Genomic DNA, 50,960 nt, shown 5'->3' with positions numbered 1-50,960 from the left:
GAAATCGGTTTCTTTTTCCATTACCGGAAGGTGCTTCCCATCTCTGACTTCAAGACCTGGATGCTTTCAAGTTTCCTTTTGGGTAAGTTATTTCATTGTAATACTACTGTGACTCTTCTTCTTTGTTTTGTTTGCCTCAATAAACTCATAGATAAATTTTTTACATTCTTGGATTTTAGTCAATAGGTCCAGTTTAATTGTTGTGGCATTGGGATGAGAAGTTTTTGGTGTTAGTTACCTTTAAGTGCAAACGTGTCAACTGTACTAGTACCGCTCAAGTAGAAATTCTCTGCTGTTTATGGAGAGCAATATTTCAACAGTTTCTACTTATACAAAACCTTACAGTAAGCTCTACTAGTACCGCTCAAGTAGAAATTCTCCGCTGTTTATGGAGAGCAATATTTCAACAGTTTCTGCTTATACAAAACCTTACAGTAAGTTGTACTAGTACCCCTATTATGGCTTGCAGACTAACTTATAAATTTGTAATTTTGAACTCTGTTTTAGATCAAACACATTACAATACTATTCACTGGTAACACATTTAGCACATATGAGTTACATTTCCTCATGATTTTCACCTGACAGCTGTGGCACTGAATCCAGCTGTAGTAATAAGTAGCTCAGAGTTATCTCCCATTGAACGATGTTGTGAGCCTATACCCTTACACCATTATATATAGTACGAAATGAAATCAAGTGCTACAACTCTTCTGCTGTTCTGACACACTGACTACTGAGATTGTTGTTGAAGTGTTGAGTTTAATATACTGAGGATTAGAACATTAAACAAATTGAGTAAAGTAACTAATTAAGTCAGAGCTAGTCCTAGAATTCACCCCTTCATAGTAGCATTGCAACTAGAAACTAGAAGAGCCTAGCTAGAGGGTTAGCATATATAGGGCTCCTATTCTCAATAATATGATTACAATTCTCTCTCGAATCTATTTTACTTAAACACGTTATCAGCACGAGCCCTAACCACAAAACAAAAAACCAAAAACCAAAACCCAAAAATCTTGTTTCTCCACCGCAGCCCCTAGCCCGAGCTAGCCGAGTCCTTCGCTGCAGACTGCCTTCGAGAGCCCCGCGCTACGCTCCCCTGTGCTCCTTCGCTGCAGCCTGCGCGCCTATGCGCTTGCAGCGCCGTATCGCTGCCCCTGCAGCCTCACAGCAGCCCCTGCTGCCTTGCTGCAAGCCTACTGCCCCCGTAGCTCCATTTCAGCCATCTGTTACGACAGGATTGCAAACTATTTGCAATCCTAGTTTAGGATTGAATAGCTTCTGCAATCCTAACCCCGGATTGAATCAGTTTTCGGCCTTCATCCCTGCATCACATACCTGTGCCCTGCTGCGCAAACAAGCCAACCACCCTGCCATCTCTCGGCCTACACCACTGCAACACTCGGTAGTAACCAAAACACCTTGATGCCACCAACACCGAGCCATCCAAAACTGCCTCCATCAATCAACAAATAATCCAAGCTTCCAAAAGCTCAAGAATCACGTGTTCAAGCTCCAAACAAACAAGTAAGTATTTATAATTAAAGTTTGCGCTTTCCGTACTTTAATTTCCCCTTCTTTTCTTCGGGGACTTGAAAACCTCCCTTCTTCTACATCCCACCTTTCTTATAACGTGGGTTCGATTTTGAGAAAGCGGAATCGTTGGGATTCGCGCTACAAACGAACTAAGAGCGTTAGTAAGACTTCGGACTAAGAGCGTCCGTAAGCATCGATTAAACGACCATATAGACATCATTGTTTCGGTCTAATCCAATCATTCTTGGAAATCGATTTCTTGGTAGCATAACTCGGAAATCTTATTATCTATTAGTTGTCGTGGAAGTTTTTACTCCGAGACTAATATATTTCTTCTTCTTATTTCAGGATGTCAAGACTTGACTTTCCTATCCTTGACTCAACTGGCTCAGAATATCATAGTTGGGTCACGGATGTTGAGAACCATCTCACTTCAAAAGGGATCCTACCCATAATTCAGGCACCAAATCCAGATCTCCTATTCGAGCGTACGGCTACGAATAATGCCACCGCCCTTATCTTGATAAGGCGTCACATGGATAAATCACTCCGATTGGAGTACATGGCAATCAAGGATGCTAGAGAATTATGGGTTGCGCTAGAAGAGCGTTTTGGTAATGTAAAGGATACCCTCCTCCCCGACTTGAAAGTTCAATGGAGCAATCTACGATTCGCCGACTTCAAATCTATAGCTGAATATCATTCAGAAGTTTACGCCTCAAAACCATGTTGGGGTTCTGTGGATAACCAGTCACAGAGCAAGAACTAATTGAGAAAACTCTCTCCACCTTCCCCGTCTCAGCTATTTTGCTATCAAAGCAATATCGAACTGAATTCAACACTGGACGGCTCAAGAGGTTTCATCAGCTAATTAATGTTATGTCTATAGCTGAAAAACATGATAATATCCTCTTGAGGAATTATAATTCAAGGCCTATCGGAACTAAGAGCGTTCATGAGGCAAATTATAATAATGCACCCAAAGGAGGGTGCAAGGAGCGGAACCCTAAAAATAAGGGACACAACGGACGTATTGGTCCATAACCGCCCTGCAAAGGAAGGTAATCGTCAAAATGAAGGACGAACACGTGGCAATACATGGCAACATGGGAGAGGAGGCCGTGGGGCTCCAGGACGTGGAGGAGCCGTCCAAGGCCGTGGTAATGGCGCCAGCTCCTCTAGGGGATGCCATCCAAGTGCAAACAATGTACCTCAATTAAAGGGAGGAAATCACAATGACATGTGTCATCGATGTGGATCAAGTGAGCATTGGTTCAAGCAATGCAATGCAAGCAAGCAATTAGCTGCGCATTACAAGGCATATAGAGGTTTTAGAGAGCATGAAGTCTATGTTGCCGAAGAAGAAGAAGATGGTGATGATGCCAACGTCAATCTCACCATAGCGGACTTCAAATCTGACAAGGAGTTACACAAGGATGCTGCAGATTTTGATTAGTGTAGTCCTTTAATATTTCCAAGAATTATGTAATGGCAATTATGCCTTAGTCAATAAATGACATTTTGTATTAATTCTATCTTATGTGGCGCATCTAATTAAGTATGATGTCTAGGAAAGTAATTGAGATTAGTGGTATTTAAGAGAGCCTCGCTCCACTGACATCTCTCTCTACTTCCCTGGTCATATTTGATTAGAGTTACCAAACGGATAGAGTGACTACGATTTGTCTACGCTTTGATTTTTATTGGATTAGATTTTGGTCAAGAAACTTTGATGTAATCGTTGGCTATTATTAATAAAGTCTCGATTTATTTTTATCCAATGTCTTGGACATATTTTAATTTGAACTTTATTATTTGTCAGTATGTTCCCCAGAGAGCTAGAATGCCTCGTGGATAGTGCAACTACACATACTATCCTTCGAAATAGGCAGCTATTTCTATGGATGACACCATCTCGATCTTCCGTGACTACAATGGCTGGATCATCTCAATTGATTCATGGTCGAGGACCAGCCCAATTTATGTTGTCAAATGGCACAATTTTAAATGTCACCGAAGCTCTTTATGTTCCTAGGGCAGGAAGAACCCTATTGAGTTTTAAAGACATAAGAGCCAATGGTTTTCATGCGGAAACGCATTGTGAGAATGGACAAGAGTTCCTTTGCATCACCTCTAATGACTACGGACATAAAAGAGTCTTAGAGAAACTTATGTGTCGATCTAGTGGGTTGTATGCAACCACTATTCGAGTCATTGAATTCAACCATGTCATGAGAGATGATTTATGGGATTCCGACACATATAGGCTTTGGCACGACCGTTTGGGACACCCACGTCGTGACATGATGATCTGTATATTAAAGACTTCACACGGACATCCCTTTTTCATAACGAAAGGAAGTAAACTTCGAAATTTGGATCAAGGAGGAGCACCTACGCCTCACGGCGCCTTCCCCCTTCAAGTCCGGCCACCACAAGCAGGCACCGCCTTCCCCCTGCCGCCCAAGGTAGGCTTTGACGCACCTCTGCTCCCCTGACTCAAATTTCTACTTCTAAGGTCAATTGTGACTTCATGGCTCAACCAAAATCCTCATTGGTTGTTTCTAAAGCCCATCATTCGTTCTGCAAAGCCTGCTCTTTAGCAAAATTAGGATCGAGACCATCCTATGCAAAGGACACCAAAGAAAATATACCATTCTTGCAAAGAATCCAAGGTGATATTTGTGGACCTATTCAACCGCCATGCAGACCATTTAGATATTTTATGGTGTTGGTTGATGCATCGACACGCTGGTTACATGTCATGCTCTTGTCCACAAGGAACGCTACATTTGGTAAACTCCTAGCACAAATAATTAAGCTAAGGGCTCACCACCCTGATCATCCTATTAAGTCTATAAGATTAGACAATGCTGGGGAGTTTACATCAAAAACTTTTGATGATTATTGCATGTCCATTGGGAAAGAAGTTGAACATCCAGTTCCTCATGTTCACACCCAAAATGGTCTCGCAGGCCGCCATTAAACGACTCCAAATGGTCGCTAAGGCATTGGTAATGCGCACCAATCTCCATATTTCTGCTTGGGGCTATGCAATATTGCATGTAGCTGTGCTTATTGTCTGAGACCCACTGCCACTCAATCCTTTTCTACGTCCCAGATGGTGACTGGTATGAGCCTAATGTCTCACACTTACGCATATTTGGGTGTGCAGTTTATGTGCCAATTGTGCCTCCACTACGCACCAAAATGGGTCCTCAACGACGATTAGGCATTTATGTTGGCTATGATTCTCCAACGATTGTCCACTATTTAGAACCCTTGACAGGCGATCTCTTTACAGCTAGATTTGTAGATTGTCACTTCGATGAGACAGTCTTCTCATCGTTAGGGGGAGATAAGAACATCAATGTTCAACAGAACGACAGGAATTGTCGTGGTCTGTCCCCACTCTGTCTCATCTTGATCCTCGAACCGCACAGTCCGAAATTGAAGTGCAGAGAATTCTCGATCTTCAGAACGTAGCAGAATCAATGCCTGATGCGTTTTCTGATATCGCTAAAGTGACGAGATCACATATATCTGCTGCAAACGTGCCTGCAAGGATTGATGTCCCTAAAATTAGAGGACATGACGCCACCTCAAGAAGACATGAGTATGGCACCAACGTCCCCACCCTTGGTGACGTTGTGGCTAGGCCTACGGCTCCTGCCAGGAAGCGCGGGAGGCCTATAGGTTCGATGGATTCTCGCCCAAGAAAGAAAGCGAGTTTGGCACAAAATAATCCATTAATCATCGATGTAAATAATCCATCTCATGAGAATATTCCGGATTATGGTTATGTCCAAGAGACATCATTGGGGGACGCTCCAATGTCAGAACCAACTCCAGAGAATAGAGAGATCTCCATAAATTACACTAGTGTACATGAGATGATGGATAGAAATTCTATGGCGATTGATGAGGCATTTGCATATCATATTGCAAAAGGAATTATAGAATATGATGATATTGAACCTCGCTCTATTGAAGAATGTCAACGAAGAGCAGATTGGCCTAAATGGAAAGATGCGATCCAAGTTGAATTGGATTCACTAACAAAGAGACAGGTATTTGGGTCTGTAACGCAGACACCCCCAAATGTAAAGCCTGTTGGCCATAAATGGGTATTTGTTAGAAAGCGTAATGAGAAAAATGAGGTGGTAAGATATAAAGCCTCCTTGTGGCACAAGGCTTCTCACAACGCCCTGGATCGACTACGAGGAGACGTATTCTTCCGTAATGGACGTTATAACGTTCCGCTACCTTGTCAGTTTGGTATTTTCTGAAAAACTTGACATGCAGCTTATGGATGTGGTTACAGTATATCTCTATGGGGATCTAGATTCAGAGATATATATGAAGGTTCCAGATGGACTTCAATTACCCAAATCAAGTGGCTCTAAACCACGAGCGCGTTTTCAATAAGATTAAAACGCTCACTATATGGATTAAAACAATCCGGACGGATGTGGTATAACCGTCTAAGTGACTACTTGATTGGGAAGGGATATATTAACAATGAAATATGCCCATGCGTCTTCATTAAGAGAACAAGTTCCGGATTTGCAATCGTAGCAGTCTATGTCGATGACATGAACCTAATTGGAACTCTAGATGAGTTGAAGGAAACTGCTAAATACTTGAAATCCAAATTTGAGATGAAAGATCTTGGGAAAACACGGTTTTGTCTCGGTTTTGAACTCGAGCACCGTAGTTATGGGATTTTGATCCATCAATCTGCATATACTCAGAAAATTCTAAGGCGCTTTCATGAAGATAAAGCAAAGCCTGTGAGTACTCCCATGATTGGTCGTAGTCTTGAGCCAGAAAAAGATCCGTTTCGTCCAAAGGATGAGGACGAAGAACCATTAGAGGCTGAAGTGCACTATTTGAGTGCAATAGGTGCATTATTATACTTAGCTCAATGCACAAGACCAGACATCTCATTCGCAGTGAACTTGTTAGCTCGACATAGCTCTGCTCCAACAAGCCGCCATTGGATTGGTGTAAAGACAATCTTTCGATACCTAAGAGGTACGATTGATATGGTCTTATTTTATCCCTACAGAGAGAAGAGGAATGATGGAAGAATGGGATCAGACCCCATTAGGTATGGAGCCGCCGTCCATAACATGACCGTCGGCCATGTTGTCACCGCCAGCGCCGTCATCGCCCATGCATGGTGGCCGGCCTCACCCTATTCCCCTCCATCAAAACGACAACAATGTCTTGATGGGTTTTGCTGATGTAGGGTACCTCTCTGACCCTCACAAAGGTCGCTCCCAAACAGGTTATGTATTTACCATGGAAAGCACTACGATATCTTGGAGGTCTACGAAACAGACCTTTGTTGCTACTTCCTCGAATCATGCAGAGATTATTGCTCTACATGAAGCCGTTCGTGAATGTATATGGCTAAGGTCTGTAATTAGACATATTCAAGGAAGTTGTGGTTTGAAGTCTACCACAGATGAACCTACATGCATTTATGAGGATAATGCAGCTTGTATTGAACAAATGAAGTTAGGTTTCATCAAGGGCGACAACACCAAGAATATATCGCCTAAGTTCTTTTATAATCACCAACAACAATCACTTCTAAAGATTGAAGTGAATCAAATCCGATCAGAGGATAATGTAGCGGACTTATTCACTAAGTCGTTACCTAAATCCACCTTCGAGAAACATGTGAAGAGCATCGGATTAAGAAAGTTATCCGAACTCCCACGATTGTAGCAATCATGGGGAGATATCGACATCAGGGGGAGTTATGATGTCTACATGTTCGATCTCAAAGAGTGAAGGACGTGTTGTGCTCTTTTTGTCCCTCGACAGGATTATTTTTGTCCCACAGGGTTTTTATTACTTGGCAAGGTTTTTATCGAGGCAACGGATAAAGCGTCACCATCAAGTTTGAACGGCACAAGGGGGAGTGTTGAAGGAATATCGATTTAGTGTGCCTTATCAAACTAGGAGTAGCAATAGGAGAGAAGGTTCTAGATTTCCAATCCTACACGGATTGGTATTCCTTGTAACATTAGAACTAGTACTTTGTAATTCCTATATATAGGGCTCCTATTCTCAATAATATGATTACAATTCTCTCTACATTCTCTCTCGAATCTATTTTACTTAAACAAGATGAAGTTTAATCAGCTTCTCTCGAGACTTAGGCCCAGTTTCGCCCTGAGGTTAGAGCAGCTTAAGCTGCTTATTCCATAATTTAAGTTGGATGGGTGTTTGGTAAAACAAGAGGTTGGTGATTATAATCCAATCTCCCACTTCCCAATGCTATAATCCACAAGTTGCAAAAGTGATGCTTCTAGATTAAGAGATTTCAGAAGTTGAGATGTGTACCTATATTGCCCTCATCTATATCCCAACACTGCCAAAATGGTTTGAAGATGGACTGAGGATTTGATGCCTACAATCCAGCAAGTTCATGACTTCCAACTCCAAACGTGGTCAGCTTTCTTCTACAGATGCAACGAAGCTAGGAGTAAGCCGAGAAGAGCTGGAAAAGTCGCCGCGTCGAGGAACCGCGACGAAGCTGAGAATTCCCAAAAACGAAAATCATCAGAACATAATCGAATTCAGAAAATAATCACACAGGCATGTAGACCATGACGAGAAGATGAGGTTTCATACCACATGCAAGCCAATCGGTGGTCGGAGTCACCAGAATTCGCTGAAACTCGCCGGAGCAGTTGGATCTTCTCACCTTCGATTCTTCTTCATCGTCCGGTGCATGGACAATCAACGGCCACATACGTGACGGGTACGATGAGACGAAGAGGATGGTGCCCGTGCGCCGTCGTGGGGTGGCCGGAGGTGAAAGTTCCGGTCAGGCTTCTCTTCCAGGTCGGTGGCCTTCTGACTCCAAGCTCCTTCTCTCTCTCGAGCTTTCTAGGCCAATTCCTTTCCTTTTTAAAGCCAAATCAACGGACCAGATTGGATGGTGGAGGAAATTGACGGCTCAGATCACGCCACTTGATTTCTATTTCCTTAAATAAATTTTCAAAACCCCAGAACTTCGGAAAGTCACAATATATAAGTAACATCATTTTAACATAATGTCCTTTTTGATTATTTTCTAAACTCACAACACTTTTATACTAAAGTTTACCAAACACTTAAACACTGCTTTTGTACTCACAGCACTTTTAAAAGCACAGTTTACCAAACACCCAGCTACTTAATTTCACAGCTGATTATTCTCACAGCACAGCTAAAGCCGATTTTAAATTAATCACCTCGGGGCCAAACTCGCCCTTAACCATAACCAACTTATAATCTATAGTTAAATTGTACACCCTAACTATATTTTCATGGGATGATGGGTCTCCAAACTAACTTATAGTTGTAGTGTAGAACGAACAATTGCTTTAGTTGTATACCAACAGAAAGACTATATCTTGCTACCTTACACTGTGATCCCGAAAAGGTCAAGAGGGAATCTAGAACAAAAATGAAAGCAACCCACAAGAAATTGTAATTGTAATTTATACCACATGACATGATGAGCAGAACTTACTTCGGTTATAGTACAACTGTACCAGTTATTTGAGTTTTACATCAGCAGAAATACTACTTATTATACCTTAAATTGCTGGCACGATAATAATACATTTATTCACCAAATAACTAGAAACTAGAGGAAATGCAACTCTTTCAATTCTGGAGAAGGGATTTAGTTGTTACTTGTTAAACCCCCTGTTTATTTCAGCCACTTCTAGTTATGAAAACTTCGCCAACTCATTGATAGTTATTGTGCCTAACGGCTCAGAGAGGCTAGTCCGGGTCCTAGTGGATGATAGTTCTTTTGCCACATAATGCATGGTGGGTCGTGAATCCGGATTATTGCTGGTGCAGGCCAAGGCCATTGTTATCAAGGAAACCACTCGCACTGCTAATTGACTTGAAGGACACCGAAGTCGTTGGTCTAGCAGATCCTTCAAAAGCATATCTCCATTTTCCGACAGAGAATTCAGTAGCTCTCCTGGATGCCTTCCCATCATGATTTCTAATGCCACCACTCCAAAGCTATATACATCACACTTATCCGTCACTTGCATTGTGAATGCGAGCTCTGCGTGCTCATTCGAATAACAAAATCAACCAACATTTTCCCATCATATACATATAGAAAACAATAATACATGCTAATAGGCGAGTATAAACATCTGTATAAATGAAAAACAAGTTTATAAGTTTATTGAATGAGTGATACCTGGAGCCATGTAGCCATAAGACCCCGCCATAGCAGTCCACTTTGAGGAATCTGAGTTCAATAGTCTTGCTGTTCCAAAGTCTGATAGCCATGGCACGAAATCCCCATTTAATAATATGTTGCTCAAAGTTATGTCGCGGTGAACGATTTGGTGAGAGCAGTCATTATGCAAGTGAGAAATAGCATGTGCTATTCCTTGCACAATTTTCACCCTTGTGCCCCAGCCAAGTACATCTGATTCGCCCTCCACTCCATACAATACCATTTTCAAACTGCCTCTCTCTGCATATTCATACACCAAGTACAAGCACCCCTTCCAGGAACAGAAACCATAAAGTTTTATTACATTTCTATGCATCACTTCTGTCAAGGTTCTTATCTCATTCTCAAAACTTTTGCGATTCAATTCTGTAATGTCGTGACTAGAATCTACTGACATATTCAATTTCTTAACTGCAACGACTCTGCCTCTGTCCAACACAGCCTTGTAGACACTTCCAAAACCTCCTCTTCCAATGAGGTACTTTTCATCAAAGTTCTCGGTGGCAGTGATGATTTCAGAAAATGTAAGTTTACCATGTCTTTCCCAAATAATTGAATCAAAACTTTTAGACACCTTAGGGTGATCGAGTTCTCCAAGCTTTGATTTCTTGCAGAACTTGAGGATTACAGCAGATATGGTCACCGTCAGCAATAAACCACAAATGGGAGCAAGGATGCCAACAAGAATTTTCTTGTTGGACTTTTTGGGACCCGAAATGCATGGAGTTATTTCCTCTGTTTCGCCACACAAACCACTATTTCCAATGAAAGCATTGTTCGGATGCTTCTTTTGGAAAATGCCACCGGTTGGGATTGGACCTGTCAAGTTGTTGTAAGAAAAATCAATGCCCAGAAGACTAACCATTCTGGAATAGGTTGATGGGATTTTTCCAGAGAGTTGGTTATGCGAGACATTAAGAATCTCCAGCATTATAAGCTTGGCAAGGTTTAATGGTAGTGATCCCGAGAATGAATTGCTGCTTAGGTCCAACAAGTACCGCAGGTGTAGATTACCAATCTCCTCAGGTATTCCACCTGATAATTTGTTGCGGCTTATGTTCAAGCTTGTTAAGCTCTCAAACATTCCAGGGTCGACTGGTAATACCCCTGTAAAATTATTATCAGACAAATCAAGTAGCTCGAGTTTAGTCAATTTGCCTAGAACATAAGGAATAGTTCCCGTCAAGTGGTTCCTGCTGAGATTAAGAGTGAACAACAAGCTTAGATTCCCAATGGAAACTGGAAACTCCCCACTGAATTCATTAGAGCTTAGAGTTAGATACTGCAACTTTGTCAACTGGCCAAGTTCCGGTGGGATTTGACCAGAAATTCTATTTCCCTCCATCCGCATATCAGTGATGTTCTTGCATTCTCCCCACTGTGGCGACAATTGACCAACAAACTTGTTGTTACTAAGATAAATTATTGCAAGACTGGGATGAACACCAAATGCATTGCTAATGTTTCCTGTGAATTGATTCTCCTCAAGTCTGACTCTAGATAATGCAGAACATTTTCTCAAGCAATCAGGTAATGGCCCTGTGAAGTCGTTAAACTGCACTAAGAATTGTTCCAAAGAAAATCCACTACACAACCCAGGCGGCAGTTCTCCCGAGAAGCTGTTCCATGCGAAACCAAAAAATCTCAAGTTAGGACTATACTTCCCGAAATCACTAGGAATGGTCCCCGAAAACCTATTAGTGTAAACGGCAAACCACTCTAGTTTTCTGAGGTGAGAAATAGTTTTCGGCAGCTCCCCTTCAAGTTGGTTTGTGCCGACATTAAACTTAACCATGGAACTCATGTTTCCAATCTCTGGGGGGATTGGGCCGGAGAGGTTGTTTTGGGCAAGGTCCATGTATTGAAGATTTGTGAGGTTCCCAAATGTTGTGGGAATTGACCCTGACAGGTAGTTTCCCAAAAGATTCAAACTCATCAGATCTTTCAAGTTTGCCATCGCCAAGGGAATTGGGCCAGAGAAATTGTTTTTGCTCAGCGAGAGGATATAAAGTTTTGTCAACAGGCCAACTTTTGGTGGAATATTCCCATTGAAGCTATTGCCGTCCATAAAAAGCTTCTGAAGATTTGTGAGGTTCCAGAATTTCATAGGAATCGGCCCTGAGAGCTGGTTTCCCCAAAGGTTCAATTCTCTCAAAACTTTCAAGTTTCCTATCTCTGAGGGAATTGATCCAGAGAAATTGTTTTCGTACAGCCAGAGGATATCAAGTTTTGTCAACAGGCCAATTTCTGCTGGAATTTTCCCACTGAGTTTATTCTGTTAGGTAAGTCCCTCCTTAAAAGAACGGAGTTGTCTCCAGGATAAAGAAGAAAGCATGTGGGAGACAAAGAAAGTTGCAGAAAACATGCAAAAGGAAAAATAGCAGAAAGTGAAAGCAAAAAGGAAAGGTGAAAGGAGAAAGCATGCAAGGGAAAGAAAAAGAAGGAGACATGCATGGAAACATGGAACGTGAGAAAGGGAAAAGCATGGCTTTGCTTTTCATGTGTTCACACCTATGACTTTGCTTCTACTCACTGCATGGTATGTGCATGAAGTGCACTGCCTATATATATCCCCATATCGGCAACAGCAAAAGATGAGAGAGGGCAGATAGCCCAAACTCCAGAGAGAGAGAGAGCTGAAACAAAAAGAGAGTTTCAGTAGCAACTCCAAGGGTCTTCAAGATGTAGAAGATAGGGGGAGTGTGTTCAAGGGCGTGTATAGCTCTTGGGATAGAGTAATCTTCTAGGATTGAGAAAGGGTGTACAAGGGGTATCCGATTGGATACAAGGCTTGAGCTGGGTATAAACTTGAGTGCTCTAGTTGTGTATAAACTTGAGTGGTGTATCTTGTACTTGTGTGATTCTCTCATAGTGAAGATGAAAACTCTCTGAGGACGTAGGCATGGATTTTGGCCGAACCTCGTTAAAACTTGTTGTCTTCTTGGCTTGCTTATTTCTTATTTCCATCTCTACTAGTAGTACTTGCGTGACAGGGGATTAATTTCCCAACAGTGGTATCAGAGCCGATGGTTTGGCTAGGACAAGTCATGCATCCATGGTGTAGTCAAGCAAATGGTCAAGGTGGCAGCCCGAAGGTGCAATAGGTGGAGTCAGCTCGGAAAAGTTCTTAGCAAGAAGAGCGGGTCGGAGACTCAAAGAAATCCTCATCGATGGTGTATCGATAGGTGGAGTGATTCGCGAGCTAAGGGGAGCAAGGTGGACTCAGGAAAATCCTATTCAAAAGTGGAGCTGCAAGGGATCATGATATGACTCAAGGGGATGATGGCTGGTGAGGTTGTTTGTCATGGCAAGTTCTAGCACCTCATCATTCAAGGTGGAGTCAATTAAATGGTTAAGGTGTTAACTCAAAAGTGCATTAGGTGGAGCCAGCTCGAGGAAAATTCCTAGCAACGTGGAGCGGGTCAAAAACTCAAGAAAGTCCTAATCAAAGGTAGTTGATAGGTGGAGTGACTCGGAGGCTAGGTGGTGCGAGCCAGACTCAAAAATCCTAATTAAATGTGGAGTTGCAAGAGACCAAGATATGACTCAAGGGAATGATGGTTGGTGAGAGCGTATATCTCACTAAGGTGGCTCGTGGTGTCAGCGATCGTGCTTGTTCGTCGTTCATGGTTTTCGTTCGTCGAAGGTTTGCATGTTGATCGTGGTTGCTCATCATGACTTCAGGTATTGCCTCATAGTTTGAGGTGGAGCAGTTTGATGGAAAAAGGAAATTTCACTCTATGGCAAAGGAGAGTGAAAGACATCATAGTTCAACAGGGCTTAGTAAAGTGTTGAAGGGGAAGGATGTGAAACCGGAGAAGACAGCGGATAATGCAAGGAAAACTGTCGGGGATTTAGTGATCATAGCAGGTCTAAATCCAGAGGCAGGGATGCTACAAGTGTCGTAACTAGGGTCATATGAAGCGAAAGGCTTGGATTGCATTGCTGTAGCAGAAACCGATTTTCATATGGAGATGCTCTCACAATCTCCATAGGTGACACATGTTCTTTGACTGGATATTAGATTTGGGATTGGCGTACTTTGGGTGGTGTGACGATGTCCCAAAGTTACAGAGAAATTTAATATCCTTGAGCCAGTTAGACTCCAAAGGCTGCAGGGTTTCGTCAGCAGGGGGAGTTATGAAAATCACACATGGCGGTACGGTCCTCATACAGGGAGAACAGTGTGGTAGGTATCATCTGGTATGTCAGACCTTGATGGATAATGGGAAACATGAGTGCGCATAGGCGAGTCTCGTTTGCGGGTACAGCAGAGACGTCGTTGACAAGTTTCCGAGTCCAGATGATGGTGAGAAGGTAAATCCTGCTAGGGAAGAGGTCAAGTCAAGGTTCCTCTTCAGAGCCAACAGGTGATCGTTGTCTCGGGGTAGTTACACATGGTATTGGCCGATTGAATCAGGGGGAGCTAGGACCAAAAGCAATTGACTCTGATTATGTGTAATTACGCAACTAGAAGGCCAATGGAATGCTTGTGGGTATAACAAGCTGTGTCTCAGATTGAGATGACTTCAAAGATTGAAGTAGTGTTGCTGAGCTCTCCATTTAAGTCGGGAGGGGGAGATTGTTAGGTAAGTCCCTCCTTAAAAGAACGGAGTTGTCTCCAGGATAAAGAAGAAAGCATGTGGGAGACAAAGAAAGTTGCAGAAAACATGCAAAAGGAAAAATAGCAGAAAGTGAAAGCAAAAAGGAAAGGTGAAAGGAGAAAGCATGCAAGGGAAAGAAAAAGAAGGAGACATGCATGGAAACATGGAACGTGAGAAAGGGAAAAGCATGGCTTTGCTTTTCATGTGTTCACACCTATGACTTTGCTTCTACTCACTGCATGGTATGTGCATGAAGTGCACTGCCTATATATATCCCCATATCGGCAACAGCAAAAGATGAGAGAGGGCAGATAGCCCAAACTCCAGAGAGAGAGAGAGCTGAAACAAAAAGAGAGTTTCAGTAGCAACTCCAAGGGTCTTCAAGATGTAGAAGATAGGGGAGTGTGTTCAAGGGCGTGTATAGCTCTTGGGATAGAGTAATCTTCTAGGATTGAGAAAGGGTGTACAAGGGGTATCCGATTGGATACAAGGCTTGAGCTGGGTATAAACTTGAGTGCTCTAGTTGTGTATAAACTTGAGTGGTGTATCTTGTACTTGTGTGATTCTCTCATAGTGAAGATGAAAACTCTCTGAGGACGTAGGCATGGATTTTGGCCGAACCTCGTTAAAACTTGTTGTCTTCTTGGCTTGCTTATTTCTTATTTCCATCTCTACTAGTAGTACTTGCGTGACAGGGGATTAATTTCCCAACATATTCATAGCCAAGGACAAATAAGTTAGGTTGGTACAAAGACCAAGCTCAGAAGGGATTGAAGAGTTCAAGGAATTCCATCCAAGGTCTAGGTGCTGAAGCTCCCTGAGTTGGCCTACAGAGGATGGGATTTTGCCCTCAAGGAAATTGTAATAGAGGCTAATAAATTGAAGACCAGATATCAAACCAATATCTTCAGGAATTGGACCACTAAAGTTGTTCGATTCCAAATAAAGGTGCTTAATGTTGGGAAAGTTGTATGGGAATGGCCCTTGGAATCGGTTATCGGTGAGATTGAGAGATTCAAGCTTGACCAGGTTGGTAACTGCCAATTTTGGTATTTGGCCAGTCAAAAGATTTCCAGACAAATCCAGGAAGATCAGGCTCCTACATTCAGATATAAATTCTGGGAACTCTGAATCTAAATTGTTTCCATAAAGATCAAGGTACCTCAACAAAGGAAAGCCTGAAAATTTAGACCAGTCAGGAGTGTCTAAGTGGTTACCTCCAAGAAGCAAATATTGTACCTTTTTGAGATTGTCCAGCTGATAGGGAATGGTACCATTGAGATAGTTGTTGTTGAGACTTAGAAACTGAAGCTCCGTTAACTTGCCCATTTCCGCAGGCACTTCTCCTTGCAAGATATTGTTTCCCAAGTCCAAGGTGGTGAGCTTGGTGAGGTTGCCAATGGCAGATGGTATAGGCCCTGAGAAATTGTTGCCATTGAGGTTGAAATGGGTGAGACTGAGAAACTTGTTGAAGTTGAACTGTGTAAGTGCTGCAGTGATGTTGAAGTTTGCAAGGTGAATTTCAGAAACTGTTTCGGTATTGCGGTTGCAGACAATGGCAGTCCAGTTGCACAGGTTGTTTAGGTTTGTGAGCGACCATGAATTCAGAGAAGATGGTGAAGAAGTAGAGCTGTTCTTCCATTCTAGGAGAGCTTCAGCTTGTGTTCTTTGTGATGACGTGGCCTCCAATTGAAGCAAAAAGAGCAAGAATATATGAAGGAGGAGGAGACGCACAGGAGTCTCCTGAACTGCTTTCATGATCATCCAATAAAGCTGCACAGAAGGAGGAATCTACACCAGGAGATGATCAATTTTGAAGTAAGAGGTTGATTCTGTAAGTTCTCTGAATAGTTTTGAAGAGACACGAAACGACTTGGGAAATTCATTCAGCAAGTCAGTTCACTTGACCTGTAGTTTTTCTTTTGAATGCAATACAAACTCCACTTATATAATATAATATATATGAGTGAGGGCCTAGTGTTTCATGTTTTAACTTTTTGAATTTTTTAGCCAGTAAGAGCAGAAATTCCTAACCGGCGGCTATAGAATAGAAGCGGCGGCTTTTTTAAGGGAAAAGCCCAAGTCAGGGGGAGAGACCTGCTTTTAGAAGCAAGCAGAAGCTGCAGCGCTATCTACTGTAGATTAATGATACTTCTCTAATACCAGCAATTGCCCTCCAGGAAGATATCATATTACACCGGAGTCTCTTCACGCAGACACAAAACAATTCCCTGTTGCTCACTCCGATTATGAAGAGAGAACTGAAGTGACATCAAATCACTCACTCCGATTCCGATCATATCAGAGCCCTAACCACTCCGATCAGATCAGCTTCTCTATTTCTCCGATCGATTTCGCTATGGGTACTGTGTCTCAGTCTATTTTTTCTGATTGTGAATTTTTGTTTTTTTTGGTTCATTTGTGACAGGTTTGATTGATCGCAGCGAAGGAGAAACCGTTCAAGAGTATATTGAAATCGCTTGAGAAGCCGGACGGCGGCGAGTTCGGAGTACTACAGCTTGCCAGCTCTCAATGATCCTAGGGTCGGTAAATTTTTAGCTCCAATTTACTTGTGATTGTGTTTTGCGTCTGGTGACCGAGAGTGAACATTAGGAAATGAAATTGCATATGTATGATTTGTGGTGGTTTGATATGCCAAGTTGTTTTGGATCGATGATTCTGTGTTTGGAATCTTCTTGTTTCTTTTGATTCAAGAGTAATGGAATACTGGAAATGGTTGTATTAATGGCTTTGTGATTCTCTTGTGAGCGGTGCATTGTTTTACTGTTTTGAGTTTCGAGTGTGAATTTTTGTGATGATGTATTGACTCTGGTTGTATTGATGTTTGTGATGCAGATAAGCTACCGTACTCCATTAAGATCCTTCTTGAGTCTGCAATCTTTAACTGCCAAGAGTTTCAGGTTAAGAGTACGTATTTGAGAAAAGTTGTAATTTGTTATCAGCATTTAGGACCCTCTTTGTCTTTGTGTTTGTCTTTGTGCCTGTGTTTGTGTTTATCTGGCCTGCAGTCTTGAATATATGACATTGTGTTTGTGTTTGTGTTTGCTTCACTGGAAGGCAGCTTTATTCCAAGTTTTTGGCCGTTAGGGTGCTTTTTCTGCAGTTCTCTATTTGCATCAAGTGCAGTTTTCTGATTTTACGTTGTTTGCTTCTCTCTGCTGGGACTTTCTGGTTCTGAGGCCCTCCGTCCATACGCTGTTTGGTAATAGTTTCGTATGGTAATTGGTTTTGAAAGTTCTTGATCAGGTCTTACAAGTCCCGGTTTAAGTTATTGAATGATGGCACTATTCGATGCTGGAGGGAGGGCAAGCGGCACAATGCATATCTGAAGGTATGTACCTTTTTTTCCTACCGAATCATTGTTTATCGACTCCTCAACCAGAACCAAAACCCAAAACCCAAATCCTAATAAAAATGGGTGGTTAATAACCTTCCCATTGTGGAGGCAGAGATGGCCCAGGAGCTCGAAAGCGAAATTCGAGTGTGTGTTTAGTGAAGTTGGTGTTGTTAAAGAAGATGGGTTTTCGATGCCTGTGAACCCCAGCAGCCAAGAAACCTTGGGTCATTGTTTCATAGAGTTTAATTCTCCTCAGGTAGTTGCTTTATTCCTCTGCTCTGTTTTTAGTTTCAATTGTTTCTTGGGTTTGTTTAATGTAATGCAGTGATATGGTTTTTGTTTTATGGAATTGAATTTCACTTGAATTTGATAACCCAGTTGTGAAAGAATTCACAGGGATACAGGGGTTTAGTTTCTGTAGCATAGATAGAGTGCACTACATTTTGTTTCCACATTGTAGACTACAGGTTATAGTTATCAGATTGTATATGAAAACTTGCGAATGAGTGTAGAGCCTAGAACAATGCAGAGTTCATGAGACTCCATTTTATTTCGAAACAAGGAATGGGGAATGATTTCAGTGTATATTAGCTTTGTTCCCCGCAGGATGGATGAAATAAAAACAAAATGAAGTTTGAAACAAGCAATGGTTTTAGGCTTCTTGTTAGTCTTCAGTTTCCTCTTAGTTTCGGTAAAAACAGTTTTCCTCATTCATCTAGGAATTAGAATGCAAACGCGGTCCCTTTAGTTCTCTTTTGCTTAGATGAGAATAGCATGAACAAAAAGTATTGGTAAAACAGTAACTACTAGATCCAACAAGCTGTTTACTTTGTCTTCACATTATTAGAGACACTTACAACTTGCCATGTCATTAGTGTGCTACAAAGAGTAGTGTTCCCTTAGTTGCATCATTATGCAGTTTAAGTTCATAGCTCTTCCATGATGCAGTTAAGTGGCCCACCATCCAACTATATTAGTGATTCCTGTTATCTCACCTTATTTTCACCATTATAGTGTCTTGACTCCTGAGTCCTGACACCTTGTGCTGTTGAGTCCAATGGCAAAAAACATCTGAATGGTCTAACTTACAGCAAGATGTGGTCACCTGTGGCAATACTAACTAATTGCTTGGGTTAGTGTTCTTCAGGATCTAAATGATTCTGAACATATTTATCACATCTCACACCACCTTTGTCATGTTGTATTTTTTTCATTCATGAAGGGATTGGAGCATGAAACACTGATACTAGTCTCTAATATATGGGATCTTCTATTGCCATGGTACCAATTACAATAGTGCATTCATCTAGTATCTTGAGTTCTTATGTTGGCGGATGTGTTGGGATGCATCATAACATTCTGATGGTCTATTTTTATCTGCTCAAATGATCCTCACTTAACAGAGGATTCAATCTCTGCAAATCACTACGGATTCCATTGAACCATTTATATGTTGCTTGATGCTTCAACTGATTTTATGTTGCATCATTGGACAATTGTTTACCAGATTTGACAATTGGAATTCTGCTAGCAAATTTATGTTTGTAGTATTGGTTGCTCAGATATTTACTCTTTTATGCTGCAGTCCTCAAGGTATCCAGGGTCTCCTTCCTTGCTTAGTCCCGTAATAAAGGAAGACGAAGAACCCGTTCATAGTGATGAAACTAGTGCAGATGACCATGACGACATAATGCAGTGGAGTGAGCAAGAAATGGATGATGATGTAGAAGAAGAATATCATGGTCATGGTGCACAAGAAATGGAAACAATAAGAAATAACATTACTCAAAATTTGATGAATGCGCATAATAACGTGAACATTTGAATATGTTATGATATTTTTTGTGGTTACTTGATGCGAACCAGAAACCAATTGTTATTAATGTTACTAATATATTTGTATAAATTATTTTTAAAATTGTCCAATATTAATCATATGGTCACCATGATTTATAAAAATTGATAGTTAACAAAAATTAATAAGGACATAATGAAGATTAAAAATAATAACAAAAGCATTTGAACAACATTGTATTACCAAACAATCAAGACAAAATAATCTTTCATGTCTAATTTGGTCATTCCACAAATAAAAAGCACAAGCCAGTTTAAGTTTACCAAATATTTTGCCACTAACAGCTTTTATAAAAAGCCAGTTTACCAAACACTCGGCTACTTTGCTTTTCAGCCACTTATTCTCAAAAATAAGCAGAAACCAGTTTTTCTGAAAAGTTCAGCCATACCAAACATAGCCTTAATCCATCAAACAAACATACCTCGTTGCTCTAATATCCACGCTTTATGATCTGTATCTCTCGTTGTACTCTTCATTAACAATCGATAATATAAGCGTGAGGAATCATCCTCCTAGCTAGTACACTTAATCTGGTCGACTAAGTTTGTAGCATACTTGTTAGTCGCCAATAATTATATAGGTCAATTCTGTTGTTGTAACTTTCCTGAATAAGAAAATTGTTAACTTCTGGACGTTATAACCTTAGACCATGCGTGCATGTTTGTGACTAGGTTAGATCTTAATTAAGCATATAGCTAGGAAAGAAAGACCAAGCCCTAGCTTTCACGGTTTCACCTTCACCACAAAATGAACAGACAGGTCCGGCCGCCATGAACGACCTTAATCAAGCTTTATATGGTCAGGTCAAAGTTCAACCCTTGCCTTTTTCATTGCAATTACTCAATTAGTTTAATTTGCAATTATCCAAATGACTATAACCATGCATATTGTCATTATTGTTCGGAAAACAGAACAGAACAATTATTCTTAATTATTTCTCTTAACACACACACATATAGAGGGCCCTTTGATCCATTTTTTGGTATTTTATAGGGATATGGTATTATACCAACTTTTCGATCACATTTCGGCATCTCAACCGTTCAGTTTTCAGGTCTTAATGTGTATATCATTTCTGCAAATTTTCAGCCAAATCGGTGATCGTTAAGGTATCAAACTAGAATAAATCAATGAACGAACCAAATCTGTCAAACTTGAACCGTTCATACTTATAATCTTAAGTCGCCATTTTGAATGCCTTAATGATAATCAATTTGTCTGAAAATTTACAGAAGTGATCTACACATTTAGACCTAAAATCTGAACGGTTAAGATGTTAAAATATGATTGAAAAGTTAGTCTAGTGCCCTATCTCTAGAAAAGACACTTGGGTCACTCAACGATGACTCATTCGACACTTTAGTCACTCTAGTTTCAAATATATCACTTTGATCACTCAACTATTACACTGTCAATCACTTTAGTCACTTTGTTAATTTTTTCATTAAAAAAAAAAACTCCTTAGGTGACTAAAGTGATTAACAATGTAATAGTTGAGTGACCAAAGTGATATATTTGAAACTTGAGTGACCAAAGTGTCGAATGAGTCATAATTGAGTGACCATTTGTGGAATTTGTCATATTCAAGTTTTACATCAACAGAAATACTCCTTATTTTACCTTACATCTCTGGCATTAGAATAATAGATTTATTCACCAAATAGCAGGAAACTAAAGGAAATGCAAGACTGTTTCAATTTTGGAGAAGGGATTTAGTTGTTAAACCCCTTTTTTATTTCAGCCACTTCTAGTTATGAAAACTTGCCAACTTATTGATGGTTATCGTGGCTAACGGCTCAGAGAGGCAAATCCAGGTCCTGGTCAACGATAGTTCTTTTGCCACATAATACGTGGTGGGTCGTGATTCCGGATTAGTGCTGGTGCAGGCCAAGGCCAATGTCACCATGGAAACCACTTGCCCTGCTAATTGACCTGAAGGAGACGGAAGTCGTTGGTCTAGCAAATCCTTCAAAAACATATCTCCATTTTCCGATAGAGAAGTCAGTAGCTCCCCTGGATGCCATCCCATCATGATTTCTAATGCCACCACTCCAAAGCTGTATACATCACACTTATATGTCACTTGCATTGTGAATGCGAGCTCTGCATGCACATTAAAATAACAAAATCAAACAACATTTTCCCATCACATACATATATAAAACATTAATGCTAATGGGCGAGTGTAAACATCTTTATAAATGAAATACAAAGTTATAAGATTATTGAATGACTGATACCTGGAGCCATGTAGCCATAAGACCCCGCTACAGCAGTCCAGTTTGAGGAATCTGAGCTCAATAGTCTTGCTATTCCAAAGTCTGATAGGCGTGGCACAAAATCCCGATCTAGTAATATGTTGCTCAAAGTTATGTCAGGGTGAACGATTTGGTGAGAGCAGTCATTATGCAAGTGAGAAATAGCATGAGCTATTCCTTGCACAATTTTCACCCTTGTGCCCCAGCCAAGTACATCTGCTTTGCCCTCCACTCCATACAATACCATTTTCAAACTGCCTCTCTCTGCATATTCATACACCAAGTAAAAGCACCCCTTCCAGGAATAGAAACCATAAAGTTTTATTACATTTCTGTGCCTCACTTCTGTCAAGGTTCTATTCTCATTCTCAAAACTCTTGCGATTCAATTCTGGAATGTCGTCACCAGAATCTACTGACATATTCAGTTTCTTAACTGCAACGACTCTGCCTCTGTCCAACCCAGCCTTGTAGACACTTCCAAAACCTCATCTTCCAATGAGGTACTTTTCATCAAAGTTCTCGGTGGCAGTGATGATTTCAGAAAATGTAAGTTTACCATGTCTTCCCTAAATACTTGAATCAAAACTTTTAGACATCTTAGGAAGATCGATTTCTCCAGGCTTTGATTTCTTGCAGAACTTAAGGATTACAACAGATATGGTCACCAGCAGCAATAAACCACAAATGGGAACAAGGACGCCAACAAGAATTTTCTTGTTGGAGTTTCTGAGACCCGAAGTGCATGGAGTTAGTCCCTCTGTTTCACCACACAAAACAGTTGGAATCAGACCTGTCAAGTTGTTGTAAGAAAAATCAATGCCGACATGACTAACCATTCTGGAAAATGTTAATGGGATATTCCCGGAGAGTTGGTTATGCGAGACATTAAGAATCTCCAGTATTATAAGCTTGGCAAGGTTTAATGGCAGCGATCCCGAGAATGTATTGCTGCTTAGGTCCAACAAGTACTGCAGGTGCAGATTACCAATCTTCTCTGGTATTCCACCTGATAATTTGTTGTGGCTTATGTTCAAGCTTGTTAACCTCTCAAACGTTCCAGGGTCGACTGGTAATACCCCTGTAAAATTATTATCAGACAAATCAAGAAACTCAAGCTTTGTCAATTTGCCAAGAAACTGAGGGATAACTCCTGTCAAGTAGTTCCTGCTGAGACTGAGATTGAACAACAAACTTAGATTCCCAATGGCAACTGGAAATTCCCCATTGAATTCATTAGAGCTTAGAGTTAGATACTGCAACTGTGTCAACTGGCCAAGCTCAGGTGGGATTTGACCAGAAATTCTATTTCCGTCCATTTGCATATCCGTGATGTTTTTGCACTCTCCCCATTGTGGCGAGAGTTGACCAACGAACTTGTTATGACTAAGATGAATTAAAACAAGACGGGGATGAATACCAAATGCATTGGTAATGTTTCCGGTGAATTGGTTTACTTCAAGCCTGACATGTGTTAATGCAGAACAATTTCTCAAGCACTCAGGCAATGGCCCTGTGAAGTTGTTCGAGTTCACTATCAACTTTTCCAAAGCAAATCCACTACACAACTCAGGCGGCAATTCTCCAGAGAAGGTGTTCCATGCCAACTGAATAAGTGTCAAGTTTGGACTATACTTCCCGAAATCACTGGGAATGGTCCCCCAAAATCTATTAGTGAAAACGGAAACCCCTCTAGGTTTCTGCGGTGAGAAATAGTTTTGGCAACTCCCCTTCAAGTTGGTTTACGCTGACTTGAATTCATGTTTCCAATCTCTGGGGGGATTGGGCCGGAGAGGTTGTTGTTGTAAGGGTCCATGTTTTGAAGATTTGTGAGGTTCCAGAATTTCCTAGGAATCGACCCTGAGAACTGGTTTTGCGCAAGGTCCAACTCTCTCAAAACTTGCAAGTTTCCTATCTCTGAGGGAATTGATCCAAAGAAATTGTTTTCGTACAGCAAGAGGATATCAAGTTTTGTCAATAGGCCAATTTCTGCTGGAATATTCCCCTTGAAGCTATTGTCTCCTATATTAAGGATCTGAAGATTTGTGAGGTTCCAAACTTTCATAGGAATCGGCCTTGAGAGCTGGTTTCCCCAAAGATATAAATATTTCAAAACATTCAAGTTTCCTATCTCTGAGGGAATTGATCCAGAGAAATTGTTTCCGCCCAGCCGGAGGAGATCAAGTTTTGTCAACAGGCCAATTTCTGCTGGAATTTTCCCACTGAGTTGATTCGAATTCAAGGACAAATAAGTTAGGTTGGTACAAAGACCAAGCTCAGAAGGGATTGAGTTCAAGGAATTCCATCCAAGGTCTAGGTGCTGAAGCTCCCTGAGTTGGCCTACAGAGGATGGGATTTTGCCTTCAAGGGAATTGTAATAGAGGCTAATAAATTGAAGACCAGATATCAAACCAATATCTTCAGGAATTGGACCACTAAAGTTGTTCGATTCCAAATAAAGGTGCTTTATGTTGGGAAAGTTATATGGGAATGGCCCTTGGAATCGGTTATCAGTGAGATTGAGAGATTCAAGCTTGACCAGGTTGGTAACTACCAATTTTGGTATTTGGCCAGTCAAAAGATTTCCCGACAAATCCAGGAAGGTTGTTTAGGTTTGTGAGCGACCATGAATTCAGAGAAGATGGTGAAGAAGTAAAGCTGTTCTTCCATTCTAGGAGATCTTCAGCTTGTGTTCTTTGTGATGACGTGGCCTCTAATGGAAGCAAAAAGAGCAAGAATATATGAAGGAGGAGGAGACGCAGAGGAGTCTCCTGAGCTTCAGCTTGTATTCTTTGTGCTCGATCTAATAAAGCTGCACAGATGGAGGAATCTACACCAGGAGAGGATCAATTTTGAAGCAAGAGGTTGATTCTGTAAGTTCTCTGAATAGTTTTGAAGAGACTTTGGGAAATTCATTCAACAAGTCTGTCCACTTGACCTGTAGTTTTTCTTTTGAATGCAATAGAAACTCCACCTATGAGTGCCCCGTGTTTCCTATTTTAACCTTTTGAATTTTTTAGACAGTAAAGAGCAGAAATTCCTAACGGATAGCTAATATTGTTTAAGTAAAAGAGAATTCAAGAGAGATTGAAGAGAGAATTGTAGGGAGAATTGTGTTTCATTATTGAGAATAGGAGCCTTATATATATAGAGATTACAAAGTACATGTTCTAATGTTACAAGGAAATCTAATCCGAATAGAACTAGGAATTCTGGAACATTCTCTCATATTACTACTCCTAGTTTGATTAGGCACACTAAACTTATTTTCCTTCAACACTCCCCCTTGTGCCGCTCAAACTTGGTGGTGACGCTTCATCCGTTGCCTCGTTAAAAACCTTGCTCGAGTGAAAAACCCTGTGGGACAAAAACAAGCTCGAGGAGGAGAAAAAGAGTACAACATGTCCTTCACTTTTTGAGATCGAACATGTAGGCATCATAACTCCCCCTGATGTCGATATCTCCCCCTGATTGCTACAATCATGGGAGTTCGGATAACTTTCTCAATCCGATGCTCTTCACATGTTTCTCGAATGTGGATTTAGGTAACGACTTAGTGAATAAGTCTGCTACATTATCCTTTGATCGGATTTGATTCACTTCAATCTTTAGAAGTGATTGTTGTTGCTGATTATAAAAGAACTTAGGTGATATATGTTTGGTGTTGTCGCCCTTGATGAAACCTAACTTCATTTGCTCAATACAAGTTGCATTATCCTCATAAATGCATGTAGGTTCATCCGTGGTAGACTTCAAACCACAACTTCCTTGAATATATCTAATTACAGACCTTAGCCATATGCATTCACGCACAACTTCATGTAGAGCAATAATCTCTGCATGATTTGAGGAAGTAGCAACAAGGGTCTGTTTCGTAGACCTCCAAGATATCGCAATGTTTCCCATGGTAAAGACATAACCCGTTTGGGAGCGACCTTTGTGAGGGTCAGAGAGGTACCCTGCATCAGCAAAACTCATCAAAACATCATTGTCATTTTGATGGAGGGGAGTAGGTGGACTCCGGCCACCATGGATGGCGGCGGCAACATGGCCGGTAGCAATTTGCCTCTTAGGGTCCGGTCCCAAATTTCCGTCATTTCTCTTCTCTCTGTAGGGATAAAATAGGCTCATATCAATCGTACTTCTTAAGTATCGAAAGATTGTCTTTACACCAATCCAATGGCGGCGTGTTGGCGCAGAACTATGTCGAGCTAACAAGTTCACTACGAAGGAGATGTCCGGTCTTGTGCATTAAGCTAAGTACAATAATGCGCCTATTGCACTTAAATAGGGCACTTCGGCCTCTAATGGTTCTTCGTCCTCATCCTTTGGACGAAAATGATCTTTTCTGGGCTCAAGACTACGGCCAATCATGGGAGTACTCACAGGCTTTGTTTTATCTCCATTAAAACGCCTTAGAATTTTCTGAGTATATGCAGACTAATGGATCAAAATCCCATCACTACGGTGCTCGAGTTCCAAACAGAGACAAAACCGTGTTTTCCCAAGATCTTTCATCTCAAATTAGGTTCAAGTATTTAGCAGTTTCCTTCAACTCATCTAGAGTTTCAATTAGGTTCATGTCATCGACATAGACTGCTACGATTGCAAATCCGGAACTTGTTCTCTTAATGAACACGCATGGGCATATTTCATTGTTAATATATCCCTTCCCAATCAAGTAGTCACTTAGACGGTTATACCACATCCGTCCGGATTGTTTTAATCCATATAGTGAGCATTTTAATCTTATCAAAAACGCACTCCGTGGTTTAGAGCCACTTGATTTGGGTAATTGAAGTCCATCTGGAACCTTCATATATATCTCTGAATCTAGATCCCCATCGAGATATGTTGTAACCACATCCATAAGCTGCATGTCAAGTTTTTCGGAAACTACCAAACTGACAAGGTAGCGGAACGTTATAACGTCCATTACGGGAGAATATGTGATATGAGCATGATTATGCGATATTAATAACGTTAATCTCTATACTTTCTTTGTTAGTTTAGTGTATTTTCTCATTATTTACATTGTTTACTTGTTTTATAGGTATTTTGAGCAAAGAAGGAGAAAAGAAGTAAAAGAGGGATTGAAAGGCAAAATCGGCAAATCTGCCTGTGCAGATCAGTCAACTTCGGCGGATTACTGAGACCAGCTCACAACGATCCAGAGGGTGATCTTTATATTGATGGAAAGCCTTGGATGTCTAGTTTCTGAATCTTTTTACGGCTCGTTAATATCATTTTTCTGCAAGAAGTTATGGCCGATTTAGTACAGCAAGGTCGGGCAGTCCTGGAATCTGACACTTTGACGGAAATCCATGATTTGAGGCCCGAATTCCTTTTAGAAGCCCACCGACGAGTATTAACTGAATATCTCTGTTTATTAGAGATATATGACATATTTTTTTTATGGGTGAAAATTATTAGAAATCTTAGAGGAGAAGCTACTTGAATCCTAAAAGGAAAAGAAGTGAAAATTTACTGACCTAAGCAATAAAGAAGGGAGACGTTCAGTTGAGTAGAGGGTCTGCTGCACAAGAGAAAGGGGAGAACGACATCTTCTGCCATCATCTAGCCGTGATATCATCTCCTTCTTTCATCTCTATTTTTCTTTTCAATTCTCTTGATGTATGCATTTAGCGAATTCATGACTATGTCTAGCTAAATACTTTTGTAGCTAGGGGCAATTTCAAAGCCCCAAACATGTTCAATTCATATTGATGACAATTCAGTTTTTGGTTTTCTATATTATCTATTGAGTGTTTGTTTCACCGTGTCTACAAGATGAATCTTTGCTTGTTTGTTTAGGTGCGCAACTAAATGAATAGGTTAGGGTTCTAATGATAGGAGTAACACTAGATTCGTATATGTCGTGTGTTGATTCCAATTGAGTAGCAAAATGTTTTCTTGAATTACATGTGACTCAAACCCTAGGTTTAGCAAGACTACCAATGTACTTGTGACCCTAGATTTATCCAAACCCTTTTATTGCTTAATGATTTTGATATGTTAAACTTAGCGAGCTTGTGTCTAGGTTGCATAATCGGAAATAGATTAAGTGGTGAGCTTGTATTCACTTAACGAGGAACTAAGAAAGGGTAATGGGTTAATTCGAGCTTGTGAGTTAACTTTAGGTAAATTCAATTGAGAATTAAGATTCCATAACTGAACTTTGATATGATTGAGTGTGTTTGGTGGTGGAGAATGAGTCCTTAGCTTTGTTTCTATCAATAGTTTAAAGTTATAAAATCTGTTTCTGCTTTGTTATCTTTCTGTGTTCAGTTTTACGTGAATTATTTAATATATCAAATCAACTCCGATTGTTTTGAAATTTTTTATAAGTGTTATTAAATGTGTCTTTAGTGTCCTGTAAAATTTTCAGAAAATTCCATCGAGTCTAGGTTAGTTAAATAATTTATTTTCGTTAACTGTTCAGTAGCATAGTTTAGAGTAGTTTGTGACATTTGATTAGCAGTTTAGGAACAATCTTCAGCGGGTAATGACCCTTGCTTGATCACTATATTATCAACGATGATATTTGAGTGCAAGGTTTAAGTTGTGCATCTTTTAGACGTACCAATATGTCTCCTCGTAGTCTATTCCAGGGCGTTGTGAGAATCCTTGCGCCATGAGGCGGGCTTTATATCTAACCACCTCATTTTTCTCATTATGCTTTCTAACAAAGACCCATTTATGGCCAACAGGTTTTACATTTGAGGGGGTCTGCGTTATAGGCCCGAACCCCTGTCTCTTTGCTAGTGAATCCAATTTGGCCTGGATCGCATCTTTCCATTTAGGCCAATTCGCTCTTCATTGACATTCTTCGACAGAGCGAGGTTCGATATCATCATATTCTATAATTCCTTTTGCAACATAATATGCAAATGCATCATCAATAGCCCTGGAATTTCTATCCATCATCTCATGTATGCTAGTGTCATTCATGGAGATCTCTCTATTATCTGGAATTTGTTTTGACATTGGAGCGTCCCCCAATGATGTCTCTTGGACATAACCATAATCCAGAATATTCTCATGAGATGGATTATTTACATTGATGATTAATGGATTATTTTGTGCCAAACTCGCTTTCTTTTTTGGGAGAGAATCCATCAAACCTATGGGCCTCCCGCGCTTCCTGGCAAGAGCCATGGGCCTAGCCACAACGTCACCATCACTATGAGAGGGCACGTTGGCGCCATGCTCAGGTGCCCTTGAGATGGCGTCATGTCCTCTAATTTTAGGGACATCAATCCTTGCAGGCACGTTTGCAGCAGGTATGTGTGATCTCGTCACTTTAGCGATATCAGAAAACGCATCAGGTATCGATTCTGCTACGTTCTGAAGATCGAGAATTCTCCGCACTTCAATTTCGGACTGTGCGGTTCGGGGATCAAGATGAGACAGAGTGGGGACAGACCATGATAATTCCTGTCGTTCCTGTTGAACATTTATGTTCTTATCTCCCCCTAACGATGGGAAGACTGTCTCATCGAAGTGATAATCCGCAAATCTAGTGGTAAAGAGATCGCCTGTCAAGGGTTCTAAGTAGCGGACAATCGTTGGATAATCATATCCGACATAAATGCCTAATCGTCTTTGAGGACCCATTTTAGTGCGTTGTGGCGGCGCAATTGGCACATAGACTGCACACCCAAATATGCGTAAGTGTGAGACATCAGGCTCATACCCAATCACCATCTGGGACGCAGAGAAGGATTGATTGGCAGTGGGTCGTAGACGAATAAGCACAGCTGCATGCAATATTGCATAGCCCCAAGCAGAAATAGGAAGATTGGTGCGCATTAACAATGCCCTAGTGACCATTTGTAGTCGTTTAATGGCGGCTTTTGCGAGACCATTTTGGGTGTGAACATGATGTTCATCTTCAATCCCAATGGACATGCAATAATCATAAAAAAAGTCTTTGATGTAAACTCCGCAACGTTGTCTAACCTTATAGACTTAATAAGATGATCAAGGTGGTGAGCCCTTAACTTAATAATTTGTGCCAGGAGTTTAGCAAATGCAACGTTCCTTGTGGACAATAGCATGACATGTGACCAGCGTGTCGATGCATCAACCAACACCATAAAATATCTAAATGGTCCGCATGGTGGTTGAATGGGTCCACAAATATCACCTTGGATTCTTTGCAAGAATGGTATATTCTCTTTAGTATCTTTTGCATAGGATGGTCTCGATCCTAATTTTGCTAAAGAGCAGGCCTTGCAGAACAAGTGATGGGCTTTAGAAACAACCAATGAGGATTTTGGTTGAGCCACGAAGTCACAATTGACTTTAGAAGTAAAATTTGGAGACAAAAGAGCATTGGTGGCCTCAATGCCACCCTTGAGCCGCAGGGGGACGGCGGCGCCGGCCAAGGATGGCCAGTTTTGGGGGTGAACGGCGCCATGAGGCGCAGGGGCTCTTTCAGGGTCCAAAATCCGATCTTTACTTCTTTTCGTTTTGAAAAATGGATGTCCGTGCGAAGTCTTTAATATACGGATCATCATATCACGACCTGGATGTCCCAAATGGTCATGCCAAAGCCTATATGTGTCGGAATCCCATAGATCATCTCTCATAACATGATTAGATTCAATTATTCGAATAGTGGTTACACACAACCCACTAGATCGACACATAAGTTTCTCTAAGACTCTTTTATGTCCGTAGTCATTAGAGGTGATGCAAAGGAACTTTTGTCCATTCTCACAATGTGTTTCCATATGAAAACTATTGGCTCTTATATCTTTGAAGTAATAAAGTTCGAAAAATATGTCCACGACATGAGATAAAATATATCGATACTTTATTGATGATAGCCAATGATTACATCAAAGTTTTCATAGTCTAATCCAAAATAAAAATCAAATTTAGACAAATCATAGTTACTCTATCCGTTTGGTAACTCCAATCAAATATGACCAAGGAAGTAGAGAGAGATGTCGGTGGAGCGAGGCTCTCTTAAGTACCACTAATCTCAATTACTTTCCTAGACATCATACTTCATTGGATCCGCCACATGAGAAAGAGTTAATACAATTGTCATTTATTGACTAAGGCATATTGCCATTACATAATTCTTGGAAAATAAAAGACCATTCTAAATAAAAATTTGCGGCATTTTGTCTTCATAGCCAGATTTAAAGTCTTTGTGAACTCGATGTCTTGATCACCATGATGCGACTACCTTTGTAGGTACATTGGAAATTCAGGTCCATTGATCAGACGTTCCATACTAGAAATAGACACCATAAAGAGGATTCTCCCTTGATTGAGGTGCATTGGCGCAATATGCATAGTCCCTAAGACTAGTGGCGTTGGAAAGTGATGACCATGGCCAAAATTGGCTCCATGGTTTCCAACCCTTTGTCCCTCAAAATCACGCCTCCTACGGTCGTGTGATTGTCGCCTTGAGCGATTACCTTCTTGAGCATTTCGATCGTATGGATCATGACGTCGATGACGACTTTCTCTAGCCATATTACGATGCTATTGATGGCTATCTTGAAGCCTATCAATTTCTTTTTTCACAAGCTCATTGCCATGTCTTTCAGCAATGGCCATAGCTTCAATAAGCTGTTGAAAACTTGTGATCCGTCTTGCATTTACATGAGTCCGGAAAAAGTCAGAGGATCTCATAGCATAGACGGGGAAGGTATTGAGGGTGTTCTCAATCAATAGGTCTTCTGTGATTGTTTTTCCACAGAGATGCATCGTTGTTTTGATGAGGTGAGCTTCCGAATATAATTGCATGACAGTGTCAAAGTCCGAGAAGCGAGATCATTCCACTCTACTTCTAGATTCGGAAGGATGGAGTCACGAACATTGTCATATTGTTCGCGAAGCGCTTGGCGCTATCCTCATTTATGAACTCAAACTGTAGGTCACTATCCATGTGACTTTTCATGAAGGCAAGTGCCCTGGAATTATCTTTCTCAGTTTAAGGGTCTGGAGCTATTTCTATAGAACAAAGCTCTTGGATTGTATGCAATAAATCTTGGGCAGTTATGCTATCACTTTGTATCAAGGAAATTTTTTGAACCAAGTTTTTGCATGTATTCCTTTCAACTTTCCTGATGTGATCCTTGGATATGCCTATGAATAGTTTAAAGCAAGTCAAAAGTCTGTTCTCTATATAAGTGTTCAAGTGGGGTTGCTATCTCAGAACAAACCTATGCCTGGTCATTTTAAACTTAATGTTGATGGGTCAAAATCTGGAAATGGAAGCATTGGTGCTGGTGGTCTCATTAGAGACTCCTCTGGTAACTCAGGCCCGGACTTGAGAAGAAAAATAAAAATGGGCCTACATTTTTTATAGAGAAGAAAAAAAATAGCCAAAAAATATTTATAAAAAAAAAATTAAAAAGAAAAATAAATACACAATAGAAAGGGGATTCGAACATAGGCTAGGAATAACATAAAAAAAAAAATGCAACTTGCCAACTAAACCAATCTCATTTTTTAGTAAAAGACTTACATTTTATTTACTTAATAATTTTTTTAAATACCCTAAAAAAAAAAATAGGCCCCGACGAGACATTGGGCATGAGACGACTGACTCACAGGCCTCATGTTAGGTCCGGCTCTGTGGTAACTGGATTAGTGGCTTCATGTGAAATATTGGGTTTGGAGAAGTTCTGCAAGCTGAAGCCTGGGGCTTGTTTGATGGGATGAAGCTTGCCTTGGACCTATCAATCATGCATTTGGAAATTGAGTCTGATTCTACTATTTTGGTGAACCTTCTAAAGCAAGATGACATTGATTATCACCCTTTGGGAACCATGCATCTTGATCAATTGCAAACAGTTTCTGCAATATTTCAATTACTCTCAAGTCCAACATGTTCATAGAGAGAAATATGGCAGCTGATATTCTTGCTGAGGTCAGTGTCTCTAATTCTCCTGGAATTTGTCTTCACCGAAGACCTCCTGCTATGGTTACCATTACCTTAGTTGATGACATAGCTGCAGTAGCTCACTCTAGAATGTTTTCTAGCAGTTTGAGCTAGGCTATTTTTTGCTTTTCTTTCTGAGCCTTTGGCCCCCAATGTGTACACAAAAAAAATAAAAAACTATATATATATATATATATATATATATATCACTTTGTATCAACTAATCAGTCGCAAGTAAATACCTTAATTTAGTAAAGAAAGTGGCCACGCGTAGACCTTTTTCTAATGGTTTTCTAGTTTATAGGTCTTTAATGATTACCAATTTATGTTCAAATAAATTGAAGGGCTAATTACTGTTTAGTACCCTGTGGTTTTAGTCTAACATCAATTCAGTCCCTCGACTTTCAATTTCATCAAAAACACCCCTGTAATATCATTTTCTCATCCAATAGGTCCCTCCGTCGGGATTCCGTCAATTTCAGCCGTTAACTGCTGACGTGGCAGTCCAACTCAGCAAAAGTGGGACCCACATATAAGTCAAATACCGAAAATGACCCTAGCCAACAAGATATGGAAAAATCTAAAATAAACCCCAAATTTTGGGGTTAGGGAGATTCGAACCCAGACCCCCTTGCATGCAAAGCAAAAGTCCCAACCACCATGCCACTTGCACGACATTAATACATGTCAAACAACATAATATATATATCTGTATACCCAACAAGATATGGAAATATCCAAAATAAGCCCCAAATTTTGGGGTTAGGGAGATTCGAACCTAAACCACCATGCATGCAAAGCCAAGGCCCAACCACCATGCCACTTGCACAACATTGTTATATGACAAACAACATAATATATATATCTGTATATGTCAACAAAATCTGGAATTTATTTTATATATTATGTCAACATGTATATATATATATATATATATATATATTATGTCAACATGTATATATATATATATATATATATATATATATTATATTATAATATATATATTGCCATAATATATAATATAATATATATATATATATATATATTATGTTATATGACAATATATATTATGTTATATATTGACACCCTTTTTTGTTATTGTATATATATATATATATATACATACATACATGTTGACATAATATATATATATATATATATATTATGTCAATATATATATTATAATATATATATATATATATATATATACACATACATACATGTTGACATAATATATAAAATATATATAATATACAATATAATATATATATATATATATATAATATACAATATATATATATATATATATATATATATATACACATATACATGTTGACATAATATATAAAATAAATCTCAGATTTTGTTGACATATACAGATATATATATTATGTTGTTTGTCATATAACAATGTTGTGCAAGTGGCATGGTGGTTGGGCCTTGGCTTTGCATGCATGGTGGTCTAGGTTCGGATCTCCCTAACCCCAAAATTTGGGGCTTATTTTGGATATTTCCATATCTTGTTGGGTATACAGATATATATATTATGTTGTTTGACATGTATTAATGTTGTGCAAGTGGCATGGTGGTTGGGACTTTTGCTTTGCATGCAAGGGGGTCTGGGTTCGAATCTCCCTAACCCCAAAATTTGGGGTTTATTTTAGATTTTTCCATATCTTGTTGGTTAGGGTCATTTTCGGTATTTTACTTTCATGTGGGTCCCACTTTTGCTGAGTTGGACTGCCACGTCAGCAGTTAACGGCTGAAATTGACGGAATCCCGACGAAGGGACTTATTGGATGAGAAAATGATATTACAGGGGTGTTTTTGATGAAATTGAAAGTCGAGGGACTGAATTGATGTTGGACTAAAACCACAGGGTACTAAACAGTAATTAGCCCTAAATTGAAATAGAGGAACAGATACCTGTCCCATTTTTTTCCTGTCCCAACTCTCCAGTAACTCCAACTTTTGACACATTTAACTGTTAAGTTAATTAAGTGGGGTCGAGTTTACCAATCTCAATCCCAACTATACTATGGTTGTTTCTGTGAATCTTGACCCGATTTTGTGGAGAAGGAAAGTTGATTGTGGCAGTTTATTTTTTTATTTTTTTAGGGTTTTATTCTTTAATTAGTTCGTGGTTAGGATTAATAAGTAGGGTTTTATTCTTTAATTAGTTCGTGGTTAGGATTAATAAGTCACTTCTCCCTTGAACGAGGGTTTGGGTGTTTTAGTGGAGTGTCGATGCCATTGGTTTGGTGTCTTGTTCGTATTGTTGTGCCATCTTTATGGCGTTTTCCCCGAGAACTATGTGTTCTATTGTCGGTGCTTTCTAGTTGTCAATGTGATGATGAATCGTCCTTGCAAGTGTTTTGGTTGTTTTGGAATAAGGTGTCGAAGAGGATGAAGCGGTTCATCTTAATGTTGGTGGCGGGGCTATATCTTTACACACGAGATTGGTCACTATCCATTGTAGCCCGGAGGTATGGACATAAAATTTGGTTAAGGGTTGGGCCCTTTTGGCTCATGGATGACATTTGTATTGACGGAACCACATCAGGTTCTACTATCAAGTATGTAGAAACTCTACTATCAAGTATCTAGAAACTCTATCAAACCGGAAAATTCCATCTAATTGGACCATGATATTGCACGAGTATTAACATAAAACTCCTAAAGAAAATTGACTTCATGGTTTTGCTTGAGTTAAAAAAAGCATCTGACTTTATTAAAGGGTATTTCTAAATATACCCAGCAAATGTCTATGTAAACCAAGCAAATTTTTTACACCCACCAAAACTATAAAATCTAACTACACCCAACAGCTTTTCCAACAATACCCTTATGTTGTTTAAAGAAATTGGAATGTAGAGAGATTATAGATAGAATTAGGAGAATAGTTGTGCATGTGTATTCATTGATAATAAGAGCCCTATATATAGGGATTACAGAGTACATAATCTTGGAGTACAAGGATTCCTATTCTAACTTGGAGTAGAAAATCTCTCCTATTACAACTATAGAACTAACCCTAGTTTGACAAGGCATATTAAAGTCAACATTCTTCAACACTCCCCCATGTGCCGCTCAAACTTGGTGATGACGCTTTGATCATTACCTCTTTAAAAACCTTGCTCGCGTAATAAAAACCATGTGGGAAAAAAAACAATCTCGAAGAGGAGAAAAGAGTACAACACGTCCTTCACTTTTTGAGATCAAACATGTAGACATCATACCTCCCCCTGATGTTAACATCTCCCCTTGATTACTACAATTATGGGAGTTCGGATAACTTTCTCAATCCGATGCTTTTCACATGTTTCTCGAAGGTGGATTTAGGTAACGACTTAGTAAATAAGTCCGCCACATTATTCTCTGATCGGATTTGATTCGCTTCAATCTTTAGGAGTGATTGTTGTTGTTGATTATAAAATAACTTAGGTGATATATGTTTGGTGTTGTTGCCTTTGATGAAACATAACTTCATTTGTTCAATACAAGCTGCATTATCCTCATAAATGCATGTAGGTTCATCTGTTGTAGACTTCAAACCACAAGTTCCTCGAATATGTCTAATTACAGACCTTAGCCATATGCATTCAAGCACAGCTTCTGTAGATCAATAATCTCTGCATGATTCAAGGAAGTAGCAACAAGGGTCTGTTTTGTAGACCTCTAAGATATCGCGGTGCTTTCCATGGTAAAGCCATAACCTGTTTGAGAGAGACCTTTGTGCGGGTCAGAGAGGTACCCTGCATCAACAAAACCCATCAAAACATCACCGTCATTTTGATGGAGGGGAGGAGGGTAGCCGGCGACCATACTTTGGACGGCGCCATTTTGGCTAATGAGGTTCGATCTCATTCTTCTGTCAATCCTCTTCTTTCTATAGGGATAAAATAAGCTCATATCAATCATACCTGTTAAGTATCGAAAGATTGTCTTTACACCAATCTAATGGCGGTATGTTGGCCCATAGGTATGTCTAGCTAACAAGTTTACTGCAAATGAGATGTCCGGTCTTGTGCATTGAGCTAAGTACAATAATGCATCTATTGCACTTAGATAGGGCACTTCGGCCTCCAATAATTCTTCGTTCTCATCCTTTGGACAGAATGGATATTTTCCAGGCTCAAGACTATGGCCAATCATGGGAGTACTCACAGGCTTTGCTTTATCTTCATTAAAGCGCCTTAGTAATTTCTGAGTATATGCTGACTGATGGATAAAAACCCATTACTATGGTGCTCGAGTTCTAGTCCAAGACAAAGCCGTGTTTCCCAAGATCTTTCATCTCAAATTAAGATTTTAAGTACTTAGCAGTTTCTTTTAACTCATCTAGAGTTCCAATTAGGTTCATATCATCAACATAAACTGCTACAATTGTAAATTCAGAACTTGTCCTTTTAATGAACACGCATGGGCATATTTTGTTTTTAATATATTCCTTCCCAATCAAGTAGTCACTTAGACGGTTATACCACATATGTCCGGATTGTTTTAATCTATATAGTGAGCGTTTTAACTTTATAGAAAACGCGCTCTGTGGTTTAAAACCACTTGATTTGGATAATTGAAGTCCATCTGGAACCTTCATATATATTTTTGAATCTAGATCCCATAGAGATATGCTGTAACCACATCCATAAGCTGCATGTCAAGTTTTTCGGAAACTACCAAACTGACAAGGTAGCAGAAAGTTATAACGTCCATTACGGGAAAATATGTCTCCTCGTAGTTAATTCCAGGGCGTTGTGAGAAACCTTGAGCCACAAGGTGGGCTTTGTATCTAACAACCTCATTTTTCTCATTATGCTTTCTAACAGCGATCCATTTATGACCAACACGCTTTACACTTGGATGTGTTTGCATTATAGGCCCAAATACTTGTCTCTTTGCTAGTGAATCTAATTCAGCTTGGATCGCATCTTTCCATTTAGGCGAATCCGCTCTTTGTTGACATTCTTCAACTGAGCGAGGTTCGATATCATTATACTTTATAATTCCTTTTGCAACAGAATATGCAAAGACATCATCAATAGAAATAGAAGTTGTATTCATCATCTCATGTACATTAGTGTAATTCATGGAGATCTTTCTATTCTCTGGAATTGGTTCTGACATTGGAGCGTCCCCCAATGATGTCTCTTGGACATAATCATGATCTGAAATATTCTCATGAGACGGATTATTTATATCGATGATTAATGGATTATTTTGTGCCAAACTCACCTTCTTTCTTGGGCGAGAATCCATCGAATCTTTGGGCCTCTCTAGCTTCCTTGTAGGGAGCTCGAAACAAAAAAACAACAACAACAACGTTGTAGATACATATTTAATTGTTCAAGGGTGTTTTGCTTAAATTAAGGAGGTGCACTTAGCTTTTTATGTATTCAAAAAAGTGAATTGGAGGTTTAATAAATAAGAAAGGTCCAAATATTGATTTTGAAGGTCCAACTAGAACCAACCAATTGTCATTTGGTCCTTACTTTTTTTTTTTTTTTCTAGTGATAGTTAAATTTGTTAACACATGTTAAATTACCAATAAGAACACAAGAGAATGATTTTTTTTAAAAAAAATTTTTATTGACAAAAGGTACTATTTCAACTTAAGGAATGCTTTGGGATTTTATTTATGGTTTGCTTCTTAGTTAAGGAATGCTCCCAACTTATTATGGCATGATCAGGCCCTCTTGGTGTGTTGTTTTTCGCACAATGTTCAACCCACTTGTATCATTCTTGGGGAAATTCTTCTCACTTGAATCATCCTCGAGGAGATCCCTCCTCACTAAGTTCTTTTTTTTTAGGAGATTTCTCCTCATTTGATCCTCAAAGAGATCCTTCCTCACTAAGATCCTATCTTGAGGAAATTTTTCCTCACTTGAATCTCCCTCGAATAGATCCCTTCTCACTTGAATCGCTTTATATTAGATATCGCCTCACTTGAATCTCCCACGAGGAGATCCCTTCTCACTTAAACTACCATTGAGGAGATTTTTCTAACAGAGTCTCTTCCTAAAATTTTTCTTAAAAATTTCCACCCCTCACTGTGCTTTTCTTTGCAATTTTGCATGCATGGTATTTACTTCGTTGATCAAGTATCGAATAAGAGTTCGGATTTCATTTGCCATTGCAGCATCTGCCGCTCATCAACTTGAGGGTTATTCAAGTGTATACTACAATCTATAAATACTTACAATTGAGTATATTTTGGAAATTGAAGTAAGTAAATTAAAAATGTACCACAGAACTCTGATTTTAGATCAACAAACCCAGGGGTGGTAAATATAAGCAAACAGTTATGAGCTTAATTTAGTAATTGAGCAATTTCAGTTGGTTTACACAACCTATTCATCAATACATATATAAATTTGGCATTATCTATTGATTTTTTTTTTTTTTTGGAATGAAGAGCTGGTGTGGATGCCCTCAAGTACTCTTAATTAATGAAATCGTCGAATACAAGGGAAGACATTGAGCCTAAACCCCTGATTACAATTAGCATATAAAGAACATCCTGAAATAATTAATAACAAGAGTCTCTACCAAATAAATGTATTCAATCAGGCACCAACTATCAAAGAGTGCTCTACTAACTACTCTATTTGCTTTGATATAGCGGTGACATAATGGAAAAATAAATCAATATGTACCCAATTAGAATGTAGCATAATTACCATAAGCACAGCTTTCCTTTTATGTTGCTGCCGGAGGTTATATCCGATGACACTTATCTTCACCCTGTGGCTAGGTGGTAGCGACCATTTGACAAAGTAAGGAACTCGCAGCCTTATATTATATGATTTCATTAATCAAGGTTTGAGGGTAGCTGCACTGGCCCTCCTTTAAAAAAAAAGAAAAAAAAAAAAGAAAGCAGTTTGTTAATTAACACCATGTTTCTTAATAAGTTACTATTAATTATGTTCCAATGTTCCAAGTAAGATTTGTAACTCATGCTTGCAAGTATACGAAGGCAGACATTTGACATCAATTTTGAAATACCCCTATTACAAACTCAAAATCAGATAAGAAAGTACAACAAATGCAACTCAAAACTATATTTAGTCCTCATAGTTCTTCGGGTATTTGAGATATATGAGGTTTACCTTCATGTATCGATGGTAATGTTCTAAGTTGAGTATTCTCGAGCACATTTCAGATCCAATTGTTGAAATTTGACGTTCCTCAAATTGTCTCGAACTGACTTGACTAGCCAAAATACCAAATACCAGAAAGTGGCAAGTTTATACAGCCTGTTCTAAGGACAACTCGATCTCGGTAATTGAACATCTCAACATGTCTAAGAAAGATGGAAAAGTTGCACTCTCTTGAGTTTATGAGCAAAGCTTAGTTGTATGTGGGATGCTAAGAGGTCAACAATCTTAAACCCAAAATCGAAGTTGTTGTAATAGTAGCATTTCTCGTGTACACATAAAGCAAAGTTGCAATCATTCGAACAAAGACCCGTACCTAAGGAAATTTGCTGCATGCTTCCCACATTGGATAGGAGGAGGTGAGCGTCGTCATTTTGGTTGTTGGATTGGATGGTTTTTCCATGCCATGATTTGCATACTGCTCTGCATTTGTGTAAAGATTTGACAGGCAACCACTTCAGGAGAGGAGGCGTCTGAGATTTCCAGTGACATTGTGCTATAATATTTCAATGCAAGAGTTGGGGTTTTAGTTGCTGCTGGTTCTGAAGCCATGAAAGGCCGGGAGGGTTCATTGAATGAAATGCTTATGGTAGAAGTCAGGACTCTGTTTTTGGGAGTAAGTAACAGCCAATACCACAAAGTTTCTTGCATTTTTCTAAAGCTTGTACACTTGGCGAGTTTCTATTCGCTGGTTGTCTAATTTTCTCATGTAATTTAAGTTTGATAACTCAAATTTTAATTAAAAAACTCAAAAATTCAAAATGAAAAAAGTACTTGATCCGTACTTTCCACAATGAATACGTGACTATTTATTTTAGTGACATCTAGCGACGCAATGCAGAGCGTTGAGCCAACCAAGCACGACCATGGTCGCCGCTTCCCTACTCTCCATCGTTGTAGGCAAATTTGCTTGCCTTCGTTGGCAGTGCACAGGAGGAGGCCTCACGGCTTCCTTGTTCTTTGAGATGTTCGACTTTTTGAGGCAAAAGCTACCCCTTCCTTTCTCTCCTTCCATCTGATTTCGGTGTTGGCTATTCTTGCCGAGATGTGGATGCCCGTCTTGTTGGGTATAATTGCTCCAAGAATTTTATGGGATCCAGGGGTGGTGGCATGGATTCTGGTTGGCTTCTGGGTTGGAGAACTCCAATGGCTATGGTGGCTGCGCTGGATCGAGACAACCTTGATGCAGACGGCGCCGACGTCATCGCTAGTTTGGCTGGTCAGTTTCTAGGTTGATCTGCTATTCCAGGGAGGCAGTTGGCTGTGGTTTTGTTGTGGGCAGACGACGGTGGTCAATGGCAGCCATTTGGAAGCCATGAGTTGGTGTGCTAGGTGCCCAGATCAAACTTGGCTAAGGAGTTGGGCTGCTGCTAGGCCCAAGTTAGGGATCATATGTTAGGCTTCACTTCTCCAGGAATTTGAATTTCGGACCCAGGAGGTTAGCCCTAAGGATAAGGGCAAAGGAAAGCCGCTCTATGCTTTCTTTCTTCAGTACCTAGCATTTGAAGCTTCAAGTCTGTTGCTATTTAAGTTTAGTTTCTCTAATTGTATATCAATTGAGATCTCTAGGCGATTAGGGTTCCTCTAGTAAGGATTTAGGTAGTGTTGGATTTGCCTTCATATGGCTAGGTCTAAATATTGTGCTCACTTTGTTCACAGTGAAGGTTACCTATCATGTGTTTGGTAGCTTAGACCATCTAGGTTTTAGGTGTAAGACAGCATATGATGTACGTGCCTTCTGCCATGGATAAGTTAATAAAATTATCTCTTTCTAAAAAAAAAATTATTTTAGTGACATAATCAGTTTTCTTGTACTTATTTAAACTTTTTCTAGTTCGACCCTTCACGATGACATAATAGTTGTTGTATGAAAATGTACCAAAATCATTGATAGACCGAATTTTAATGTAACGGGCAAGACAGAATATAAAAATATTTTAAAATATCATATTTTATTTTTTCCCTGAAAGTTTTACGGTACATTGATTATTGCAGGTGCTTACTCTTCTTCTCGTACGCCTCATGGTTTGTGAGATTGCTTTGTGATTGTTGTTGTCTGTTCAGTGTATCCATTTTTTTTAATTTTTTGTGTGAACTAGACTTTGCTTTGAGTTGTTTGTGAGATAGTTGCTTGGGTATTGTAATATTTATATGAAACATACTCTGCTTGTATCATGAACTTACACTTCCTGCACTACTAAAAAGAATTGTAATTGCTTCGCTTTTTTACTTCAGCAACAGTTGTTGTTGCAATTGAGACCCTATTACTACGGAAAATGTTCCGTCGAGATTAAGTCTTGTTATTTGCCACGGAAAATCTTTACCGTAGTGACTTTGTAATCAATTGAGACGAATTTTTGTCTTGCTTTCGTAAAATTTATTTATATATGTATTTTACAAAAAAAAAAGAAAAAAAAAAAGATCATACAACGGAAACAGCCCGTGGCAAACTGTTGAGACTGCACCGACTAAGCTACTTTATAATTACCTCTTTATTTTGTTGAAATGCTAAGGACATCCATTTTGTCAGCCATCTAGAATAGCCACCTACCTTATTATCAAGGACCCCCTTCTCTGTTTATATGCTTTATTGCAATCCATTTTGGACTATCAGAGAAATATAACTATGTTTTGATATTATTGCATCTTCCTTTTCTGCTCTTTAGTTTCTGTATCCCATCACAAACACATGAACGTCACTGTATTACATTTGGCACCAGCCCAATTATTTTTTCCTCTGTTTTTTTTTTTTTTTTTCTTTTGGCCAAATTTTCTACCAACAAAACAACACGCGCCGGGCGTATCGTACGCCCAGACGCACCCAACAAAACATCCCTAATTCATTTTCCCTCTTTTTCCCAAACATCACCTCTCTCTCGCCCAAGCTTTGCAGCTCCTCGAACTGGAACCTACCGCCGACACCGACGAGCTCCTCCGCCGACTTTGAAGAGGTCCGCTTACCGGAACCTACCACTGAGACCGACAAGCTCCTCTTTTCCGTCGAACAGCTCCTCCTTTACCAAATAAACCGTAACAACAGCTCTCTCACCCCAGACACAATAAACCCCGATCAATTATATAAGGTAAATTCTATTGTTCTTTCCATTTGTCTCTGGTGAATATTAATATTTATAATCTTAGTTTAGTTTCAGTTTCATAATTGAGCTCTGGTAATTCTTGGGGAACAGTTGGTTGTATATGAGAGGTCAATATTTAGATTGGGAGTTCAATTTTGATATGAAACTAATTGGGCTTTGTTTCAAATTTGAGCACCAGTGGCCAATTCTCCTCGATAATCTTCATGTCTAATAAATAGATGGATATCTTTCTCATAGACATCGATACATTGACTAGTTTGAGGTTGAGCTTGATTTGATGGGGTTGGAACTTGACCTTTACAATTTGGGGTTTCTTCTTGCATGCTACTTAAATTAATGATGCATCAGATTATAAATTGAAGTGTTCTTCTGGATTTTATAGGGCTACTTCTACTAATGATATCAAGTTAACTAGAGCTCAGCAGTAGACTGAAATAATAGAGATCAGAATAACTAAATAAACTGCCTGACTACGCTTTAGGAGCTTAGTCTGGCTTGACTCCTATAAAAGGAGGCTAGGGCTTTCCTGCCATATAAAATGTAAAAGTTATTTCATTGTAATACCACTGTGACTCTTCTTCTCTGTTTTGTTTGACTCAACAATCTCATCGATAAATTTTTACAATCTTGAATTTTAATCAATAGGTCCAGTTTAATTGTTGTGGCATTGGGATGAGAAGTTTTTGGTGTTAGTTACCTTTAAGTGCAAACATGTCAACTGTACTAGTACCGCTCAAGTAGAAATTCTCCGCTGTTTATGAAGAGCAATATTTCAACAGTTTCTGCTTATACAAAATCTTACAGTAAGTTGTACTAGTGTTTCCCTAGTACTAGTGCTTCAACAGTTTCCCTATTATGGCTTGCAGACTAACTTATAAATTTGTAATTATGAACTCTGTTTTAGATCAAACACTTTGCAATACTATTCACTGGCAACACATTTAGCACATATGAGTTACTTTTCCACATGATTTTCACCTGACAGCTGTGGCACTGAGGCCAGCTGTAGTAATAGGTAGCTCAGAGTTATCTCCCAGTGAACGATGTTGTGAGCCTATACCCTTACACCATTATATATAAATGAAATCAAGTGGCTACAACTCTTCTGCTTTTCTATCACACTGACTACTGAGATTGTTGAAGTGTTGAGTTTAATATAGTGAGGATTAGAATATTAAACAAATTGAGTATAGTAACCAATTAAGTCAGAGCTAGTCCTAGAATTCAACCCTTCATAGTAGCATTGCAACTAGACACTAGAAGAGCCTTGCTAGAGGGTTAGCATATACATGGTTATCTTGATCATGATCTGTGAACCAAACTGCTAAATATGAACAAGCAGCTAGTACCTAATAGTTGTGATCTCCTAACATAAATTCATAACATATCCAGTTGCTTTTCCAATTAGCAGTTTCTACTTTTTGTCCTGGACAGCAAGACTTCAATCTATAGAGAGGTTTCTGTTACTCTGATGGATGAAGTTTAATCAACTTCTCTCGAGACTTAACCATGGCCAACTTATAATCTATAGTGAAATTGTGCAACCTAGCTATATATATAGTTGTACAATTGCTTTAGTTGTATACCAACAGAAAGACTATATCTTGCTACCTTACACTGTGATCCCGAAAATGTCAAGAGGGAATCTAGAACAAAAATGAAAGCAACCCACAAAAAATTGTAATTGTAATTTATTGCACAAGACATGATGAGCAGAACTAACTTCAGTTATAGTACAACTGTACCAGTTATTTGAGTTTTACATCAACAGAAATACTACTTATTATACCTTAAATTGCTGGCACTATAATAATACATTTATACACCAAATAACTAGAAACTAGTGGAAATGCAAGACTGTCAATTTTGGAGAAGGGATTTAGTTGTTACTTGTTAAACCCCTTTTTTATTTCAGCCACTTCTAGTTATGAAAACCTGCCAACTCATTGATGGTTATTGTGCCTAACGGCTCAGAGAGGCTAGTCCGGGTCCTAGTGGATGATAGTTCTTTCGCCACATAATGCATGGTGGGTCGTGAATCGGGATTAGTGCTGGTGCAGGCCAAGGCCATCGTTGCCAAGGAAACCACTCGCACTGCTAATTGACTTGAAGGAGACCGAAGTCGCTGGTCTAGCAAATCCTTCAAAAGCATATCTCCATTTTCCGATAGAGAATTCAGTAGCTCTCCTGGATGCCTTCCCATCATGATTTCTAATGCCACCACTCCAAAGCTGTATACATCACACTTCTCTGTCACGTGCATTGTGAATGCGAGCTCTGCATGCTCGTTAAAATAACAAAATCAACCAACATTTTCCCATCATATGCGTACATAGAACACTAATGCTATTGGGTGAGTATAAACATCTGCGTAAATAAAATACAAAGTTTATAAGTTTATTGAATGACTGATACCTGGAGCCATGTAGCCATAAGACCCCGCTACAGCAGTCCAGTTTGAGGAATCTGAGCTCAATAGTCTTGCTATTCCAAAGTCAGATAGGCGTGGCACGAAAGCTCGATCTAGTAATATGTTGCTCAAAGTTATGTCGCGGTGAATGATTGGGTGAGAGCAATCATTATGCAAGTGAGAAATAGCATGAGCTATTCCTTGCACAACTTTCACCCTCGTGCCCCACCCAAGTACTTCTGCTTCCCCCTCCACTCCATACAATACCATTTTCAAACTGCCTCTCTCTGCATATTCATACACCAAGTGCAAGCACCCCTTCCAGGAGCAGAACCCATAAAGTTTTATTACATTTTTGTGCTTCACTTCTGTCAAAGTTCTTATCTCATTCTCAAAACTCTTGCGATTCAATTCTGCAATGTCGTCATTAGAATGTTCTGACATATTCAATTTCTTAACTGCAACGACTTTGCCTCTGTCCAATACAGCCTTGTAGACACTTCCAAAACCTCCTCTTCCAATGAGGTACTTTTCATCAAAGTTCTCGGTGGCAGTGATGATTTCAGAAAATGTCAGTTTACCATGTCTTCCCCAAATAATTGAATCAAAACTTTTAGACACCTTAGGATGATCGATTTCTCCAAGCTTTGATTTCTTGCAGAACTTAAGGATTACAGCAGATATGGTCACCATCAGCAATATAGCAAAAATGGGAACAAGGACGCCAACAAGAATTTTCTTGTTGGACTTTACGGGACCCGAAGTGCATGGAGTTAGTCCCTCTGTTTCACCACACAAACCACTATTTCCAATGAAAGCATTAATCGGAAGCTTCTTTTGGAAAATGCCACCAGTTGGGATTGGACCTGTCAAGTTGTTGTAAGAAAAATCAATGCCGACAAGACTAACCATTCTGGAAAATGTTGATGAGATATTCCCGGAGAGTTGGTTATGCGAGACATTAAGAATCTCCAGCATTATAAGCTTGGCAAGGTTCAACGGTAGTGATCCCGAGAACGAATTGCTGCTTAAGTCCAACAGATACCGCAGGTGTAGATTACCAATCTCCTCAGGTATTCCACCTGATAATTTGTTGTGGCTTGTGTTCAAGCTTGTTAACCTCTGAAACGTTCCAGGGTCGACTGGTAATACCCCTGTAAAATTATTATCAGACAAATCAAGAAGCTCGAGCTTAGTCAATTTGCCTAAAACATGAGGGAAAGTTCCCGTCAAGTGGTTCCTGCTGAGATTAAGAGTAAACAACAAGCTTAGATTCCCAATGGAAACTGGAAATTCCCCACTGAATTCATTAGAGCTTAGAGTCAGACACTGCAACTGTGTCAACTGGCCAAGCTCAGGTGGGATTTGACCAGAAATTCTATTTCCGTCCATTTTCATATCCGTGATGTTTTTGCATTCTCCCCATTGTGGCGAGAGTTGACCAACGAACTTGTTCTGACTTAGATATATTACTTTGAGGCTAGGATGAACACCAAATGCGTTGGTAATCTCCCCGGTGAATTGGTTCTCATCAAGCCGCACTCTTGTTAATGCAGTACAATTTCTCAAGCACCCAGGTAATGGCCCTGTGAAGTCGTTGAACTGCACTGAGAATATCTGCAAGGCAAATCCACTACACAAGTCTGGCGGCAACTCTCCAGAGAAGCTGTTCTCCGCGAAGTTAACAACTGTCAAGTTAGGACTATACTTCCCGAAATCACTGGGAACGGTCCCCGAAAACCTATTAATTAAAACAGAAAACCCCTCTAGTTTTCTAAGGAGAGAAATAGTTTTTGGCAACTTCCCCTGAAGTTGGTTTCTGCTGACATCAAATTTAACCATGGAACTCATGTTTCCAATCTCTGGCGGGATTGTGCCACGGAGGTTATTGGAGAAAAGCTGTACACTTTGAAGATTAGTGAGATTCCAGAATGCCATAGGAATAGGCCCGGAGAGCTGGTTTCCCGACAGATCCAAACTTGTCATAGCTTGCAAGTTTCCTATCTCTGAGGGAATTGGGCCGGTGAAATTATTTTTGTACAGAAAGAGGATATTAAGATTTGTCAATAGGCCAATTTCTGCTGGAATGTTGCCACTGAAGCTATTGTTTTGGAATTGAATAGAGGCTATTGCAGTCCAATTGGAAACCAGAGAAGGCAAGATTGGCCCAGTAAATTGATTATCAGATAAACCCAAATTCACCAAGTCGGTCAATTTTGACAAGGACAGAGGCAATTCCCCACTGAGTTTGTTCACAGCCAAGGCCAAGAAAGTGAGGTTGGTACATGAACCAAGCTCAGAAGGGATTGAAGAGTTTAATGAATTTGCTGAAAAATCAAGGTGCTGAAGCTCCTTGAGTTGGCCTATGGAGGATGGGATTTTCCCTTCAAGGGAATTGTTAAGCACTTCAAAAATTTCCAGACCAGATAACAGACCTATGTCTTCAGGAATTGGACCACTAAAGTCGTTCAATCCCAAATAAAGGTGTTTGAGGTTGGGAAAGTTATATGGCATTGGCCCTTGGAATTGGTTACTGGTGAGATTGAGATATTCAAGCTTGACCAGATTGGTAAATACCACTTCTGGTATTTGGCCAGTCAAAGCATTGTGAGACAAATCTAGGAATGTCAAGTTCCTACATTCAGATATAAATTCTGGAAATTTTGAGTCTAGTTTGTTCATAGAAAGATCAAGGAAAGTCAACACAGGAAAGCCTGAAAATTTAGACCAATCGGCAGGCTCTAAGTAGTTACTTCCAAGAAGCAGATATTGTACCTTTTTGAGATTGCCCATCTCCACAGGAACTTCCTGTGCAAAAAGATTGTTGCCCAAATCCAAAGTTGTGAGGTTGGTGAGGTTGCCAATGGCAGATGGTATAGGCCCTGAGAAATTGTTGCCATTGAGGTTGAAATGGGTGAGATTGAGAAACTTGTCGAAGTTGAACTGCGTTAGAGTTGCAGTGATGTTGAAGTTTGCAAGGTGAATTTCAGAAACTGTTTTGGTATTGCAGTCGCAGACAATGGCAGTCCAATTGCACACCTTTGTGAGCGACCATGAATTCAGAGAAGGTGGTGAAGAAGTAAAGCTGTTCTTCCATTTTAGGAGAGCTTCAGCTTGTATTATTTGTGATGACGTGGCCTCCAATGGAAGCAAAAAGAGCAAGAAAATATGGAGGAGGAGGAGACGCAGAGTAGTCTCCTGAGCTGCTTTCATGATGTTGTGCTCTATCCAATAAAGCTGCATAGAAGAAGGAATCTACACCAGGAGCTTATAGATTTTGAAATAAGAGGCTGATTTTGGGAGTTCTGTGAATAGTTTTGAAGAGACTTAAAATGACGTGGGAAATTCATTTAATAGGTCAGTCCCGCTTGACCTGCCGTTTTTGTTTTTGAAAGCAATTGTAAGTTTGTAACTCCACTTATGAGAGTGCCCCGTGTTCCACACTTTTCATGTTTTTAACCTTCTCAATTTGTTAGCCGCCAGTAAGACCAGAAATTCCTGACCGACAACTGATATCACTTTGCATCAGTTAACTGGTCCTTTGCATCAATTAATTGGTCCCGTAGGTGAGTCGTGGCTTGTTATTAGCTGGTCTAATTAACATCGCAGAGGTTATGAGTTTAAATTTCAATAACATAACGAGAGGAGTGGGGTGAAAAAAAATTGTCGCTCAGAAAATAAATAAATAAATATTAAAAAAGAAAAGTTTCCACGTACCTTAATTTAGTCAAGAAAGTGGCCACGTACAAACTTTTTTTATAATGGTTTTCTAGTTAATAGGTCTTTAATGATTACCCATTTAGAGCATCTCCAACAGTGATAGCTATCTTGATAGCTAAAAGTAGCTAAAATTGGAATATAGCTAGTTGAATATTGAGTTATGCTCCAGCAAATACCTAAATCTCAAGTTAAATTTAACTTTTAGTTAAATTCTCTCTCCTCTCTAGCTAAATATAGCTAGGTCTTTTAGCTAAAGCTAAATTTAGCTTTTGTTTAGCTAGTCTGCTGGAGATCAAACTTAGTCTAAAACTAGTTAAATTTCAAATTTTTTTTGAAATAAGTATTCTGTTGGAGATGCTCTTAATTCATTTAAATTGAAATAGAGGAGATGACCACCTATCCCATTTTTTTCTGTCCCAACTCTGTCACATCACTCCAAATCCTTCATTCCATTTTGTGGGAGTTAGATCTAAATCGGTAGGACCTTTACTGAATTATTAATGGCAATACCCAGGTCTCCATACCCAGAACTAGACTTTAATTAGTCTGGTAACTTACACCGATTTCAATCTACAATTCAGTTCTCTCCCAGCCATCAATTTCCAAAATAGCTGTTCCCATCCACCCAATCTTCCATGGCAACTAGAGTCGGAGATAGAGGTGCCGAAAGCGACAAAGACCGTCAAAGTTAGCGTTGTAGATTGCGATGAGAGAGACAAGGATAAACTCAAAAGTTGTAGAAGAACTGTAAATTTTGTTTTATGTTTTTAGATAGAGTTAACGATGTTAGTGGTAAGATATGATAGAGACAAGTGTCAACAAACTATATATATAAGCCCCGGAGAATTTATCAAGCTTAAGTGAAATCACTCAAAAATTATTTATTGACCTCGAAAATTGTAAAGGTGCTCGAGAATATTTTTTCAGAATTTTTCATTAGGTGAAATTCTTAATTTAAGAGTTTGATAATAAAATACGCCACACGACGAGTTTGTAGAAATTTTTAGGAAATTTTTTGGACATAGCTTGCTTATGAATTTTGAAAGTGTTGGAATTAAGGAAATTATTTAAAGAAAATGGAAAATTAGCTCGGTGCAATCTGGTCGACACAGATCCTCCATCGCTTCATCACGGCTGTCCAAAATTAATTGGGAAAGGCTATAAATACAGTGAGATCAGATGGACGCCCCAGAATGATCGAGAACCCATCAGAGCTCTCGACCCGTTTCTGCAGCCCGACGACCCAAAGCCACTACCCGAACGGAACTCCTCCGTTCGGACATATCTGGGATGTGTAACATCGGCGTTCGCTTCGTCTCCTCGGTGCCGACGTGATTCTGGCATCTAATTGTCCAATTGGCTACAGAAGGAGATGATATGACGCTTGAAAGCTCTAAGCTTTTTCGGCGGTTTCGAAGAATTTTCAGGCGTCTCCGACGACCATCGGCGGTGCTTGAGGTATGAAAATCGATCTCCTCTTCACACTCTACATGATGGTATAACTGGTTCTGGAATTCGATTAAGTTTTGATGGAATCGTGTTTTGGGTGATTCTGGGTACTTTCGAAACTACCGTCCACGACGGTTGTTTCGGTTTTTCTGGGTTCGTTTCCGACGTCTTAAAGCATGAATTGATTTCTGGAGAAGTTTGAACTTTGAAATGGTGAGTTAGGTATGTTCTGCCACCGCTTGTGGTGGCTGCCTTGGTTTATTCCTCCTCTGAATTTGCGAATTACACGTCGATGTTCGATTATGGTTAAATTTTCCAGAAGTTGCGAA

The 50,960-nt window shown here is 39.7% G+C and overlaps 3 protein-coding genes and 1 long non-coding RNA gene across 5 annotated transcripts; 1 reads left to right on the top strand and 3 right to left on the bottom strand.

Annotated features, from left to right (window-relative positions):
- Window positions 1–9,059: 9,059 nt before the first annotated feature.
- LOC112169857 (MDIS1-interacting receptor like kinase 2) lies at window positions 9,060–16,335 on the bottom strand. Of its 2 annotated transcripts, none has more exons than XM_040509766.1 (3): window positions 15,658–16,335; window positions 9,773–11,192; window positions 9,060–9,631 (listed from the first exon to the last, which is right to left on the bottom strand). In XM_040509766.1, the coding sequence occupies exons 1-3, from the start codon at window positions 16,180–16,182 to the stop codon at window positions 9,279–9,281; spliced, it is 2,298 nt and encodes a 765-aa protein (XP_040365700.1). In that variant the 5' UTR covers window positions 16,183–16,335; the 3' UTR covers window positions 9,060–9,278. The 2 variants fall into 2 exon arrangements, with proteins under 2 accessions (XP_040365700.1, XP_024162688.2); XM_024306920.2 differs by having other exon boundaries at window positions 9,773–11,433; window positions 15,658–15,832.
- A 99-nt stretch (window positions 16,336–16,434) lies between these two features.
- On the top strand, window positions 16,435–19,653 carry LOC112169861. The gene is made up of 5 exons (XR_002924926.2): window positions 16,435–16,781; window positions 16,863–16,961; window positions 17,275–17,770; window positions 17,889–18,032; window positions 19,362–19,653. It is a non-coding gene; the product is annotated as an uncharacterized LOC112169861 (long non-coding RNA).
- A 1,725-nt stretch (window positions 19,654–21,378) lies between these two features.
- On the bottom strand, window positions 21,379–32,745 carry LOC112171511 (MDIS1-interacting receptor like kinase 2). The gene is given in 5 exon segments (XM_024308685.2): window positions 21,379–21,734; window positions 21,872–23,583; window positions 23,585–23,647; window positions 23,649–24,438; window positions 32,643–32,745. Coding segments are annotated over 5 exon segments (3,024 nt in total).
- Window positions 32,746–44,744: 11,999 nt separating this feature from the next.
- On the bottom strand, window positions 44,745–48,872 carry LOC112169856 (probable leucine-rich repeat receptor-like protein kinase At1g35710). Its single transcript, XM_024306919.2, has 2 exons — window positions 45,468–48,872; window positions 44,745–45,329 (listed from the first exon to the last, which is right to left on the bottom strand). The coding sequence occupies exons 1-2, from the start codon at window positions 48,703–48,705 to the stop codon at window positions 44,974–44,976; spliced, it is 3,594 nt and encodes a 1,197-aa protein (XP_024162687.1). The 5' UTR covers window positions 48,706–48,872; the 3' UTR covers window positions 44,745–44,973.
- Window positions 48,873–50,960: the final 2,088 nt, after the last annotated feature.

This window comes from Rosa chinensis, chromosome 6 (genome assembly GCF_002994745.2).
Source record: "Rosa chinensis cultivar Old Blush chromosome 6, RchiOBHm-V2, whole genome shotgun sequence".
Classification (NCBI taxonomy): Eukaryota; Viridiplantae; Streptophyta; class Magnoliopsida; order Rosales; family Rosaceae; genus Rosa; species Rosa chinensis.
Note: the sequence above shows the minus strand (reverse complement) of the source record. Positions and strands in the feature narration are given on the sequence as shown.

Bases quoted from the DNA above. Each gene is read 5' to 3' on its own strand.
- LOC112169857 (XM_040509766.1), bottom strand. From the start codon at position 16,182: ATGATCATGAAAGCAGTTCAGGAGACTCCTGTGCGTCTCCTCCTCCTT. The intron at 11,193-15,657 runs GTACAATATTTG...TTGTCGCCACAG, and splicing joins AGCTGGACAATCTCAAAAAG to TGGGGAGAATGCAAGAACAT. The intron at 9,632-9,772 runs GTATCACTCATT...ATGAGCACGCAG, and splicing joins TTATGGCTACATGGCTCCAG to AGCTCGCATTCACAATGCAA.
- LOC112169856 (XM_024306919.2), bottom strand. From the start codon at position 48,705: ATGCAGCTTTATTGGATAGAGCACAACATCATGAAAGCAGCTCAGGAG. The intron at 45,330-45,467 runs GTATCAGTCATT...ACGAGCATGCAG, and splicing joins TTATGGCTACATGGCTCCAG to AGCTCGCATTCACAATGCAC.